The 72089-nt window shown below is 39.0% G+C and overlaps 3 protein-coding genes and 3 pseudogenes across 3 annotated transcripts; 3 read left to right on the forward strand and 3 right to left on the reverse strand.

Moving 5' to 3' along the window:
* Positions 1-5523: 5523 nt before the first annotated feature.
* LOC130848709 (cyclin-dependent kinase 4-like) lies at positions 5524-10676 on the forward strand (annotated as a pseudogene).
* A 3700-nt stretch (positions 10677-14376) lies between these two features.
* LOC130848710 (olfactory receptor 1440-like) lies at positions 14377-15375 on the reverse strand (annotated as a pseudogene).
* Positions 15376-27976: 12601 nt separating this feature from the next.
* Positions 27977-28915, reverse strand: LOC130850124 (olfactory receptor 5AN1-like). Its single transcript, XM_057729465.1, has one exon. It carries the CDS (start codon positions 28913-28915, stop codon positions 27977-27979), a length of 939 nt encoding a protein of 312 aa, XP_057585448.1.
* Positions 28916-39509: 10594 nt separating this feature from the next.
* On the forward strand, positions 39510-44659 carry LOC130848711 (cyclin-dependent kinase 4-like; annotated as a pseudogene).
* A 2790-nt stretch (positions 44660-47449) lies between these two features.
* Positions 47450-48427, reverse strand: LOC130848712 (olfactory receptor 1440-like). Its single transcript, XM_057727118.1, has one exon. It carries the CDS (start codon positions 48425-48427, stop codon positions 47450-47452), a length of 978 nt encoding a protein of 325 aa, XP_057583101.1.
* Positions 48428-51416: 2989 nt separating this feature from the next.
* LOC130848713 (undifferentiated embryonic cell transcription factor 1-like) lies at positions 51417-52667 on the forward strand. Its single transcript, XM_057727119.1, has one exon. It carries the CDS (start codon positions 51417-51419, stop codon positions 52665-52667), a length of 1251 nt encoding a protein of 416 aa, XP_057583102.1.
* Positions 52668-72089: the final 19422 nt, after the last annotated feature.

Raw genomic sequence — 72089 nt, forward strand, 5'->3', positions numbered from 1 at the left:
CACCTCACAGCGATCAGAATGGCCATCATCACAAAATCTGGAAACAACAAATGTTGGAGAAGGTGTGGAGAAAAAGGAACTCTCCTGCACTGTTGGTGGGAATGTAAATTGGAACAGCCACTATGGATAACAATTTGGAGGTTCCTTAAAAAACTACAAATAGAACTACCATATGATCCAGTAATCCCACTTCTGGCCATATACCCAAAGAAAACCATAATCCCAAAAGAAACTTGTACCATCATGTTTATTGCAGCACTATTTACAATAGCCAGGACATGGAAGCAACCGAAATGCCCATCAACAAATGAATGGATAAAGAAGATGTGGCATATATATATACAGTGGAATATTACTCAGCTATAAAAAGGGATGAGATGGAGCTATATGTCATGAGGTGGATAGAACTACAATCTGTCATACAGAGTGAAGTAAGTCAGAAAGAGAAAGACAAATATTGTATGCTAACTCACATATGTGGAATGTAAAAATGGTACTGATGAACTCAGTGACAAGAACAAGGATGCAGATGCAGAGAATGGACTGGAGAACTCGAGGCTTGGGGGGGGCTGGGGGTGAAGGGGAAGCTGAGACGAAGCGAGAGAGTAGCATAGACATATATATAGTACCAACTGTAAAATAGATAGCCAGTGGGAAGTTGTTGTATAACAAAGGGAGTCCAACTCGAGGATGGAAGATGCCTTAGAAGACTGGGATGGGGAAGGTGGGGGGCACTCGGGGAAGGGTGGGTGGGGAGTTGATGGAGGGAGGGAATATGGGGATATGTGTATAAAAACAGATGATTGAACTTGGTGTACCCCCAAGAAAATAATTTAAAAATTGAAAAAAAAAGTGAGGATACATAAATATGCATTTCTCCAAAGAAGACATACTGATGGCCAAGAGGCATGCTGCTCAACATCACCAATTAGTAGAGAAATGCAAATCAAAACTACAATTAGGTATCACCTCGCACTGGTTAGATTGGGCATCATCAGAAAATCTACAAACAGTAAATGCTGGGGAGGGTGTGGAGAAAAGGGAACCCTGCTGCACTCTTGGTGGGAATGGAAATTGATACAGCTACTATGGGGAACAGAATGGAGGGTCCTTGAAAAACTAAAAATAGAATTACCATATGACCCTGCAATCCCTCTCCTGGGCATATAACCAGAGAATATCTGGTTATATGCCACATGCACTCCAATGTTCTTTGCAGCACTGTTCACAATAGCCAGGACATGAAAGCAACCTAAATGTCCATCAACAGATGAATGGATAAAAAGATGTGATACACATATACAGTGGAATATTACACAGCTATAAAAACGAATGAAATTTGGACATTTGTAGAGACATGTATGGACCTAAATACTGTCATACAGAGTGAAGTGAGTCAGAAAGAGAAAAGGAAATATTGTATATTAACACATATATGCGGAAAATAGGAAAATGGTACAAATCAACCGGTTAGCAACGCAGAAATAGACACACAGATGTAGAGAACAAATACATGGACACTATATGGGAAAAGGAGTGGGGTTGGGGAGGAATGAAGTGTGAGATTGGGATTGTCATATATATATTACTATTAAGAAAAAATATCAAATTGTACACTTTGAATATATGCAGTTTATTGTATGTCAATTGTATCTCAAAAGTTCTTAAAGGAAAAAAGAAACAATAGAAATCCTGTCCTTATTATACATAAGGAAGAGATCATCCATTGAAATAACAGGTTTTTAAAAGACCTCTGATAATTCAATGTATAACTGCTGCTTTATAATAGCATAGCATTAGCGGCATCATTTTAGTATAAATTGGAAATAGCTCTTCTCTCCTAGATGATTATTTAGGTAATTTTTATATTTTCTTCTTTTATCCATAGGAAAATTAGCCTGTTCAAAATAACTTCTGAAACTTTTTTACAAGTATATTCTATACAATGGCTCCCAACTGGCCTGGAAAATTATATTGTGATTTGTAATCCTGATAATATGTTGGAGGCACACAGCATGTATGCCCAATTAAGTTATGCAATAACTCTTCTTAGGGAAACCTTCATGCAACATATTCCAAAGGGAGGCTAGAACAGCTCACTACTGGCCCCAAATATCGTCTTTATTTTATGATATTTTTCTTCTTAGGAAATAGCATAGAACTGTGGTTAAGGGTTCAGAATTTAGAGTTTTAGTTCTGAGTGTCATAATCAAGATGGCAATATAGGTCATTCCTCATTTCAGTCCCCATCACCAGAAAAACAACTAGCAACCATTCACACGCAAGATACCAATGTGAAAATCCGAAAACACAGGAATGAGGGTGAATCATCCCTTGCCCTGGGCCACATTGACCAAGAAGGACCACATTAGAAGAGTAGAGGAGAAGTTACATTCTGACAGCATTTCCCTTCCCCACTACTGCCTCGATGTCACACCAAGAAGGCCCACCAAAGTGGACAACCTAGAATAGATAGATAAATGTGTAGAAATATGCAACTTAGAAAAAAAGAATCGGGAGAAACAGAAACACTGAACACACCAATAACTACTAAGGAGATTGAATCAGTCATCAAAAACCTCCCAACAAAGAAAAGCCCAGGACCACATGGCTTCATGGTGAATTCCACTGAACATTCAAAAAGAATGAATATCAATCATATTCAAACTCTTTCAAAAAGTCGAAGAGAAAGGAACATTTCCAAACTTATTTTACAAAGCCAACATTACTTGGATACCAAAGTGACATAAGGACACTACAAGAAAATAAAACTACAGGTCATTACCCTTGATAAATAGAGATATTAAAATTCTCAACAAAATACTAGCAAACAAAATTCAGCAGCACATAAAAAGGATCATACACCGTGATCAGGTAGCGTTCATTCTTGGGATGCAAGAATGGGTCAACATATACAAATCAATAAATGTGATATATTACATTAATAGAAAGAAATATAAAAATCATATAATCCTCTCAAGAAATGCACAAAAAGCATTTGACAAATTCAACATCCAATCATGACAATAACTCTCAAGATGTTAGGTGTAGAAGGACTTTATCACAACATAATAAAGGCCATAGTAACACGTCCTCATCTAACTTCATTCTCAATGGTGAATAATTTAAAGCTTTTCTCCTAAGATCAGGAATAAAACAAGGGTGACCACTCTAACTGTACCTGCTAAACATGGTACTAGAAGTCCAAGCCAGCGCTATTAGGCAAGAAAAATACATACATAGAAAAATAAATAATAGTCATCAGAATTGGAAAGAATTGAAATTGTTTCTGTTTATAGATGATATAATTTTTAATATACAAAATCCTGAAAACTCCACCCAAAAGCTGTCAGATCTTATCAACAAATTTAGTTAAGCTGAAGGATATAAAATCAACATATAAAAATCAGTAGCGTCTCTGTTACCTGACACAAATTATCTGAAAAGAAATAAAGAAAACAATTCCATTTACAGTAGAATCAAAAACAAATAAAACACTCAGGAATGAAATAACCCAGAATGTGAATGTTCTCTAAAATGAACACTCACTATAAGATATTGACAAAAGAAAGTGAAAAGACACAAGTAAATAGAGAGAACTTCCATGTACATGAATTGGAAGAATGGATATTGTTAAATTGTCCATACTGCTCAAAGCTATTGATAGATTCAATGCAATTCCTATCAAGATTCCAATGACATTTTTCACAGAATCAAAACAAACAACCCTAAAATTGGCATGGAACCACAAATACCCTCAACAGGCAAAGTAATCCTGAGAAAGGGAACAGAGATGGAAGCATTATTCTTCCTAATTTAAAACTGTATTACAAAGCTATCATAATCAAAACAGTGTGTTACTGGCATAAAAACACACATAGACCAGAGGAAGAGAAATATGAGCCCAGATAGAAGACCATGCATATGTGCTCAGCTAATATTTGACAAAGACCTAAAATGCTCAATGCAGAAAATATAGTCTCTTAAAAATATGCTGTTGGGAGTAAAGTAAGTCTGAAAGAGGTAAGCAAATTATCATATAATAATGTATATATGTGGAATCTAGAAAAATGGTACAGATGAACAAGTTTGCAAGGCAGAAATAGAGACATAGATGTAGAGAATACAACTATGGACACCAAGGGGGGAAGGGGAATAAATTCAGAGGGTGGGATTGACATATATACACTAATATGTATAAAATACATAACTAATAAGAAAAAAAAAGCTATTGAAAAAAATGCATATTGACACACAAAAGAATGAAATTAGACCCTTACCTTATGTCAAGCATAAAAATTAACTTAAAATTATTTCAAGAATTAAATGTAAGACCCATAACCATAAAACTCCTAGAAGAAAACATATGGAAAAATTTCTTGATATGGGTGTTGATAATGATTTTCTTTTTTTTTTTTTTGGATATCACACCTAAAGCTTAAGCAAAAATGTCAAAAGAAAAAAGGGGGGGATTATATCAAACTGAAAAGCTCTTGATAGCAAAAGAAATAAAATGAAAAGGTAATCTATGAAATGGGAGAAAATATTTGCAAACCACATATCTAATAAGGAGTTAATATCCAAAATACATCTTTAAAACTCATACACTTCAATAGCTAGAGAATAATTCAATTAAAATTTTGGCACAGAAAACAGTTGGTAGTTTCCTTAAAAAACAAAAAATGGAACTACCTTATGACCCAGCAATCCCTCTACTGGGCATATACCCTGAGAAAACCATAATCCAAATAGAAACAGGTACCACAATGTTCATTGCAGCACTATTTACAGTAGCCAGGATATGGAGGCAACCTAAATGCTCGTCAACTGATGAATAGATAAAGAAGATGTGGCACATATATACAATGGAATATTACTCAGCCATAAAAAGGAATGAAACGCAGGTATATGTAATAAGGTGGATAGACCTAGAGACTGTCATACAGGGCGAAGTAAGCCAGAAAGAGAAAAACAAATATTGTATGCTAAATCAAATGTATGGAATCTAATAAAATGGTACTGATAAACCCAGTGACAGGGCAAGAATAAGGATGCAAATGCAGAGAACGAACTTGAGGACACAAGGTGGGAGGGGGTGAAGCGGAAGCTGGGATGAAGTGAGAGAGTAACATTGACATATATACACTACCAAATGTAAAATAGATAGCTAGTGTGAAGCTGCTGCATGACACAGGGAGATCAACTCGATGATTGGTGATGATTTAGAAGGCCAGGATGGGGAGGGTGGGAGGAAGATGTGGGAGGGAGGGGATATGGGGATATATGTATAAATACAGCTAATTTACTTTGATGTACCTCAAAAGCTGGCACAACAGTGTAAAGAAATTATATTCCAATAAAGAACTTAGAAAAAAAAACTTGGCATAGGATCTGAAGAGATACTTTCCAAAAACAAAGACATCCCAACAACCAATAGGTACATGAAAATGTGCTTAACATCACTAACTGCCAGAGAACTATAAAACAACGCCACAATGAGAATATCAACTCATAGTTGTCATAATGGCTGTGATGAAAAAGATAAGAGATAACAAATGCTGGTGAGGGTGTGGAGAAAAGGAAATCTTGTACATTGCTGTAATGTAAATGGGCACAGCCACTATGGAAAACACAGTGGAGATTGCTCAAACAATCAGAAATAAAACTACAGGTCTATGGTTGGCCCATAGAGTCCAGCTGCCCCAGACAGGGCTCGAGTGTATGACACTGCAGGAACCGGCTCCGGGGCCCAGGCAACATGCCACTCCCCGAAGCTCCAGGCACAGGGCGATGCTAATACCATCAAAACTGCAGAAGGAATTTCGGTGGTAGGAGTCTCTGTGCTTGTAGGGTCTCCTCTGGTCTGAGAATGGTTTCCGCTCCATAGGAGCCGATGGCTGAGTTTGGTGTTGGTGCCTATAGGAGAGTTTACAAGGCCCATGATGCACATAGTGGCCACTTTGTGGCCCTCAAGAGTGTGAGTCCCCAGGGGAGGAGGTGCTGGAAGGGACCTGTCCATCAGCACAGTTTGTGAGGTAGCTTTACTATTGAGCATCCCAATGTTGTCCGGCTGATGGACATCTAAGCCACAACCGGAACTGACCAGGAGTGACCCTGGTGTTTGAACATGTGGACCAAGACCTAAGGACATATCTGGACCAGGCATCCACACCAGGCTTGCCAGAGGAGACCATCAAGGATCTAATGGGCCAGTTTCTAAGAGGCCTAGATTTCCTTCATGCCAACTGCATTGTACACAAAGACCTGAACCCAGAGATCATGCTGGTGACACGTGGTGGGACAGCCAAGCTGACTGCCTTTGGCCTGGCCAGAATCTACAGCTACCAGATGGCACTTACACCTGTGGTTGTTACACTCTGGTACCGTGCTCCAGAAGTTCTTTTGCCATCTATGTGTGCAATACTTGTAGATGTGAAGCAACAGCTGTATCTTCATACAGATGTGTTGTGGAAAGCATCTCTTCTGCGGAACTCTGAAGCTGACCAATTAGGCAAAATCTTTGACATGATCATACTGCCGCCAGGGGATGACTAGCCCCAAGTGGTGTCCCTACCCCAGGAGCCTTTTACCCCACAAGGCCCCGCCCAGTGCAGTCAGTGGTACCTAACTTGGAGGAGTTTGGAGCACAGCTCTGGCTGGAGATGCTGACTTTTAACCCACACAAGCGAATCTCTGCTTTCTGAGCCCAGCAGCACTCTTATCTACATAAGACAGAAAGAACAGAATGGTTGCAACAGAACCAAGAGAAGAGAACCCATTTCCCTTCCCTTGAACACTTGTGTGGAGAGCCTGTCACTGAGAAGGAGACCTCTGCCTTCATCTCTGAGGCTCTAGAGATGCCTGCTCCTACCTTTTACAAAATATTTTGCTGCCTTAATGACATTCTTCTCCCACCCCTCCTTTTGACGCTTAACCTTCTCCTGCCCCCATGGGGTATGTTCTTTGTTCTCCCCTTACCTATACCGTGATATTGGGGTCCCCCTTTATACAGGAAAAACAAAACAAAACAAAGGAAAAAAAATACAAATGATCCAGAAATTCCACTTCTGAGTATATTTCCAAAGGAAATAAAATCAGTGTCCCAAAGAGTATCTGCACCCTCATGTTCACTGCAGCATTACTTATAATAGCCAAGATATGGAAACAACATGAATGTCCACTGAAAGATGAAGGGATAAAGAAATTTGTGTGTGTGTCTGTATATATATATACACATATACACATACATATATATACATGAAATATTCAAGCATGAAAAGAAGGAAATCTTTGCATTTGCAACTGCCTGGATAGATGTTGAGGGCATTATGCTAAGTGACATCAGTCACAAAGAGAAAGACAAATACTGCATTATTTCCCTGTGTGTGGAATCTAAAAAAGTATCATTTGAAATTCAGATTGTGATGAACAGAGGTGGGTTAGAGGATGGGAGGATTGGGTGAGGATGGTCAAAAGGTATAAACTTCCAGGTAGAAGATAAATAAGATCTGGGGGTGTAATGTACAACATGATGACATTGGTTAACAATACCAACTGTATATTTGAAAGTTGCTAAGAGAGTGGATCTCAAAGGATCTCATAACAAGGAAGAAAACTGTGTCTGTGAAAAGTGATGGATGTTTCCAAATCTTATGGTGGTAATCATTTTGATTCATTTTAATCAAGTGTATCTACCCCAGGTGATGAATATTAACTCATCTTATAATGGTCATCATTTTGCAGCATATACATATATCAGATCAATATGTTGTATACCTTAAACTTATACAATGTTATATGTCAGTTATATCTCAACAAAATGGACAAAATAAGTTTTAGTTCTGATACCCTCTCACTCTATGAATGTGTCCCAGTGGCTGAAATGCATTAGGTAAGATTTACTTGAAACAAAGTAAGGACAACAAGAGCCTTGAACTATAAGGTTAATGGGAGGGTTCTGTGGGGAAATCTATGCAAATTCTCAACACAGATTGAGTAATTGTTCAATAGCTGTTGGCTATTGCTCTCACTGATTGCTTAGAGGTAACCATGAATGACAGCTGTACCCTTGGATAGTAATGCTGGGGTGCCAGGGGTTTATGCATTAATTTGAGGAAATTCCTGAGACATCATTGGCTCTCTAGATGGTCAGGCATCTTTACTTCTAGGCCACTGCCCCTAAACCTCATTTAAAGGAAAGTCAAACCACCTGGGGCCAGGTTTGAAGATACCTACTACATAAACTATTTTTGAAAATAATTGGCTTGAGGTCAATACACTTGGGTCAAATGACAGCCAGCATCAAGCTACTCAGATGAGCCATGATGTGGAGAAAGAGTCCAGTAAATATTTCAAAAGCAATCTACCACAAAGATATATTTCCTCTATTTGGTTGATGCAGTCAGTATGTCAGAGCTCACTAACAGATTTAATAGATAGCACCTATTGGCTAGGCTTCATAACTAAGCTGTCTTCTCTTGAGATGAAAAAGGAAGTTAATAATAACAACCAAAAAAATTCAGAAAAAAATAATTTGAAAGCACTTGAACTTTCAGATATTTATAAACACTATAAACATTGATATTTCATCATCCTTCTAGAGACGGGGATATGTCAAAAGGACAAATAGAAATTTTAGTGCAAATTTAAACATTGGTAAGAATTTAATACATGACAAGTTTAGTTATTTCAAATTGATGGAAAAGTCATCCATAAATGTTCTGGGACACCAGGCTTACTATAAGTTTAAAACATTAGGGAAATGAATAGATATGCATTTGTATAACCTTGGGATGAAACATAAGTTTTCTGAAGTATAACAATAAACCAGACACTGTAAGAGAAAAATATGATATAACAATTTGAAGCTTGGTTATGGCTGAAAAACCCAGTTATATGAACTAATTTTGAAATACACTTGATGAAATGGGGAACATAGAAAATATTCAAAAGGCAATGTGGTAATACTTTTAATATAAAAGCATGTCAATAAGAGATGGGCACACATATATAGTGCTGGTGAGTGCACAAAACAGTTCTAACATTTCTGGAAGGAAAAATTATATAATTTCTCTCTCTCAGTCTCTCTCATTCTCTCTCTGTCTCTCTCTCTCCCTGTCTCTCTCTCACACACACACACACACACACCACAAAACCTGTGTACCCATTACAAATGACAAAAATAATGAGTGATACAATTTTCATTTTCCTCTTTTTATGTGTCTGTGCTTTTAAATTTTCTGCAACTCTTTTATTTACAATAAGAACAACGTATTCATGATCCTTAGCAGTTAGAACAGAGAAAGGGAGGAAAAGAGAGGGGGAGGAAAGAGAGGGGAAATGATGGAGACAGAAAATGACACAAAGGGAATAACAGAGGATAGACTTTCAGGCTTTGCTGACATCACCTACCAGCTGTGTGACCCTTAACAAGATTTTAACCTTTCTGTGCCACAGTTGCCGCATTTATACATAGGGCTAATAAGATTTGCCACTCATAGTGTTGTTGCAGAGACTGAATGACATCAAGAGCTTATCAAAACCTTTTCCAAATCTGACCAACTAAGGACATGGTCATTTGTGAGGTTGTGCAGGGCACAAATTCAGGTTACGAAAGCCAGAAATGTTGCTGGACGAAGAAGAACAAGGTAAGTAGAGGAAGTTTAAAAGGAACAGCTATACCAACACTACTTGTGCTTGGAGGGGAGCATCTCTGATAAATGTGTCATCCACCCCCGAGTCTCCAGACACCCAGCGTCTCCAAGGATGACCGTGGAGAGCTACTTGAAGTATTTCAAAAGAGCAGTGGAACTGAGCATGAGCACTTTGTCAAATCATTATTAGTAACCAGCTTGGCTTTGCTATTAAGAATTTATGAAGCAAAGCTATACATTGAAATGGAAATCAAATTAGTTATTATTATATGCAAACCAATTCTCAAGGGAATAAATTCAATTAAAAGAGTCCTTGGGATGAAGAAAGATGAGAAACATAGACAAACATATTTTGATCATAGTTTATTCTCCTGAAATTCAGGTAATTATTCATGTTAATTCACCATTCATTTAATTTTACTTTATGTTAGGCTTTACACACAAGTTATTTGAATCTAAATCATCCCTTAGCCCCCATTTTAAAGGTGAAAACCTCAAAAGGCAACAGAATTCAAGATTACATCTTTATGAAACTGCAGAAATAGAACTCAACATTCATCCCACACACCAGAGTCATATCTGAAATCTTAGGTTACAGATTAATGTTTTCACTAAAGGTCAGAAAAAGAAAAGTGCAGGAAGAGCCCTAAGGAGGGGGAGGTGGTGTGGAAATGAGGGAGAGGGACGAGGGGAAGAGTGGGAGAGACTGGGGACCACACACCTTGCTCCACAAAAATCTGACTAAAACAATCATATGGCTATAGAGATAGCAGAGAATCCACTGTTCTCTATAAATCTTGCCCTCTCACCTTGACCAGGTTCCCAGGAAGACAGCGTTCTTACAAGGGTGGAAACTGCGTATTTCTTTTGGAAACAAATTTTCCAGGTGGGACTATTGCACTTCAGGATGGAAACTGTGGCCACGAAATTGGCTGTCCATACACAGCCAGAGAAATGGCCACACTGGGGATCCTCTTAAATGCGTTACTAAGGGCAGAGGTGAAGGAAGAAAAAGACAATTAGGGGGTGAAATCTCTCCAGGTGCTTGCTCTCTGGAGTCAAGGTTGTCATGGAGTTTTTGTCCTTGTTAATTTCATGCACCAGTTTGACATGTCCCTTCAGGTTCAATTTCCCACATCCCCATGATCCTATCAAGATCTCATAATTATAGCTTTTCCCTTAATAAACTTAGAGTCATTTGAGCTGGAAGGGATATGGTGATCACCTAGACCAATACCTTCAATTTCCAGGTGAGGACCTCAAGCCAGTGGAACTAAGAGATTTGTCCAAGATGATACAGCTGGCTGGTAATAGCTACAATACAATAAATTTGATATGTGGACACACCCAGTTTGCAAAGCACATTCATTTGTGATATATACATACATACACCTTCTTAAATACCTGACCTACATCAATCATCACAGCAGCCCTATGAGGCAGACACGGCATTGTTTCCATAAAGTGAGGAAATCAAGGGACTTCCCTGGTGGTGCACTGGTGGAGAGTTCGCCTGCCAATGCGGGGGACATGAGTTTGAGCCCTGCTATGGGAGGATCCCACAGGCCACAGAGAGGCTGGGCCCATGCACCACAACTACTGAGCCTGTGCTCTAGAGCCCGTGAGCCACAACCATTGAGCCCACATGCCACAACTGCTGAGGCCCGTGCACCTACAGCCCATGCTCCACAACAGGAGAGGCCACCATAGTGAGGAGCCCGTGTACTGCAGTGGGGAGTGTCCCCCGCTCGCCACAACTGGAGGGAGTCCGCATGCAGCAACATGACCCAATGCAGCCAATTAATTACTTAATTGATTGGCTTTTTAAAGTGAGAAATCAAGGCAATAAGGAACATAATCAAACTATTCATGAGAGGGCCACAAATTGTTGTGGTTACAATCATGGCTATTGGTATCAGCAAATCTGTCTTGAAGACCATCTCTTCCACTTGAGGATTCTGTGATCCTGAGCAAATTAGCCTCAATATTATTGCCTATAACATAGGACTGATAGTCAAACCGAATTTGAGAACCCTTATTAAGCTATTATCAGAGTATATAGTCCATATACCAGGTGGAATTTGTCTGTTCTGAATTGGAGTTCTTTCCAAAACATTATGCTGCTTTACTAATTCTTCATTAAAAATATCTAATTAAGATCTTCCCCACAAACTTTTTTTGTTTCTTTTCTTTTTTATTGTAATTGGGGCTCAAGTACCCTGCCATTACCATGGATATAGAGATGTTTTGGGGAGATCCCATTCTTGCTTGGATCTAAATACTATAGCTAAGCTCACTGATAGAAAGAAGGAGGCATGTGAGTAATGAGTTATTTACATGATTCAACTCCTGCTAATAGGTTAGTATTGATACACTCATCTGATAAAAACTATAAGAGTTTAATCCTTTAAACCAAATAGATTCTTAACATAGTTTTACAGACATAAGACCAAAACATAGAATTTGGGCTCCTTGGCCAAGCAAGACAGATTTAAAGATATGAGACAAAATGGATATAATTTGAGCACCATGGCCAAGGGATAGAGGTCATGTTTCTGGTCACAAATCGCACTGTGTGAAATGAAAGATGGGTTGTTACCAACACTACGAAGAACATGGCAGACCTCAATATGCCCAGGAATTCTAACTGTAAAAGGGACTATTTCTCACCTGCCAACGTTATCTGTTACTAGAAAAGAAGCACATCTGTGGAATGTAACCATATGAAGTATAAAATATACTAGAAATGCTGTGATATGTATGAAATACAATCCATAAACCCCTATGTGAAAAAAAAATCTCTTTTGGAAAATTCTCTTTTAATTCTCTTGGTTGGACTCTGAGTCTCCATGGAAATCGCAGTCAGGTGGCTCTTGTACTCTCTGGTCAAACTTAAGGTGCAGAGTCCCTGGGGGGCTCAGAGCTCTACAACTCTGGTCCCACCACTCTTTGCACAACACAACAGCCTTCATTTCTGAGGTCCTGCCTGGTCTCTGGGAAGCTTCCATGAAGCGTGCTCTAGGCCCACCTATGCCCAGTAAGTGATGACTTTGACTTCCTTCTATCCTCTGAGCATCTCTCCTCCACTTGACCTTAAAGGGGCTTTTTCTCTCTACCATTCCTTTCTCACATCTCTTTTACACAATTCACTTCAAAAAAGGCTCAAGGAGTAATGTGGAGGACAAGGTTATTTGGGAATAAAACTAGACCAATTTTTGTCCCTCTCCATTCAGGTCATCTCCTGTCATCTCCTTTCCTTTGCATCTCTCCCCCTTCTCTCTCTCTCTCTCTCCATTTCTCTCTTTCTTTCTTTCCTTCTCTCTTATTCTGTGTATCTCTCTCTCACACACACACTCTCTGTATGAGATTAAGATTATAAAGTGTCCATTCTAAAGCTGTTTTTTATTTTCACATAGCTAATCTTATACATTATTTTATATCATTTGTATTAATATGCAAATAAATGCTTCATATTAAAACCAAAGGAAGAAAATTGGTGAAGAAAGGAATAGTGTGTTTGGCTTCCTGGGTTCCTATCATTTCTCTACATATGATATCTATCAGAAACCCTGTTTTCAAAACAGGAATTTACCTTCCTGGGTCTAAACAGGATTTTTAAACTGAATTCAACATAGGTGGCACTGACTCAGACAGATCATCTGGTGCTTGGTGCCAGCTAAAAATAATGGCACCAGCAAACACCATGGAAAACAGGATGGAGAGTTCTCAAAAAACTAAATATAAACTATCCCATAACCCAGCAATTCCATTCATGAGGATATATCCGAAAAAAATGAGAACAATTCTTAGAAAAGATACATGAACCTCAATGTTCATAGCAGCATAATTCACAAATGCCAAAATATGAAAGCAATCTAAGTGTCCATCAGCAAATGGATGAAGAATATGTGATATATATATAGGTATGTATATGTATTATGTGTATATATATACAGAATGGAATTCTACTCACCTATAAAAATAATGAAATTTTGCCATGTGCTACAATGTGCATAGACTTGGAGGTATTACGCTAAGTGAAATGAGGCAGAGAGAGTAGGAAAAATATTGTACTATACCACTTATATGCAGAACCTAAAAAATAAAAGAAACTAGCAGAGAGTTCCCTGCTGCACTAGTGGTTAGGATTCCAGGCTTTAAGTGCTGTGGCCCAGGTTTAATCCCTTGTCGTGGAACTGAGATCCCGCAAGCCTTTTGGCATGCCAATAAATAAACAAATAATAAAAATAAAAAATAAAACAAATTAGTGAATGGAACAGAAACAAATTCACAGATATAGGGAGCAAAGTAGGGCTTGCCAGTGGTAAGAGGGACAGGGAAAGGGGCTGAATTAGGGTACGGGATTGGGAGACACAAATTACTATGTATAAAATACATAAGCTACAAGGAGCCATGCACAACACAGGGATAGAGCCTGTATTTTTACAATAACTATAAATGCAATAACTACTTTAAAAATAATGGATCATTATGCTGTCCACCTGAAATGTGTAAAATATTGCATAACTTTGCAGCAAATAAATAAGTAAATAGCAAAGCAAGTTTCAAAACATAAAGTAAATGTAATGACACCAAACATCAAGGAAGCCTGGCTTTCACTTATCTCTCTATGTAGCTATTCCTGCATCCAACTAAGTGTCACTTACATATTATTACACCTACCTTCCTTCTAAGGGTAATAATACCAGCTCCAACATTACTCTTACTCAGGAAAATGTGTGCCCCTCTTCACTGCTCTCTTGAGGGCCTCTTTGATCTCCTTGTTCCTCAGACTATATATAAAGCGGTTTAACCTGGGGATAAGGATAACATAGAACACGGACAGCACCTTGTCCTGCTTCTTGGGGTGGCTAGAGCTAGGAGGCAGGTACACAAAGAGGCCTGTGGCATAGAAGAGTGTCACACCCACCAAGTGGGAGGAGCAGGTACTGAACGCCTTGACACTACCTTTGATGGAGGATATTTTCAGAATGGAAACTGCAATGAAGACAGCATAAGAAGATAACAAGCCAAGAACCAAACCCAAAAACAATAGAAACCAGAAAAAGTATCATTTGGCTGATGAAGGAATTGGAGCAAGACAAGGAAATTATCTGAGGTATGTCACAGAAGAAATGCTGGATGATATTTGGCCCACAGAAGTCGAGATGAAAGCAAGGGACTGTTTGTACTAAGCTACTAAGGAAACCACTCCAAAAGGCCCCAGCAACCATCCTTTGGCAGAGGCGAGGGCCATGATGGATGAGTACTGCAGAGGGCTGCCAATAGCAACACACCTGTCATAGGGCATGACAGCCAAGAGGCAGCACTCAGTCAGACACATCCAGGACCCAACAAAGTACTGGGTGGCACAGGCTGTGAAGGAAATGGTTTGTTCAACTTTTAAGAAATCTGAAAGCATCCTTGGGGTGACAGAAGAAGAATAGCAGATGTCAATAAAAGATAGGAAACTGAAAACAAAAGTACATAGGTGTGTGGAGGTTGGGAGTCCATTATGATTAGGATGATAAGACCCAGGTTCCATAATAGGGTCACAGGAAGATGCCCAGGAAGACTGGAAAGAGGATGAGAGCTGCAGCTCTTTATCATCTGAGAGTCCCAGGAGAACAAACGCGGCCACAGAGGGGTGATTTCTATCCCCTTCCGTGGACCTGCTTGGTGCATCTACTGAGAAAAACATGAGAGAAGGAGATGGCTTCATTCTACAAACAAATTGAGCGCTCTTCTTTTATTCTTCACTTATGCAGCATACAAAATATACACCCTTGAATCATCAGTGTTGAGTTAATTGTGCCTTCCTTGTATAATCACCAACCTTATCTGAGAAATTATCATGGAGATATGTTGTCAGTCACTTTGGGGAAAAGGAGAGCATATGGACTTCTTTGGTACATTATCTCCTAAAATGTTTTCATTCATGTTTTGCTCATTTCAAATTTTACATGTATGATAATTAAATATAGACCATGTTAGGAAAAACTGCCATCTCTCTGTTTGGTGACATAGAATGTTTCTGGTCAGGCATGGCTCTGATATTAACTCAATGCTAGAAACCTCAGAATCATGCTGGACGTCATATGTCATATGAGCTGATCTTTAAAGTCTCCTTGGTTACACATTCTATTAACTGTCATCAGGGAATGATCATAGGAAGTTGCTGCATAACATAGGGAGATCAAGTTGATGATGAGTGATGAAATAGAGGGCCAGGATAGGGAGGGTAGGAGGGAGGCTCTCAAGGGAGGGGATATGGGGATATATGTATAAACACAGTTAATTCACTTTGTTGTACAGCAGAAACTGGCACAACAGTGTAAAGCAATTATACTCCAATAAAGATTTGAAAAAAAAAACTGGAATACTTAGGCAATGAATAGGATGAGGAAACTAAGGAGGATTTTTTTAAAAATTGATCAATAATTTTTATTTATTAATATAATTTTTATTAATTTATTTGCTTATTTATTAATTTTTTTTAAAAATTTTTAATCTTTATTGGTGTAAAATAGATTTACACTGTTGTTCCAGTTTCTGGAAGTTCTTTTCTCTTCTTCTCATTGGAGCCAGTCCAGAGTAGGTAAGCACTAAGTCTGCAGGCCAAATGATGACTAACAAAAAGAATATCTTTCCATCAGGCACTGTATCCCCTCTTCAAAATGCTATAGCTGTCATTCTCTCTAGGTGGTCATTGGAACATCTCCCCACACAAACACATTTTTATTCAGATGGTCTCAAGCTAGAAAGGAAGACTTCTCCTTTGAGAAGTCTTGAAAGGTAGGAAATAGCCATCAAGTGGTCCCGGCCCACCACCCTCCAAGGTTTATGTTTTTCTTCTCATTTCTCAACGTATTTCTCATCCCTTAAGAAATGTATTTGCTTTCTCACTGGCTCAGCCATGGAAACAAAATGTGTTTTAGATTTTATCTAGCATTATTGGTTTCTCTAAATATATAGCCCACTGTATCAAAAATGACTACAAATATTTGTGGGTACTACAGCCTGTCACAGGCCAGTTTTTCTAAAACCACAAGCTACCTGCTTTGTTGTTTGTTTCTAATATGACTGAATTTGTCCCAAATCAAGTCATGGTATTAGATAACATTAACTGAGTGTGTACTATGCTTCAGGTGCTATTTTGAATTCTTCAATGTTTTATTTCACTTTCATTTTTCCAGCCGTCTCATGAGAGATATACTCTTCTTATTTCCATTTTATCTTGGTTTTGTTTGCTTTATAACTGCTTTAATTCATAGGTTAATTTATCAGCTTTATTAAATGAGTATAATCAATTTGCTTTAGACATATGAATCCTAAGTGTCTAAAATGAGTGTCACACACAAAATTGAAGTTCAACAGACTTTGATTATGTATAAATACAGATGATTCACTTTGGTATACAGCAAAACCTGGCACAACAGTGTAAAGCAATTATATTCCAATAAAGAGCTTAAAAAAAACAGCTTTAAAACACATCTGGTGCAAAAAGATCTGATGAAAACATTTTGGTAAAGTAAAACAAAACTAAGTCAAAACTTTTTAAAAAAAAGAAAGGAAACAGAGCTTTTAAAGTTTTTTCATGAAACAATTTCTATTAGTTTTATAAATCATTTTTATTGAAATATAACACTGTATAAGATTAAGGCGTACAACTTGTTTGTTTTGAAGCATTTCTGTATTGCAATTTAATTACCACCCAAAGCATTGGCTAAGACTTGTATCATGTCATATAATTACCATTTCTTCTTTGTGGTGATAGTAATGAAGGTCTAGTCTCTTAGCAACTTTGAAGTTTATAATACAGTATTGCTGATTATAATCACTATGCCGTACATTGGATCTCCAGGATTTACCTACTAGTCGGGAGTTTCTAACCTGAAACAGCATCTTCCTAATTCTTCCACCACACTGTCCCCAGGACCACCATTCTACTCTGTTTTGTTTGAGTTCAGAGTTTGACATTCCACATGTAAGGGAGATCATGCAGTATTTGTCTTTCTTTGTCTGACATATTCCTCTTAGTCAAATGTCCTCAATGTCCCCCCATGTTGTCAGAAATGGAAAAAGGTTCTTCTTTTTATGGCTTAATAATGTTCTTAAGTATATATATATATGATTAAATATAAATATATACAAATTTTCTTTACCATTCATCCATTAATGAGCACAGATTTTCTTCATGTCTTGGCTATTATAAACAATGCTGCGATGAACATAGGGTAGAGGCATCTTTTGGAGAGAGTTACTTCACTTCATTCAGATATACACCCAGAAACGCAATTGCTGGTACATATAAATGATATACCTATTTTCAATTTTTGAGGAAACATCACACCGTTTTTCATAATGGCAAAATCAAGTCACATTCCTACTAACACTGAACAAGGGTATCCTCTCCTTCTTATCCTTGCAACACTTGTTATCTCTTCTCTCTGTAATAATAGCCATTATAACACATGAGGGGATATCTCACTGTGGTTTTGACTCTGCTTTTCCCTGATGGTGAGTGATGTTGAGAACCTTTTCATGTACCTGTTGGCCATTTGGATGTCTTCTTTGGAAAAATGTCTGTTCAGTTCCGCTGCCCATTCTTTTCTTTTACTGTAATGTTCTTTTTCACTTTTCACACATTTTAGAGAATTGCATAAAATTATTGACAATTGCACATGGCACTGTACAATGAACACCTATATACTCCTTATCTGTAGTCACCAGTTGCTAACATTTTGGTTGTACTTGTGTTCTTTTTTTCCCCCCAATTTTTACTGGACTATAATAGCTTTACACTGTTGTGCCAGTTTCTGCTGGAACACAAAGTGAATCAGCTCTATTTATACATATATCCCCATATCCTCCCCGTCTTCAGCCTCCCTCCCAAACTTCCCTTGCACCCTCAATACCACACCCCTCTAGGTCATCAGCATTCATCAAGTTTATCTCTGTGTTAGGCAGTTACTTCCCACCAGCTAGCTATTTTACATTTGGTAGTGCATAAATATCAGGAATACCCTTTCACTTTGTTCCAGCTTCTCCTTCCCCACCTCCTCATGTCCTCAAGTCTGTTCTCTATTTCTGCATCTTTATTCTTCCTCTGCCACTGAGTTCATCAGTGCGATTTTTTTAGATTCCATATATATGTGTTAGCATACAGTCTTTGATTTTCTGACTTCACGCTGTATAGCAGAGTCTAGGTCCATCCACCTGACTACAAGTAGCTCAATTTCATTCCTTTTTATGGCTGAGTAATATTCCATTCTATATATGTACCACATCTTCTTTATCCATTCATCTGTTGATGGGCATTTAAGTTGCTTCCACGTCCTGGCTATTGTAAATAATGCTGCAATGAACATTGTGGTATATGTATCTTTTTGAATTACAGATTTCTCCAGGTATATGCCCAGTAGTGGGATTGCTGGGTCATATGGTAGTTCTTTTTTTAGTTTTTTAAGGAACCTCCATACTGTTTTTCCTTGTGGCCATACCAATTTACATTCCCAGCAACAGTGCAGGAGGATTCCCTTTGCTCCACAGCCTCTCCAGCATTTATTGTTCCTAGATGTTTTTAATGATGGCCAATCTGACTGCTGTGAGGTGATACCTCATAGTGCCTTTGACTTGCATTTCTCTAATGATTAGTGATGTTGGGCATCATTTCACGTGTTTGGTGGCCATCTGTTTGTCTTCTTTGGAGAAATGTGTGTTTACGTCTTCCACTCATTTTTGGACGGGGTTGTTTGTTTTTTGATATTGAGCTGCATGAGCTTTTTATGTATTTTACAGATTAATCCTTTGTCAGTTGCTTCATTGGAAATATTTTCTCCTACTCTGAGGGTTGTCTTTTCATCATATCTATGATTTCCTTTGGTGTGCAAAAACTTTTATATTTCATTAGGTCCCATTTGTTAACTTTGGTTTTTATTTCCTTTACTCTAGGAGGTGGGTCAAGAAAGATCTTGCTGTCATTTATGTCATAGAGGGTTCTGCCTATGTTTTCCTCTAAGTGTTATAGTGTCAGGCCTTACATTTAGGTCGGTGATCCACCTTGAATTTATTTTTGTGTATGGTGTTAGGGAATGTTCTTTTTTTTAAATTTATTTATTTATTTATTTATTTATTTATTTTATTGGCTGTGTTGGGTCCTTTTTGCTGTGCACGGGCTTTCTTTTAGTTGCAGTGAGTGGGGGCTACTCTTCGTTGTGGTGTGCAGGCTCCTCATTGCTGTGGCTTCTCTTGCTGTGGAGCACGGTCTCTAGGCAAATGGGCTTCACTAGTTGTAGCACATGGGCTCAATAGTAGTGGCACACAGACTCTAAAGCACAGGCTCAATAGTTGTGGTACACGGGCTTAGTTGCTCTGCAGCAGGTGGGATCTTCCTGGAGCAGGGATCAAACCTGTGTGCCCTGCACTGGCAGGCAGATTCTTAACCACTGCACCACCTAGGAAGCCCTAGGGAATGTTCTAAATTCATTCTTTTACAAGTAGCTGTCCAGGTTTCCCAGCACCACCTATTGAAGACGCTGTCTTTTCTCCATTGTATATCCAGACTCTTTTTTTGAAGATAAGGTGACCATATGTACATGGGTTTATCTCTGGAATTTCTAACCTGTTCCATGGATCTATATTTCTGTTTTTGTGCCAGTACCATACTGTCTCGATCACTGTAGCTTTGTAGTATAGTCTGAAGTCAGGGAGCTTGATTCCTCCAGCTCCGTTTTTTCTTCTAAAGATTGCTTTGGCTATTGGGATCCTTTGTGTTTCCATACACATTGTATAATTTCTTGTTATAATTCTGTGAAAAATGCCATTGGTAATTTGATAGGGATTGCATTGAATCTGTAGATTGTTTTGGGTAGTATAGTCATTTTCACACTGTTGATTCTTCCAATCCAAGAACATGGTATAACTCTCCATCTGTTTGTGTTGTCTTTGATTTCTTTCATCAGGGTCTTATAGCTTTCTGCATAGAAGTCTTTTGCCTCCTTAGGTAGGTTTATACCTAGGTATTTTATTCTTTTTGTTGCAATAGGAAATGGGAGTGTTTCCTTAATTTCTCTCTCTGCTGATTCATGGTTGGTGTATAGGAACGCAAGAGACTTCTGTACATTAATTTTGTATCCTCTCATCTTTAATAAATTCTCTAATTAACTCTAGTAGTTTTCCAATAGCATCTTTAGAGTTTTCTATGTATATTATCATGTCATCTGCAAACAATGACATTTTTACTTCTTTTCCAGTTTGGATTCTTTTATTTCTTTTTCTTCTCTGACTGCTGTGGCTAAAACTTCCAAAACTATGTTGAATATTTGTGGGGAGAGTGGGCACCCTTGTCTTGTTCCTGATCTTAGAAGAAATGCTTTCAGGATTTCACCATTGAGGAAGATGTTGGCTGTGGGTTTGTCATATATGGCCTTTATTATGGTCTATGCCCTCTATGCCCACTTTCCTGAGAGTTTTCACCATAAATGGATGTTGAATATTGTCAAAAGCTTTTTCTGCTTCTATTGAGATTGTCATATGGCTTTTATCCTTCAATTGGTTAATATGGTGTATCACATTTGATCAATTTGAGTATATTGAAGAATCCTTGCATTTCTGGGGTAAACCCCACTTGTTCGTGGTGTATGATCCTTTTAATGTGCTGTTGGATTCTGTTTGCTAGTATTTTCTTGAGAAATTTTGCATTTATCTTCATTGCTGATATTGTCATGTAATTTTCTTTTTTGGGGGGGGTTACATCTTTGTCTGGTTCTGGTATCAGGGTGATGGTGGCCTTGTACACTGAGTTTGGCAGTGCTCCTCCCTCTGCTGTATTTTGGAAGAGTTTGAGAAGGATAGGTGTTAGCTCTTCTCTAAATGTTTGGTAGAATTTTCCTGTAAAGCCATCTGGCCCTCTCTGCCCATTTTTGAATCAGATTCTTTGGTTTGGGTGGTTTTGCCTTTTTTTTTTTTTTTTTTTTTTACTGTTGAATGTATGAGTTCATTATCTATTTTGAACATTAGCCTGTTATCACATATGTAACTTGGAAATATTTTCTCCCATTTCATAATTTGCCATTTCATTTTGTTGAACGTTTCCTTTCTGTGCAATAGCTTTTAGTATGATGCAGTCTCAGTTGTTTACTTTTATTTTGTTGCCCCTGCTTTCATGTCAAACCCAAAACACAATCATTGCAAAGACAAAGGTCAAGTACATTGCCCTTTATGGTTTCTTCTAGGAGTTTTATGGTCTCAGGACTGCACGTTCAAGTCTTTATTTTGAGTTGATTTTAAGTTTGATTTTTGCGTTCAGTGTTACATGGGGGACCACTTTCATTTCTTTTCACATGGCTATCTAGTTTTCCTAGCATCAATTATTGAATACATGTTCCATTCCCCATTGCACAATCTTGGCTCCTCTGTTATAAATGAATTGATCGTGTGTGAGTGGGTTTATTTCTGGACTTTCTATTCTCTTCTACTGATTTTTGTCTCTGTTTTTACTGCTTTAATGATTGTCAGCTTTGTAATCGAGTTTTAAATCAAGAAGTGTGATGCCTGCACCTTTGATCTTCATTTTCAAGATTGCTTTAGCTATTTGGGGTCTTTTGTGGTTCCATACAAATATTAGAATTATTTTCTCTATTACTGTGACAAATGCCATTAAAATTACAATTAAGAATTGCTTGGAAATCAGAGACTGCTTTCTGAAAAATTAACATTTTAAGAGTATTCATTTTTCCAATCCCTGAGCATAAAGTATCATGCCATTTATTTGTATCTTCTGCAATTTCTTTCATCAATGTCTTTTCATTTTCAGTGTAAAGATCATTCAACCTCTTGGTTACATTGATTCCCAAGTATTTTTTTGTTTTCAATGCAATTGTAAGTGAGATTGTTTTCTTAATTTCTCTTTCTATTATTTCATTATTAGCGTATAGACAAACAAATGACTTTTGTATACTGGTTTTTATCTTGAAACTTTACTCAATTTGTTAAACAGTTCTAACAGCTTTTTGGCAGAGTCTATAGGGTTCTATATATAATACCATGCCATCTATACAGAGAAGAAGTTTAACGGCATCTTTCCTCCCTTCTTTTTCTTCCTGAATTGCTCTTGTGAGAACATCAGTACTATGTTGAATAACAGTGGCAAGAGTGGGCATCTTTGTCCTATTCCTGTCTGTAGAGGAAAAACTTTCAGCTTTTCTCCATTAAGTGTGATATTAGCTGTCTGCTTGTCTTACATGGGCTTTAATATGTTGAGGTACCTTCCCTCTATATCTGGCTTGTTGAGAGTTTTTATCATGTTTGGATGTCAAATTTTGTCAAATGCTCCTTATGCATGTATTGAGATGATCATATAATTTTTATCCTTAATTTTGTTAATGTGGTATATCACGTTGATTAATTTTCAGAAGTTGAACCATACTTGCATCCCTGGACTAAATCCTTGTTGATCGTGGTGTATGATTTTTTTAATGTATTGCTGAATTTGGTGTGCTAATATTTTCTTCAGGGTTTTTTTCATGTATGTTCATCAGGAGTATTGGATTGTCATTTTCTTTTCTTTTACTGTTTTTGCCTGGTTTTGGTATGAGGGTAATGCTGCCCTCAGAAAGTGGGTTTAAAAGTATTTCTTCCTCTTCTACTCTTTGGAAGAATTTAAGAAGAACTGACACTAATTCTGCTTTATATATCTGATAGAATTCTCCAGGGAATCCATCTGGTTTTGGACTTTTGTTTGAGAGGCTTTTGATTACTGATTCAGTCTCTTTAGTAGCAATCTTTATGCTCAGATTTTCTATTTTTTCATGGTTTAGTCTTCAGACGTTGTGTGTTTCCAGGAATTTGTTGGCATATGATTGTTCACAGTAGTCCCATGATCCTTAGCATATTTGTTGTATCAGGTGTAATGTCTCTTCTTTCACTTCAAATTGTATTTATTTCAGTCCCCTCTCTTATTTCCTAGGTGAATCTAGTAAACATGCATCTGTTTTGTTTATCAGTGAAACAGGGGGCTCTTCGTTTCATCGCCCTTTCCTGTTGTCTTTTCTGTCTCTGTTCTATGTATTTCCACCCTGACCTTGCTTATTCCCTTTCTTCTACTACCCTTGGATTTGGTTTCTTCTTTTTCTAGCTCCTTGAGTTGCAAAGTTAGATTATTCAAATGACCTTTCTTCTTTCTTTATGCAGTCATTCCCTGCTATGAACTCCCCTCTTAGAACCGATTTTGCTGCATTCCATAAGGTGTTGTGTGTTGTATTTCCATTTCATTTCCCTCAAGGCTTTTTTTTAATTTTGGTTTTGATGTCATCCTTGACCCATGGTGTTCAGTAGCAGGTTGTATAGCCTCCTGATATTTGTAAATTTCCAGGTTTTTTGCCTGTTCATGATCTCTAATTTCATGCATTGAGTCCAGAAAAGATGTTTCATATCATTTCAGTCTTCTTATATTTCTTGAGACTTCTTTTGTGGCCTAATATATACTCTACCTAAGAGGATGCTTCAGATGCACTCCTAAAGAGTGTGTTTTTTACTTCCTTTGTATATATGTTCCACACATGTCCTTTAAATATATCAGTTTTAATGTGTACTCTGAGTCCAATGTTTCATTGTTGATATATTGTCTGGAAAACCTATCCATTGTTAAAAGTGGGATATTGAACTTTCTTACTATTACTGTAATGCTGCCTTTTTCTTACTTCAAGTCTGTTAATATTTTATTTATATATTTACATGCTCTATGTTGGGCCTATGAATATTTACAAATGTTATGCCCCTTTGTGGAACTGATCCCTTTATCATTATATAATGACTTTCTTTGCCTCATTATCCTTTTTGTCTTAAAGTCTATTTCTTTCTGAGATAAGATCAGGTACCCCTGCTCTCTTTTGGTTTCTACTTGTTTGGAATTTCTTTTTCCATCCCTTCACTTTCAGTCTATGTGTGTCCTAATGTTGTGATGAGACTCATGTAGGCAGCACACAGCTAGGACCAACTTATGTATCCATTCACCATGCATTCTAATTGGAGAATTTAGTATTTATATTTAAATTGTTACTGATAAGTGTGACTTTATTATTGCCATTTTGTTTCTTTTTTCTGGCTGTTTTGTAATTCCCTTCTTTCTTCTGCCCTTGCCCTCTTCCTTTCTAATTTGCTGATTTTGTCTAGCGGTATCCTTAGATTCATTTCTCTTTATCTTCTGTGAACTGGCTATACATTTTGGCTTTGAGCTAACCATGAGCCTTACATTAAAGATTTTATTCTAAAACAGTCTGTTTTAACATGAAAACAGCTTAAGTTCAAATGCATACAACAACTATTTTTTACCCTCCTCTCCCACATTTTATATTTTTCAGGTAATAATTTACATCATTTTATCCTGTGTGTCCATTGACAAATTATTGTAGTTATAGTCATGTTTGCCTATTTTGTCTTTTAATCTTTAGACCAGAATTCTAATTGATATACCAGCATGACTACAACATTAGCATATTCTGAATTTCACAATATTAACACCCAACAGTATAGTTTCTATTTTCATATGTTTCCTGTTACTATTAAATGACCTTTAATTTCTGCTTGAAAAAGTCACTTTAACATTTCTTGTGAAGTCAATCTGGTATAAAATCATCAGGTTTGCTTTTCTGAAAAAATTCTTCTCATTTCTTCAATTCTCAAGGACAGCTTATCCAGATACACTTCTCTTGGTGGGCAAGTTTCTCTTTCAACCCATTAGTATATAGTGCCTCTGCATCTGGGCTGAAAATTTTCAGTGAAAAAATGTACTGATAGCCTTCAGTAAGTTCTCTTGTCTGTAACAAGTTGCTTTCCTCTTGCTGCTTTTAAGATCATCTCCATGTCTTCAACTTCTGACATTTTATTTATAGTATGTCTTGGTGTGTTTCTCTTTGTATTCAAATCACTAATCATCAAGGAAATGTAAATCAAAACCACAGGGATATATTACCTCACAACTGTCAGAATGGCAATTATTAAGGGAAAAGAAGAGAGAGCACAAGTGTTGGTGAAAATGTAGAGATAAAAGAACACTTGTACACTGTTGGTGGACATGCGAAATGGCTCATTCCCTATAGAAAACAGTATGGAGAGTACTCAAAAAAATTAGAAACAGATTTACCATATGATCGAGCAATTTCACTTATGGGTATATATTCGATGGAAATAAAAAGAGGGTATCAAAAAGATATGTACATCCATGTATACTGCAGCATTAATCACAAAGCCAAAAGAGGGAAACAACCTAAGTGTTCATCAACAGACGAATGGATATTGAACAAGTGGTACATACATATGAGAGAAAAGTATGCAACTATGGGAGTGAAGGAAATCTTGTCATTTGTGACAGTATGCTTGGATGCCCTTGAGGGCATTATGCTAAGTGAGATAAGCCTGACCAAGAATCAAAAGTATTACATGATATCACTGATATGTAAAATCTAAAGAAGACAAATTCATAGAAAAAAAAATTAGAATGATGATTTCCAGGGGCTGTGGGAGCAAGGGAATTTGGGAGATGTATTTAGAGGGTACAAACTTGCAATTAGAAGATGAATAAGTTCTGGAGGTCTGTATGGGAAATATCTAGCAGATGCCTGTCTCCTACAGAACACTTCATAGCCCATTAGAAACAGATTTCTCACACATTCTGATAAGTTTTCAAAGCGCATGCTTAAGAAATTCTACCTATGCTTGGATGGGGGTGAGGTGGACACACATCCTTTACTTATTTGTACTATTTCTTTGGATGGGGTAACCCCTCACTTACTCTGCCAAGTTTCCAACCATGCCTCTTCTCTCAATCGTATCCATGTGCAAACTCATGGAAAATTGGACAAGGGCTTCAAATACCTCATCACTTACAGATGTTAATTAAATAGAGTAATACATGTGACCTCTGGAATTGACACCCCGAAACAACATTAAGAATCTAATCAATCTCTAAGTATGATATGTAAATCAGCGATATGTTTTAATGATAATTTGAAGTCTAGGAAATCTGGAAATTCAACAGTCAGGAAAGTACCTTATTTTTCTTTTTAACCAGACCACAGGACTACAAATTTATGTCCTCCAATTGAAGACAAACATTGGTTAAAGTTGAGAACCCTGCTTATCCCACCATCTGTTTCCAATCATGCCCCTTGAAGTTTGAGGTTTCCTGGAAAATATCAGCATTAAAGTACCTCTAACCATTCTACTCTCACCATTACATCACCAAATACAATCATAAATTTCTAGGACATAAAATGTTGAACACAGACAACTGGAAGGAATGTATGTCACTTTCCATATTGGCTCTTAATCTGCAATATTGAAGATTCACTAGCTTTATGATTGCCATGAATTATCACACAGTTCACATCGCAGTAAATATGTTCAGATGCTTGAAACAGCAGAAATTTGTTGGTAGAATGATCCCACAGGCTATGTCAACCAAGGGTAAATGTTCCAGCCTTAAGGAGGGGTAGAAAGAGGTTTGATTCCCATAATATCATAAATTGTTTCTGATTGTGACATGGATTTTGAATATCATCACCATCAGAAATTCGCAATCGATGCTAGATGCAAAGAATCACAATAATCTGAATCATAGTTACTAGCACTGGATGGACCACATACTTCATTCCATCTCTCTATATGATTCAAATCACATCCCTCCTCCTTAGACGACAGCTGGTGGAAGTGAATAGTGACAAGAAACTTATTAGGTAATAAACACTGAAGGAGATCTTACTGAAACATCAGCTATGTAAAACGGGTCTTCCAGGGAGGCACAACCAGGCCAACTGTATTCCTTGTTTCTGCCCAAAGATGCAGTCCCTTTCTGTGTTCATTCTCATTCTGGTCAGAAACACAGAAGGGACATCAATCATTACCATGTGTGGATTATGCAGCATCAGAATATTTGGCAGACAAGAATTATACCCTCCTGGGGCCTTTGTCAGGTACCTCTCCGTAGGGTCGGAAGCCTGATATGGAGCAGGGCTCCATTTCACAAGCAAAAAAGAAGCAACAAGATTCTTAACCCTGATGTTTCATGAGTACTTGCTGATAGATTCATAAAAGATGAGGCCACTCCACATATTGGATGAAAACAGTAGGCCTCCCGCAAGTAAAGATATTTTCTTTGTGTGGCTTGATTCAGCTGTTGGTCCATTTTGGCAAGTTATCTGTGTCAAATTAAGCATCTTAGTCCAAAGGCAGCATGAAGTCTGTTACAGTCAATCATGTGAATATTATTGAGTGTTAAGGTCATTCTAATAGGACAAAGCTGTCAGAAATCTCAATCTGTCACCTCAGCAACATTCTCTCTTCTTTTGTAACCTCTTCAATGCATCTTTGATTTCCTTGTTCCTCAGACTATAAATCACAGGATTCAACATGGGAATCACCACAGTGTAGAAGACCGATGCAAATCTGTCAAAGCTGGAGGAACCACCAGAGCTGGAACTCAAATAGACAAACATACCTGAGGTATAGAAGAGGGTAACTGCTGTCAGGTGGGAAGCACAGGTGTTGAAAGCCTTGGACCTACCTTTCGCTGAAGTGATCTTCATGATGGAGATGACAATGTAGACATAGGATATCATGATAAGTAGGACATTTATTATCCCAAAGAACATTGTTGATATGGCTGTCAAGAGTTGTGCAAAGAAAACGTCAGTGCAGGAAAGAACTAACAGCTGAGGTATGTCACAGAAGAAATGATGGATGACATTAGGTCCACAGAAGTGGAGCTGAAGCATGGCACACAATAGGGTTACTGAAGCAGAGAGTCCAGCCATATAGGACCCTAGCACCATCTGACCACAGAGAGTGGGCGACATGATTGATGAATAGAGAAGTGGATTACAAATGGCAGCATATCGGTCATAAGCCATGGCTGTCATGAGACAAGACTCACTCAGTCCCATAGTTGCAAATGCAAAACACTGTGCAACACAACCCACATAGGTAATAATTTGCTGCTCCTGAAAGAAGTCATAGAGCATCTTGGGGGCCGTGGAGGTCACATAGCAGATATCTATGAAGGACAGGTTACTGAGGAAGAAGTACATGGGCGTGTGGAGGTGGGAATCCATTCTTATTAAGATGATGAGGGACAGATTCCAAGTCACAGTCATAATGTACATCATCAGGAATACAGCAAAGAGCACTGGTATGATTTTGGGAAAATCTGAGAATCCCAAGAGGATAAAATGTGTGATGTTTGTAATGTTTCCTCCCCCAATCATAGGCTTTGTACTCCTAAAATCAGAAAATAGACAAGAGGATGTGTTGCTGATTCAGGTCAAATGGTAACATAACAATTCTCATATATGCCATATTTTTTCTCCATTGAGCACTAGGAAAGAGGACATGATTCACTATCCCAGAGAGAAGACCCCAGCTTTTCATCTTGAATTGCTAAGAAGTGCCTTCACAGTGTTTCAGGTTCTCAATTATCTCATGACCTCTCATTATTAAAAGATATATTTTAAAAGTTGATTGAATCTTTTTTTAAAAAAGCAAGAGAGGAGATGATTCAAGATGGCACAGTAGAAGGATTTGCGCTCACTCCCTCTTGCAAGAACACAAGAATTACAACCAGCTGCTGAACAAGCATTGACAGAAAGACACTGAAACTCACCAAAAAAGACACCACACATCCAGAGACAAAGGAGAAGCCAAAATGAGACAGTAGGAGGAGTGCAATTGCGTTAAAATCAAATCCCATAGCTGCTGGGTGGGCAACTCATAAACTGGAGAATAGTTATACCACAGATCTCCACCAATAAAGTGAGGGTTCTGAGCCCCACATCAGGCTTCCCAACCTGCCATTCTGGCAACAGGAAGAGGAATCCTCAGAGAATCAGACTTTGAATGTCAGCGAGATTTGATTGCAGGACCTCCACAGGACTGGGGGAAACAGGGACTCCACTCTTGGAGGACACAGAAAAAGTAGTGTGCTCACCAAGACCCAAGGGGAAAGAGCAGTGACCTTATAAGAGACTTAACCAGACCTACCTGCTGGTGTTGGAGGGTTGCCTGCAGAGGTGGGCAGCAGCTGTGGCTCACTGAGGGGACAGGGACACTGAAGGCAAGGGTTCTGAGAATTTCTCATTGGCATGACCCCTCCCAGAGTCCACCATTAGACTCCCCAAAGAGCCTGAAGCTCCAGTGCTGGGTAGCCTCAGGCCAAACAACCAACATGGTAGGAACAGAGCCCCACCCATTGGCAGCCAAGCAGATTAAACATTTACTGAGCTGCACCCACCAAAGTGAATTAAAGTTTTACTGAGTTCTGCTCACCCAGCCCTGCCTACATTAGCCCCTCCCATCAGGAAGCACAGACAAGCCTCTTAGATAGCTTCCTCCACAAGAGCGCAGACAGCAGTATCAAGAAGTATCAGCCGTATTTCATTCTGTGGAAATGAAATCCACAGCCACAGAAACATACAGAAAATAAAAAAGCAGAAGACTTTGTACCAGATGAAGGGACAAGGTAAAACCCCAGAAAAACAACTAAATGGAGTGGAGATAGGCACCCTTCCAGAAAAAGAATTCAGAATAATGAGGGTGAAGATGATCCAGGACTTTGAACAAAGACTGGATGCAAAGATAGAAAAAAATGCAAGGAAAGTTTAACAAAGACCTAGAAGAATAAAAAAAAAGAGAGAGAGATAAGCTACAATAACTGAAATGTGAAACACACTAGAAGGAACCAATAGCAGATTAACTGAGGGTGAGTAAGTAACCTGGAAGATAGAAAGTTGAAAATCATCGATGCAGAAAACAATAAAGAAAAAAGAATGAAAAGAAATTAAAACCACCTAAGAGACCTCTGGGACAAAGTTAAACACACCAACATTTGCATTATAGGGGTCCCAGATGGAGAAGAGAGACAGAAAAGACCCAAGATTATAATAGAAAACTTCCATAACATGGGAAAGGAAATAGCCACCCAAGTCCAGGGAGCACAGAGAGTCCCAGGGAGGATAACCCAAAGGAGAAACACAAAAAGACACATAGTAGTCAACTTCACAAATATTAAAGTCAAAGAAAAATTATTATAAGCATCAAGTGAAAAATGACAAATAACATACAAGGGAACTCCCATAAGGGTAACAGCTGATTTCTGATCAGAAACTCTGCAAGTCAGAAGGGAGTGGCATAATATATTTCAAGTGATGAAAGGGAAGAACTTACAACCAAGAATATTCTACCCAGCAAGGATCTCATAACATTTGACAGAGAAATCTAAAGCTTTACAGACAAGCAACAGCTAAGAAAATTCAGCACCACCAAACCAGCCCTACAACAAATGCTACAGGAAATTCTCTAAGTGGGAAACATAAGAGAAGAAAAGGACTTACAAAAACAAAATCAAAAGAATTAAGGAAATGGTAATAGGAACATACATATCGATAATTACCTTGAATGTAAAAGGATTAAAGGCTCCAACCAAAAGACACAGACTGGCGGAATGGATACAAAAACAAGTCCCATATATATGCTGTCTGCAAGAGACCCACTTCAGACCCAGGGACACATACAGATGGAAAGCGAGGGGATGGAAAAAGATATTCCATCAAAATGGAAATCAAAAGAAAGCTAGAATAGTGATACTCATACCAGATAAAATAGATATTAAAATAATAAATGTTACAAGAGACAAGAGAGAACAGTACATAATTATCAAGGGATCAATCCAAGAACAGGAGATAACAATTGTAAATATATATGCACCCAATATGGGAGCATCTGAATACATAAGGCAAATGCTAACAACTATCAAAGAGGAAATCGACAGTAACACAATAATAGTGGGGGACTTTAACACCCCACTTGCACCAATGGACAGAGCATCCAGACAGCAAATTAATAAATAAAGACAAGCTTTAAATGACACAATTAACCAGCTAGATTTAATAGATATCTATAGGAAATTACACCCAAAAGCAGCAGATTACACATTCTTCTCAACTGCACATGGAACATTCTCCAGGATAGATCATATTTTGGATCAAAAATCAAACCTTGTTATTTGTGATTCAATTTAAGAAAATTGAAATCATGCTTGGTAGCATATTTTCTGAACACAACACTAGGAGATTAGAAATCAATTAGAGGAAAAAAACTGTAAAAAACGCAAACACATGGAGGGTAAACAATATGCTACTAAATAACCAACAGATCACGAAAGAAATCAAAGAGGAAATCAAAAAATACCAAGAGACAAATGACAATGAAAACACAATGATCCAAAACCTATGGGATGCAGCAAAAGCAGTTCTAAGAGGGAAGTTTATAACGATACAATCCTACCTCAAGACACAAAAAAATTTGAAATAAACAATCTAACCTTACAACTAAAGAAACTAGAGAAAGAAGAGAAAACAAAACCCAAAGTAAGTAGATGTAGAGAAATCATAAAGATTGAGCAGAAATAAATGAAATAGAAACAAAGAAAACAATAGCAAAAATCAGTGAAACTAAAGGCTGGTTCTTTGAGAAGATAAATGAAATTGATAAACCTCTAGCAAGACACATCAAGAAAAAGAGGGAGAGGACTCAAATCAATAATATTAGAAATGAAACAGGAGAGGCTACAATGGACACCGAAGAAATATAAGCACTATAAGAGATGACTACAAGCAACTATATGCCAAAAAATGGACAACACAGAAGAAATGGACAGATCCTTAGAAAGGTATAACCTTCCAAGACTGAATTAGGAAGAAAAAGAACATATGAACAGACCAATCACAAGTAATGGTATGGAAACTGTTATTAAAAATCTTCCAACAAACAAAAGTCCAGGACCAGATGGCTTCACAGGTGAATTTTATCAAAAATATAGAGAAGAGTTAACACCCAACCCTTTCAAACTCTTCCAAAAACTCTCAGAGAAGGAACACTCCCAAACTCATTCTATGCGATCATCATCACCCTGATACCAAAATCAGACAAAGACACTACAAACAGAAAATTACAGACTAATATCACTGATGAATTTAGATACACAAATCCTCAACAAAATACTAGGAAACCGAATCCAACAGCACATTAAAAGGATCATACACCATGATCAAGTGGGATTTATCCCTGAAATGCAAGAATTCTTCAGTATACACAAATCAATCAATGTGATACACCATATTAAAAAATTGAAGGATAAAAACCACATGAGCACCTCAATAGATGTAGAAAAACTTTTGACAAAATTCAACACCCATGTATAAAAAAAAACTCTCCAGAAGGTGGGCATAGAAGGAAACTACCTCAACATAATAAAGGCCATATACAACAAACCCAGAGCAAACATCATTCTCAATGGTGAAAAAATGAAAGCATTCCCTCTAAGATCACAAACATGACAAGGGTGTCCACCCTTGCCACTAATATGCAACATAGTTTTGGGACTCCTTGCCACAGCAATCAGAGAAGAAAAAGAAATAAAAGGAATCCACACTGGAAAAGTAGATGTAAAACTGTCACTGTTTGCAGATGACATGGTACTATACATAGAAAATCCTAAAGATGCCACCAGAAAACTACTTGAGCTAATCAATGAATTCAATAAAGTTGCAGCATACAAAATTAACACACAGAAATCTCTTGCATTTCTATACACTAACAATGAAAGTTCAGAAAGAGAAATTAAGGAAACAATCCCATTCACCATTGCAACAAAAAGAATAAAATATCGAGTAATAAACCTAACTAAGTAGGTAAAAGACCTGGACTCAGAAAATTATAAGGCACTAATGAAAGAAATCAAAGATGACACAAACAGATGGAGAGATATACCAGGTTCTTGGACTGGAAGAATCAACGTTGTGAACATGACTATACTACCCAAAGCAATCTACAGATTCAATGCAATCCCTGTCAAATTACCAATGGCATTTTTTACAGAACTAGAAGAAAAAATCCTAAAATTTATATGGAGACACAAAAGACCCCGAATAGCCAAAGCAATCTGGAGGGAAAAAAATGGAGCTGGAGGAATCACACTCCCTGACTTCAGACTACACTACAAAGCTACAGTAATCAAGACAATATGGTACTGGCACAAAAAAGAAGTATAGATCAATGGGATAGGCTAGAAAGCCCAGAGAAAAAGTATGGTCAACTAATCTATGACAAAGGAGGCAAGGATATACAATGCAGAAAAGACAACCTCTTCAATAAGTGGTGTTGGGAAAACTGGACAGTGACATGCAAAACAATGAAATTAGAACACTCCCTAACACCATACACAAAAGTACACTCAAAATGGATTAAAGGCCTAAATGGAAGGCCAGACACTAAAAAAATCCTAGAGGAAAACATAGGAAGAACACTTTTTGACATAAATCACAGCAAGATCTTTTTTGAGCCACCTCCTAGAGGAATGGAAGTAAAAACAAAACTAAATAAGTGGCACCTAATGAAACTTAAAAGCTTCTGCACAGCAAAGGAAACTCTAAGCAAGATGAAAAGACAACCCTCAGAATGGGAGAAAATATTTGCAAATGGATCAACAGACAAAGGATTCATCTCCAAAATATATAAACAGTACATGCAGCTCAACATCAAAAAAAACAAACAATCCAGTAAAAAACATGAGGAGACATAAATATGCATTTCTCCAAAGAAGACATACTGATAACCAAGAGGCACACTGCTCAACATCACTAATTAGTAAAGAAATGCAAATCAAAACTACAATGTGGTATCACCTCGCACTGGTTAGATTGGGCATCATCAGAAAATCTACAAACAGTAAAGGCTGGAGAGGGTGTGGAGAAAAGGGAACCCTGCTGCACTCTTGGTGGGAATGGAAATTGATACAGCCACTATGGGGAACAGTATGGAGGGTTCTTGAATAACTAAAAATAGAGTTACCATATGACCCTGCAAGCCCACTACTGGGCATATAGCCAGAGGACACCATAATTCAAAAAGACACATGCACTCCAATGTTCTTTGCAGCACTGTTCACAATAGCCAGGACATGAAAGCAACCTAAATGTCTGTCAACAGATGAATGGATAAAGAAGATATGGTACATATATACAGTGGAATACTACACAGCTGTAAAAACAAATGAAACTTGGACATTTGTACAGACATGGATGGACCTAGAGACTGTCATACAGAGTGAAGTGATACAGAAAGAGAAAAACAGATATTGTATATTAACACACATATGTGGAATATAGAAAAATGGTACAAATCAGCTGGTTAGCAATGCAGAAATAGACACACAGATGTAGAGAACAAATATACGGACACCAGGTGGGAAAAGCAGGGGGGTTGGGGAGGAAAGAATTGGGAGATTGGGATTGCCATATATATATTACTAATAAGAAAAAATATCAAATTGTACATTTTGAATATATGCAGTTTATTGTATGTCAATTGTATCTCAAAAGTTCTTAAAGGAAAAAAGAAAAAATAGAAATCCTGTCCTTATTATACATAAGGAAGAGATCATCCATTGAAATAACAGGTTTTTAAGAGACCTCTGATAATTCAATGTATAACTGCTGCCTTATAATAGTATAGCAATAGTGGCATCATTTTAGTATAAATTGGAAATAGCTCTTCTCTCCTAGATGACTATTTAGGTAATTTTTATATTTCTTCTTTTATCCATAGGAAAATTCGTCTGTTCATAATAACTTCTCAAATTTTAAAAGTATATTCAATAGAGTGGCTCCCAGAAGGCCTGGAAAATTATATCATGATTTCTAATCCTGATATGTTTGAGGGACACAGCATGTATGCCCAATTAAGTTATGCAATAACTCTTCTTACAGAAGCCTTCATGCAACATTTTCCAAAGGGAGGCCAGTACAACTCACTACTGACCCCAACTTTTGTCTTAATTTTATGACACTTTTATTCTCAGGAAATAGCATAGAACTGTGGTTAAGGGTTCAGAATTTAGAGTTTTAGTTCTGAGTGTCATAATCAAGATGGCAATATAGGTCATTCCTCATTTCAGTCACCATCACCAGAAAAGCAATTAGCAACTATTCATATGCAAGATACCAATGTGAAAATCCGAAAACACAGGAATGAGGGTGAATCATCCCTTGCCCTGGGCCACATTGACCAAGAAGGACCACATTAGAAGAGTAGAGGAGAAGTTACATTCTGACAGCATTTCCCTTCCCCACTACTGCCTCGATGTCACACCAAGAAGGCCCACCAAAGTGGACAACCTAGAATAGATAGATAAATGTGTAGAAATATGCAACTTAGAAAAAAAGAATTGGGAGAAACAGAAACACTGAACACACCAATAACTACTAAGGAGATTGAATCAGTCATCAAAAACCTCCCAACAAAGAAAAGCCCAGGACCACATGGCTTCATGGTGAATTCTACCAAACATCTAAAAAGAATGAATACCAATCATATTCAAACTCTTTCAAAAAGTCGAAGAGAAAGGAACATTTCCAAACTCATTTTACAAAGCCAACATTACTTGGATACCAAAGTTATATAAGGACACTACAAGAAAATAAAACTACAGGTCATTACCCTTGATAAATAGAGATATTAAAATTCTCAACAAAATACTAGCAAACAAAATTCAGCAGCACATAAAAAGGATCATACACCACGATCAGGCAGGGTTCATTCTTGGGATGCAAGAATGGGTCAACACACACAAATCAATAAATGTGATACATTAATAGAAAGAAACATAAAAATCATATAATCCTCTCAAGAAATGCACAAAAAGCATTTGGCAAATTCAACATCCAATCATGACAATAACTCTCAGGATGTTAGGTATAGAAGGACTTTATCACAACATAATAAAGGCCATAGTAACATGCCCACATCTAACTTCATTCTCAATGGTGAATAATTTAAAACTTTTCTCCTAAGATCAGGAATAAAACAAGGGTGGCCACTGTAACCATTCCTTCTCAACGTAGTACTAGAAGTCCAAGCCAGCCCAATTAGGCAAGAAAAATATATACATAAAAAAATAAGTAGAAGTCATCAGAATTGGAAAGAATTGAAATTGTTTCTGTTTATAGATGCTATAATTTTTAATATACAAAATCCTGAAAACTCCACCCAAACACTGTCAGATCTTATCAACAAATTTAGTTAAGCTGAAGGATATAAAATCAACATATAAAAATCAGTAGCGTCTCTATTACCTGACATAAAATTATCTGAAAAGAAATAAAGAAAACAATTCCATTTACAGTAGCATCAAAAACAAATAAAACACTCAGGAATGAATTAGCCCAGAAGATGAAAGATCTCTAAAATGAACACTCACTATAAGATATTGACAAAAGAAAGTGAAAAGACACAAGCAAATAAAAAAGAACTTCCATATCCATGAATTGGAAGAATGGATATTGTTAAATTGTCCATACTGCTCAAAGCTATCGATAGATTCAATGCAATTCCTAGCAAGATTCCAAAGGCTTTTTTCACAGAAACAGAACAAACACCCTAAAATTGGCATGGAACCACAAATACTCTCAACACACAAAGCAATCCTGAGAAAGGGAACAGAGTTGGACGCATTATTCTTCCTAATTTAAAACTGTATTACAAAGCTATAGTAATCACAACAGTGTGGTACTGGCATAAAAGCACACATAGACTAGAGGAAGAGAATTATGAGCCCAGATATAAAACCATGCATTTGTGCTCAAAATAATATTTGACAAAGATCTAAAATGCTCAATGGAGAAAATATAGCCTCTTAATAATATGCTGTTGGGAGCAAATTAAGACAGAAAGAGAATAACAAATATTGTATATTAACACATATATGTGGAATCTAGAAAAATGGTACAGAAGAACAAGTTTTCAAGGCAGAAAGAGAGCCACAGATGTACAGAACACACCCATGGAAACCAAGGAAGGAAAGCGGGGATTGGGGGTGGTATGGGGGATAAATTCGGAGGTTGGGATTGACATATATACATGAATATGTATAAAATAGATAACTAATAAGAAAAAAAGCTATTGGAAAAAAATTGCATATTGACATACAAAAGAATGAAATTAGACCCTGGCCTTATGCAAGCATAAATATTAACTTAAAATTATTTCAAGAATTAAATCTAAGACCCATAACCATAAAATTCCTACAAGAAAACATATGGGAAAAATTTCTGGATATGGGTATTCATAATGATTTTCTTTCTTTTGGCTATCACACCTAAAGCACAAGTGAAAATCTCAAAAAAAAAATGGGATTATATCAAACTAAAAAGCTTTTGATAGCAAAAAAAATAAAATTAAAAAATAACCTATGAAATGAGAGAAAATAATTGCAAACCACATATCTAATAAGGAGTTAATATCCAAAATACATTTTAAAAACTCATACAATTCAATACCTAGAGAAAAATTCAATTAAAATCTTGGCAGAGAAAGCAGTTGGGAGGTTCCTTAAAAAACTAAAAATGGAACTACCATATAACCCAGCAATCCCACTCCTAGGCATATATCCCAAGGAGACCATAATCCAAAAAGAAACATGTACCACAATGTTCATTGCAGCATTATTTACAATAGCCAGGACATGGAAGCAACCTAAATGTCCATCAACAGATGAATGGATAAAGAGGATGTGGCATATATATATACAATGGACTATTACTCAGCCATGAAAAGGAATGAAATGGAGCTATGTGTAATGAGGAGGATAGACCTAGAGTCTGTCATACAGAGTGAAGTAAGCCAGAAAGAGAAAAACAAATACCATATGCTAATTCATAAGTATGGAATCTAAAAAAGTGGTCCTCATGAACCCAGTGACAGGGCAAGAATAAGGATGCAGATGGAGAGAATGGACTGGAGGACACAGGGTTGGGGGGGTGGTGGAGGGCGAAGGGAAACTGGGACGAAGTCAGAGAGTAGCATAAACATAGATACACTACCAACTGTAAACTAGATAGCTAGTGGGAAGTTGCTGTATAACAAAGGGAGATCAACTCGATGATGGGTGATGCCTAAGAGGGCCAGGATAGGGAGAGCAGGAGGGAGTCACGGGAGGGAGAGGACATGGGGATATATGTATAAATACAGCTGATTCACTTTGGTGTACCTCAAAAGCTGGTACAAGAGTGTAAAGTAATTATATTCCAATAAAGAGCTTTTTAAAAAATTAATTAATTAATTAAAAAGAAGATGTGGTACATATATACAATGAAATATTACTCAGCCATAAAAAGGAATGAAATGGAGCTATATGTAATGAGGTGGATAGACCAAGAGACTGTCATAGAAAGCAAAGTAGCCAGAAAGAGAAAAAAAAAATACCGTATGCTAATTCATATATATGAAGTCCAAAAGAATGGTACTGATGAACCCAGTGACAGGGCAAGAAAAAAACATGCAGGTGTAGAGAAAGGACTTGAGGACACAGGGTGGGGTGGGGTGAAGGGGAAGCTGGGATGAAGTGAGAGAGTAACATTGACATATATACACTACCAAATGTGAAATAGATACCTAGTGGGAAGCTGCTGCATAACACAAGGAGATCAACTGGATGATGGGTGATGACGTAGAGGGCCAGGATGGGGAGGGTGGGAGGGAGATGTGGGAGGGAAGGGATATGGGGATGTATGTATAAATACAGCTGATTAACTTTGGTGTACCTCAAAAGCTAGCACAACAGTGTAAAGAAATTATATTCCAACAAAGAGCTTAAAAAAAAAAAAAAACTTGGCATAGGATTTGAAGAGATACTTTCCAAACAAAGACATCCAAACGATCAATAGGTATATGAAAAGGTACTTAGCATCACTAACTGCCCAAGAACTATAAAACAAAGCACAATGAGAATATCAACTCATAGTTGTCATAATGGCTGTGATGAAAAAGACAAGAGATAACAAATGCAGGTGAGGGTGTGGAGAAAAGGAAATCTTGTGCATTGCTGTAATGTAAACGGGCACAGACACTATGGAAAACAGTGTGAAGTTTCCTCAAACAATTGGAAATAAAACTACAGGTCTATGGTTGGCCCATAGTATCCAGCTGCCCCAGACAGGGCTTGAGTGTATGGTGCCGCTGGAACTGGCTCCAGGGCCCAGGCAACATACCACCCACCACAGCTCCAGACACAGGGCGATGCTCATACCAGCAAAACTGCAGAAGAAATTTCGGTGGTAGGAGTCTCTGCGCTTATAGGGTCTCCTCTGGTCTGAGAATGGTTATCCTTCCATAGGAGCCGATGGCTGAGATTGGTGTTGGTGCCTATGGGACAGTTTACAAGGCCCATGATGCACATAGTGGCCACTTTGTGGCCCTCAAGAGTGTGAGTCCCCAGGGGAGGAGGTGCTGGAAGGGACCTGTCCATCAGCACAGTTTGTGAGTTGGCCTTACCATTGAGCATCCCAATGTTGTCCGGCTGATGGACATCTGTGCCACAACCGGAACTGACCAAGAGTGACCCTGGTGTTTGAACATGTGGACCAAGACCTAAGGACATATCTGGACCAGGCATCCACACCAGGCTTGCCAGAAGAGACCATCAAGGATCTAATGCGCCACTTTCTAAGAGGCCTAGATTTCCTTCATGCCAACTGCATTGTACGCGAAGAACTGAACCCTGAGATCATGCTGGTGACACGTGGTGGGACAGCCAAGCTGACTGCCTTTGGCCTGGCCAGAATCTACAGCTACCAGATGGCACTTACACCTGTGGTTGTTACACTCTGGTACCGTGCTCCAGAAGTTCTTTTGCCATCTGTGTTTGTAATACCTGTAGCCTGGTGGAGCAGCAGCTGTATCTTCAAAGAGATGTGTTGTGGAAAGCCTCTCTTCTGCGGAACTCTGAAGCTGACCAGTTAGGCAAAATCTTTGACATGATCATACTGCAGCCAGGGGATGACTGGCCCTGAGTGGTGTCCATACCCCAGGAGCCTTTTACCCCACAAGGCCCCACCCAGTGCAGTCAGTGGTACCTGACATGGAGGAATTTGGAGCACAGCTCTGGCTGGAGATGCTGACTTTTAACCCACACAAGCGAATCTCTGCTTTCTGAGCCCAGCAGCACTCTTATCTACATAAGGCAGAAAGTACAGATTGGTTGCAACAGAACCAAGAGAAGAGAACCCATTTCCCTTCCCTTGAACACTTGTGTGGAGAGCCTGTCACTGAGAAGGAGACCTCTGCCTTCATCTCTGAGGCTCTAGAGATGCCTGCTCCTACCTTTTACAAAATATTTTGCTGCCTTAATGACATTCTTCTCCCACCCCTCCTTTTGACGCTTAACCTTCTCCTGCCCCCATGGGGTATGTTCTTTGTTCTCCTCTTCCCTATACCATGATATTGGGGTCCCCTTTTATACGGGAAAAACAAAACAAAACAAAGGAAAAAAAATACAAATGATCCAGAAATTCCACTTCTGAGTATATACCCAAAGGAAATAAAATCAGTGTCCCAAAGAGTATCTGCACCCTCATGTTCACTGCAGCATTATTTATAATAGCCAAGATATGGAAACAACCTGAATGTCCACTGAAAGATGAAGGGATGAAGAAATTTCTGTGTGTGTGTATATATATATATAAACACATATACACATACATACATATATATGAAATATTCAAGCATGAAAAGAAGGAAATCTTTGCATTTGCAACTGCCTGGATAGATGTTGAGGGCATTATGCTAAGTGAGATCAGGCACAGAGAGAAAGACAAATACTGCATTATTTCCCTATGTGTGGAATCTAAAAAAGTATCATTTGAAATTCAGATTGTGATGAACAGAGGTGGGTTAGAGGATGGGAGGATTGGGTGAGGATGGTCAAAAGGTATAAACTTCCAGGTAGAAGATAAATAAGATCTGGGGATGTAGTGTACAACATGATGACATTGGTTAACAATACCAACTGTATATTTGAAAGTTGCTAAGAGGGTGGATCTCAAAAGATCTCATAACAAGGAAGAAAATTATGTCTGTGAAAAGTGATGGATGTCTCCTAATCTTATGGTGGTAATCATTTTGATTCATTTTAATCAAGTGTATCTATTCCAGGTGATGAATATTAACTCATCTTATAATGGTCATCATTTTGCAGCATATACATATATCAGATCATTATGTTGTATACCTTAAACTTATACAATGTTATATGTCAGTTATATCTCAACAAAATGGACAAAATAAGTTTTAGTTCTGATACCCTCTCACTCTATGAATGTGTCCCAGTGGCTGAAATGCATTAGGTAAGATTTACTTGAAACAAAGTAAGGACAACAAGAGCCCTTGAACTATAAGGTTAATGGGGGGGTTCTATGGGGAAATCCATGCAAATTCTCAACACAAATTGAGTAATTGTTCAATAGCTGTTGGCTATTGCTCTCACTGATTGCTTAGAGGTAACCATGAATGACAGCTGTACCGTTGGATAGTAATGCTGAGGTGCTAGGGGTTTATGCATTAATTTGAGGAAATTCCTGAGACATCATTGGCTCTCTAGATGGTCAGGCATCTTTACTTCTAGGCCACTGCCCCTAAAACTCATTTAAAGGAAAGTCAAACCACCTGGGGCCAGGTTTGAAGATACCAACTACATAAACTATTTTTGAAAATAATTGGCTTGAGTTCAATACACTTGGGTCAAATGACAACCAGCATCAAGCTACAATGAGCCATGATGTGGAGAAAGAGTCCAAGTAAATATTTCAAAAGCAATCTACTACAAAGATATATTTCCTCCATTTGGTTGATGCAGTCAGTATGTCAGAGCTCACTAACAGATTTAATAGATAGCACCTATTGGCTAGGCTTCATAACCAAGCTGTCTTCTCTTGAGATGAAAAAGGAAGTTAATAATAACAACCAAAAAAATTCAGAAAAAAATAAGTTCAAAGCGCTTGAACTTTCAGATATTTATAAACACTATAAACATTGATATTTCATCATCCTTGTACAAATGGTCATATGTCAAAAGGACAAATAGAAATTTTAGTGTAAATTTAAACATTGGTAAGAATTTAATACATGACAAGTTTAGTTATTTCAAATTGATGGAAAAGTCATCCATAAATGTTCTGGGACACCTGGCTTACTATAAGTTTAAAACATTAGGGAAATGAATAGATATGCATTTGTATAACCTTGGGATGAAACATAAGTTTTCTGAAGTATAACAATAAACCAGACACTGTAAGAGAAAAATATGATATAACAATTTGAAGCTTGGTTATGGCTGAAAAACCCAGTTATATGAACTAATTTTGAAATACACTTGATGAAATGGGGAACATAGAAAATATTCAAAAGGCAATGTGGTAATACTTTTAATGTAAAAGCATGTCAATAAGAGATGGGCACACATATATAGTGCTGGTGAGTGCACAAAACAGTTCTAACATTTCTGGAAGGAAAAATTATATAATTTCTCTCTCTCAGTCTCTCTCGTTCTCTCTCTGTCTCTCTCTCTCCCTGTCTCTCTCACACACACACACACACCACAAAACCTGTGTACCCATTACAAATGACAAAAATAATGAGTGATACAATTTTCATTTTCCTCTTTTTATGTGTCTGTGCTTTTAAATTTTCTGCAACTCTTTTATTTACAATAAGAACAACGTATTCATGATCCTTAGCAGTTAGAACAGAGAAAGGGAGGAAAAGAGAGGGGGAGGAAAGAGAGGGGAAATGATGGAGACAGAAAATGACACAAAGGGAATAACAGAGGATAGACTTTCAGGCTTTGCTGACATCACCTACCAGCTGTGTGACCCTTAACAAGCTTTTAACCTTTCTGTGCCACAGTTGCCGCATTTATACATAGGGCTAATAAGATTTGCCACTCATAGTGTTGTTGCAGGGACTGAATGACATCAAGAGCTTATCAAAACCTTTTCCAAATCTGACCAACTAAGGACATGGTCATTTGTGAGGTTGTGCAGGGCACAAATTCAGGTTACGAAAGCCAGAAATGTTGCTGGACGAAGAAGAACAAGGTAAGTAGAGGAAGTTTAAAAGGAACAGCTATACCAACACTACTTGTGCTTGGAGGGGAGCATCTCTGATAAATGTGTCATCCACCCCCGAGTCTCCAGACACCCAGCGTCTCCAAGGATGACCGTGGAGAGCTACTTGAAGTATTTCAAAAGAGCAGTGGAACTGAGCATGAGCACTTTGTCAAATCATTATTAGTAACCAGCTTGGCTTTGCTATTAAGAATTTATGAAGCAAAGCTATACATTGAAATGGAAATCAAATTAGTTATTATTATATGCAAACCAATTCTCAAGGGAATAAATTCAATTAAAAGAGTCCTTGGGATGAAGAAAGATGAGAAACATAGACAAACATATTTTGATCATAGTTTATTCTCCTGAAATTCAGGTAATTATTCATGTTAATTCACCATTCATTTAACTTTTACTTTATGTTAGGCTTTACAAATATGTTATTTGAATCTAAATGATTGCTTAGCCCCATTTTAAAGGTGAACACATTAAAAGGCAACAGATTTCAAGATTACATCTTTATGAAACTGCAGAAATAGAACTCAACATTCATCCCACACACCAGAGTCATATCTGAAATCTTAGGTTACAGATTAATGTTTTCACTAAAGGTCAGAAAAAGAAAAGTGCAGGAAGAGCCCTAAGGAGGGGGAGGTGGTGTGGAAATGAGGGAGAGGGAAAAGGGGAAGAGTGGGAGAGACTGGGGACCACACACCTTGCTCCACAAAAATCTGACTAAAACAATCATATGGCTATAGAGATAGCAGAGAATTCACTGTTCTCTATAAATCTTGCCCTCTCACCTTGACCAGGTTCCCAGGAAGACAGCGTTCTTACAAGGGTGGAAACTGCGTATTTCTTTTGGAAACAAATTTTCCAGGTGGGACTATTGCACTTCAGGATGGAAACTGTGGCCACGAAATTGGCTGTCCATACACAGCCAGAGAAATGGCCACACTGGGGATCCTCTTAAATGCATTACTAAGGGCAGAGGTGAAAGAAGAAAAAGACAATTAGGGGGTGAAATCTCTCCAGGTGCTTGCTCTCTGGAGTCAATGTTGTCATGGAGTTTTTGTCCTTGCTAATTTCATGCACCAGTTTGACATGTCCCTTCAGGTTCAATTCCCTACGTCCCCATGATCCTATCAAGATCTCATAATTATAACTTTTCCCTTAATAAACTTAGAGTCATTTGAGCTGGAAGGGATATGGTGATCACCTAGACCAATACCTTCAATTTCCAGGTGAGGATCTGAAGCCAGTGAAACTAAGAGATTTGTCCAAGATGATACAGCGGGCTGGTAATAGCTACAATACAATAAATTTGATATGTGGACACACCCAGTTTGCAAAGCACATTCATTTGCGATATATACATACATACACCTTCTTAAATACCTGACCTACATCAATCATCACAGCAGCCCTATGAGGCAGACACGGCATTGTTTCCATAAAGTGAGGAAATCAAGGGACTTCCCTGGTGGTGCACTGGTGGAGAGTTCGCCTGCCAATGCAGGGGACATGAGTTTGAGCCCTGCTATGGGAGGATCCCACAGGCCACAGAGAGGCTGGGCCCATGCACCACAACTACTGAGCCTGTGCTCTAGAGCCCGTGAGCCACAACCATTGAGCCCACATGCCACAACTGCTGAGGCCCGTGCACCTACAGCCCATGCTCCACAACAGGAGAGGCCACCATAGTGAGGAGCCCATGTACTGCAGTGGGGAGTGTCCCCCGCTCGCCACAACTGGAGGGAGTCCGCATGCAGCAACATGACCCAATGCAGCCAATTAATTACTTAATTGATTGGCTTTTTAAAGTGAGGAAATCAAGGCAATAAGGAATATAATCAAACTATTCATGAGAGGGCCACAAATTGTTGTGGTTACAATCATGGCTATTGGTATCAGCAAATCTGTCTTGAAGACCATCTCTTCCACTTGAGGATTCTGTGATCCTGAGCAAATTAGCCTCAATATTATTGCCTATAACATAGGACTGATAGTCAAACCGAATTTGAGAACCCTTATTAAGCTATTATCAGAGTATATAGTCCATATACCAGGTGGAATTTGTCTGTTCTGAATTGGAGTTCTTTCCAAAACATTATGCTGCTTTACTAATTCTTCATTAAAAATATCTAATTAAGATCTTCCCCACAAACTTTTTTTGTTTCTTTTCTTTTTTATTGTAATTGGGGCTCAAGTACCCTGCCATTACCATGGATATAGAGATGTTTTGGGGAGATCCCATTCTTGCTTGGATCTAAATACTATAGCTAAGCTCACTGATAGAAAGAAGGAGGCATGTGAGTAATGAGTTACTTACATGATTCAACTCCTGCTAATAGGTTAGTATTGATACACTCATCTGATAAAAACTATAAGAGTTTAATCCTTTAAACCAAATAGATTCTTAACATAGTTTTACAGACATAAGACCAAAACATAGAATTTGGGCTCCTTGGCCAAGCAAGACAGATTTAAAGATATGAGATGAAATGGATATAATTTGAGCACCATGGCCAAGGGATGGAGGTCATGTTTCTGGTCACAAATCACACTGTGTGAAATGAAAGATGGGTTGTTACTACACTTGGAAGAACATAGAAGACCTCAATATGCCCAAGCATTCTAAGTGTAAAAGGGATTATTTCTCACCTGCCAAAGTTTTTGTTACTAGAAAAGAAGCACATCTGTGGAATGTAACCATATGAAGTATAAAATATACTAGAAATGCTGTGATATGTATGAAATACAGTCCATAAACCCCTATGTGAAAAAAAATCTCTTTTGGAAAATTCTCTTTTAATTCTCTTGGTTGGACTCTGAGTCTCCATGGAAATCGCAGTCAGGTGGCTCTTGTACTCTCTGGTCAAACTTAAGGTGCAGAGTCCCTGGGAGGCTCAGAGCTCTACAACTCTGGTCCCACCACTCTTTGCACAACACAATAGCCTTCATTTCTGAGAGGTCTTGCCTGGTCTCTGGGAAGCTTCCATGAAGCGTGCTCTAGGCCCACCTATGCCCAGTAAGTGATGACTTTGACTTCCTTCTATCCTCTGAGCATCTCTCCTCCACTTGACCTTAAAAAGGCCTTTTCCTTCTACCATTCCTTTCTCTCATCTCTTTTTCACAATTCACTTCACAAAAAAGGCTCAAGGAGTAAGGTGGAGGACAAGGTTATCTGGGAATAAAACTAAACCAATCTTTGTCCCTCTCCATTCAGGTCATCTCCTGTCATCTCCTTTCCTTTGCATCTCTCCCCCTTCTCTCTCTCTCTCTCTCTCTCCATTTCTCTCTTTCTTTCTTTCCTTCTCTCTTGTTCTGTGTGTCTCACACACACACACACACACACACACACACTCTGTATGAGATTAAAATTATAAAGTGTCCATTTTAAAACTATTTTTAATTTTCACATATTTGATCGTACATTATTTTACATCATCTGTATTGATATGCAAATAAATGCTTAATTTTAAAACCAAAGGAAGAAAATTGGTGAAGAAAAGAATAGTGTGTTTGGCTTCCTGGGTTCCTATCATTTCTCTACATATAATATCTATCAGAAACCCTGTTTTCAAAACAGGGATTTACCTTCCTGAGTCTAAACAGGATTTTTAAACTGAATTCAAGATAGGTGGCACTGCCTCAGACACATCACCTGGTGCTTGGTGGCAGCTAAAAATTATGGCTTTCACTTATCTCTCTATGTAGCTATTCCTGCATCCAACTAAGTGTCACTTACATATTATTACACCTGTCTTCCTTCTAAGGGTAATAATACCAGCTCCAACATTACTCTTACTCAGGAAAATGTGTGGCCCTTTTTATTCCTCTCTTGAGGACCTCTTTGATCTCCTTGTTCCTCAGACTATATATGAGAGAATTTAACATGGGGATAAGGATAACATAGAACACAGACAGCATCTTGTCCTGCTTCTTGGGGTGGCTAGAGCTAGGAAGCATGTACACAGAGAGGCCTGTGCCATAGAAGAGTGTCACAACTGCCAGGTGAGAAGAGCAGGTATTGAACGCCTTGACACTACCTTTGATGGAGGATATTTTCAGAATGGAAACTGCAATGAAGACATAGGATAAGAGGATAATAAGCAAAGAACCAATTCCAAAAAACATAGCTACCAGAAAAAGTATCATTTGGCTGATGAAAGGATTGGAGCAAGACAAGGAAATTATCTGAGGTATGTCACAGAAGAAATGCTGAATGATATTTGACCCACAGAAGTCAAGATGAAAGCAAGGGACAGTTTGAACTAAGCTACTAAGGAAACCACTCCCAAAGGCCCCAGCAACCATCCTCTGGCAGAGGCCAGGGGCCATGATGGATGAGTACTGCAGAGGGCTGCCAATAGCAACACACCTGTCATAGGCCATGACGGCCAAGAGGCAGCACTCACTCAGGCCCATCCAGGATCCAACAAAGTACTGGGTGGCACAGGCTATGAAGGAAATGGTTTGTTCAACTTTTAAGAAATCTGAAAGCATCCTTGGGGTTATGGAAGAAGAATAGCTGATGTCAATAAAAGACAGGAAACTGAAAAAAAAGTACATAGGTGTACGGAGGTGAGAGTCCATCCTGATTAGGATGATAAGACCCAGGTTCCAGATTAGGGTCACGAGGTAGATCCCTAGGAGGACTGGAAAGAGGATGAGCTGCAGCTCTTTATCATCTGAGAGTCCCAGGAGAACAAACACGGCCACAGAAGTGTGATTTCTATCCCTTTCCATGGACCTGTTTTGTGCATCTGCTGAGAAAAACATGAGAGAAGGAAATGGCTTTATTCAACAAACAAAAGAAACATTCCTTTTTTCAGTCATACAGCTGACTAAATATACATCCTTGAGTCATCAGCATTGAGTAAACTGTGCCTTTTATGTATAATCGACAATCTTAACTGAAAAATTCTCTTAGAGATATTGTGATTCTTGTTTTGAGGGCAAAGGCAGTACATAGGCATCATTAGTGCATATCCATTAAATGCACTGATTTCATACTTTCCCATTACAGATTTTGCAAACATGAGAATTAGAAACAGACCTAACTAGGAAAATCTGTCATCTCTCTTTATAGTGAAAATAATGATTCTGGTGAGCATAGCTTTGATATTAACTCAGTGCTTGAAGAAGTCCCTGAATCGTGCTGGGCCTGATATGTAAAATGAGGACAGTGGAGTAGACGTTCTTGTAAAGCTCCTCAGGAAATAACATTCAGTTTGTCTGTAATCGGGGAGGGTGGACAATTTTGTAACTACCTTTCTGCTTTCATAAAGCCTGGAGATATATGAAAGTAAAGTAATGGAATGGTGAGAAGAGTCACATTCCACGAAGCAGCTTAGAAATAGATGTGACTCAACAAACTTAACAGTCCTAGGAAGGCTCCTGAGAAGTTAGAGGAGTCAAGGTTGAAAGAGCCATTATGCTCCCTGCCTTGAAGGTGTAGATTTTTTCTTTCCTCAATACTTATCACTTAAAGCATATTGAACATTCATTCTTGATCTCATTTGTGTCAGTGATACTGTGCAAAATGTGTTGGAAATTCGGGACACTCTACCCTGCAAACTGCTAACACGTACAACCTTTACAAATGGTTTTTTTAGATTCTCAATCTCTTCTAAATCTATACATGGTTCAAAGGTTGAGGATTTCTCCTGCAAAGAAAAATGACTTGGACTCATGCAAAGGTCAGGAAGCCTAAGCAGTAGACATGAAGATTAGATACTGAGGCAGAATTTTTGGAAGTCCTTTTCTCTTCTCACTGGGACCAGTCCAGAATAGGCAAGCACTAAGCCTTCAGGCCAAATGGTAACTAACCAAAAGAATATTTTTGCATCAGGCATTGAATGCTCTCTTCAAGATTCTCTAGCTGTCATCCTTTCTAGGTGGTCATTAGAACATCTCCCAACACCAACACTTTTTTATTCAGATGAACTCAACTAGAAAGAAAGCCATGCAAATCCTGGAAAAGTATAAACTAACTGTCAAGTGTAGCCTGGGAATTTGTTTGTGGATACAAGTAAAAATCTTGGAGATTTCCCTGGATAAATGTTGTGGCATTAATGGAATAAATTATGTCTATGCAAATTATGTCTAAGCATCCAGAATGTCTTCCTCCTCCTCAAACATTTCTCAGCCTCCTTCTTAGAGAAAATCCACATAGAAGCATAAGGTTATACCCTGTGAAAGAAGGGTGAAAGGGTTCATTTCCCAAAATCAGATCAATCATTGCTTCAGAATGCACTGTTTTGAGAAGAATTCAGAAGGAATGAAGTGATTAATTAGAAGAGGAAGTCAAGATGTTTGCCATCAATATGGAAGGGGAAATGATAGCTGACAATTTATATACCATCCCAGATTTAGGGGTGGTTCACAGTAAGACTGAATAAGGAGAGAATTTTGTGGGAAGAGAGGGGAAAACTGCATTCTTCAAAGACCTAGTATAAAGGAATGAACTAAGTTCAAAGTTAGCAGAAGGAGGGAAATAAAAAAGATCTGAGTGGACATACATACATACATACATAACAGAAAAACATTTTTGAAATCAATGAGGATAAGAGCTGGTTTTCAGAAATGTAAACAAACCTGACAAACCTTTAGGCTCAACTAAGAAAGAGATAGAAGACTCAAGTACATTAAATCTGAAATGAAACGGGAGACATAAGAGCTAATATAGAAATATATAAGTTCATAAGAGGCTACTGTGAGCAATTATATGCCAATACAATAGAAAACCTAGAGGAAATTGATAATTTCCTAGAAATATACAACCTACAAGACTGAATCAAGAAGAAATGGAAAATCTGAATAGAACAATAATGAGTAAGGGATTTAAACAGTAATCTAAAACCTCCTAACACTGAAAACCCCAGAACCAGATGGATTTTCTGGTGAATTCTACCAAAGACTTAAAGAAGATTTAATCACATGCCTTCTCAAACACCTCCAAAAATCTGAACAGGAGAAAATACTTACAATCTCATTTTATGAGGCCAGTATTTTCCTGATATCAAAACCAGACAAGGATTCCACAAGAAAAGAAAACAGAGACCAATATGCCTGATGAACAAACATGCAAAATTTTTGAACAAATTGTGCAAAACAAATTAAATAACATATTAAAGGATCATACACCAGTATTAAGTGTATAATATTCCTAACATGCAAGGACAGTTCAACATACACAAAACAATATATGTGATACACCACCTTAACAGAGTAAAAGTTTAAAATCATAGGATCATTTCAACAAATGCAGAAAAAACAGCTGACAAAATACATTTCTTTATGATTAAAAGACTCAATATGCTGAAGAAAAACACTCAATAAAATGGATACAGAAAGAACATACTGAAACATGATAAAGGCCATAGAAAACAGACAGCAGTGTTCACCAGGGCCATCCTTTATCAGAATGAAGAGGTTTCTTTCTGCGACGTGTACGTGAACTATGAGAGGACGTCGCGCCCCTGGCCCAGCTCTTTACCAGACCCAGCAGGGAGCGGCCCCCGCGAGCGCCACCTCCGCGCAGACGAACCCCTCGGCGCGGGCAGGGCCAGGACGCAGCCACCTTCACAAACGGCACCCAGGGCGCACCAAACGTGCGGAGGGGCGCGCGGCCTCCGCACCCGAAGGCTCCAGCACTCGCCCTGCGCGGCGCGGGGAGGGCGCGGCACACGCGTAAAGACCACTCGACCCCCGCGCGCCCGGCGCGGGCTGCCAGGCTCGTCTGCGCCCCGAGGGAGCGGTTGGGGCCATGCGGGCGGGGCGGTGGGGCGGCCCCTTCCCCGCCGGGCGGGGGCAGGACCCTGCTCGGAGCGCTCGCGGCCCGGGCCCCAAAAAAAGGCCGAGGGGCCCGCGCGCGGGAGCCGCCGAGGCGAGCCCGGCGCGCGCAGGGGAGGGGCGGGGCGGGGCGGAGGGAGGGCTGTCTAGACCCGGCGGGGCCGCGGCGCCGGCCCCCAGCCCGGGCGGACGCTGCGGGCCCCCCGAGCGCGTGTGGGCGGCTTCTCCCGGGCCTCGGCCCCGGCGGCCGCCCGCGCCCGCGCCGCCGTCGCCGCCGCCGCCCGCCAGCCTGGACCCCGAGCCGCGGCTGGCGGGGGGTGCCCCCGGGACCCCGCCCGGCGGGCCCGTGTCCCCCGGCGCGCTGGCGGCGCCCGCGCCCCCCGGCTCGCCCGCGTCCCCCGGCTCGCCCGCGTCCCCGGGCTCGGCGCAGCGCACGCCCTGGAGCGCGCGCGAGACGGAGCTGCTGCTGGGCACGCTGCTGCAGCCGGCCGTGTGGCGCGCGCTGCTGCTGGACCGCCGCCAGGCGCTGCCCACCTACAGCCGCGTGTCGGCCGCGCTGGCCCGCCAGCAGGTGCGGCGCACGCCCGCGCAGTGCCGCCGCCCCTACAAGTTCCTCAAGGACAAGGTCCGCGACGCGCACGGCCAGCCGCCCGGGCCCTTCGACGCGCAGATCCGCCAGCTCATGGGGCTGCTGGGCGACCACGGGCGCAGACGCGGCGGCCGCCGCCGCTCCCCCGGGCCCGGGCGCCCCCCGCGCCGCCGCCCGCCGCCCGCCGCCCGAGACCCCGACGCGGACCCCGCCTGGACGCTGAGGTTCAGCCCGTCCCCGCCCAAGTCTGCGGACGCGCCCCGCGCCCCCGGCTCCCCGACGGCCCTCTCCGCCTTCGGCCCCGCGCCCGGCAGCCCGGAGGACCCCGAGCCCTTCCGCGCCCCCGGCTCCCCGCCGCCGTCCCCCGTCCCCGCCCGGGAAGACCCCGACTCGCCGGCCGGCAGCCTGGAGCACCACGCGCCCCCGCCGTCCGCGCCGCCGTCGCTCAACGCCGCCCTCCTGCAGACCCTGGGGCACCTGAGCGACATCGTGTCCGTCCTGGGGCCGCTGCGTGACCAGCTGCTGACCGTGGAGCAGCTGCGCGGCTCCTTCGACCAGACCGTGTCCCTGGGCGTGGGCTTCATCCTGGGCAGCGCCGCCGCCGAGCGGGGCGTCCTGGCCGACCCGAGCCAGTGAGGCCTGGCCGCCGCAGTCCCTCCCCGCTGCAGGGACGCCCCTCGGCCCTGACCCCTCCCGCACCCCCGCCCCACACCCCACACCTAGGTATGTTCAATAAAAAGGTTGCTTTTGCCGAAAAAAAGAAAAAGAAAACAAACACACAGATGATTTAATGGAGAAAATCTGAAAGCTTTTCCTCTAATATCAGGAACAAAACAAAGGTTTTCCATCCCATGTCTCTTATCAATACATGAGGGTGAGTCAAATATTATCTGCACTCTGGTTGTAGAATTTATTTTAATTAACTTTTAGAAAAGACAAATGCATCATTTTTTTAACATAATCTCATTGCTTTTCAATACATTTTGCCCACCTGTCCACAAGTTTTGTATTTTCTCATGAAAAACTGTTTTAGGCTGAGCCATGAGCCAGAAATGCACCACTGTCATCACTTCATCAGAAGTGAATCTTTGTCCTCATAGAGCTGCTTTCAGGGGACCAAAAATGTGAAAGTCGATGGAGCAAGATCAGGACTATAGGGAGGATGCCTTAACACATCAAAACAAAGTTTTTGCAGAATGTCGACAGTGTGGGCAGAAGTGTGCAGGTGTGCACATCCTCAGACCACAAAAAAACTAATCACTGTATGCTGCTTTTCTTTCATGCAGAACACAAGTGGGGCATCCATTTTTGCTCGCACTGCAGTTACGAATGAACTGATGTAACATATTCACACCTGCACAGCAGTGACTGGGGAGACGATAGCCTTGAATGGAAAGCACTGATAAGACAGTGCAGCCAACAGAAGTTTTAACATAACTGGAGTGCAGATAATTTTTGACTTGCCCTTGTAGTGTTTTAAAGAGTTAGCTAGAACAATTGGGCAAAATAATGAAATAAAAGACATCCAAATCTGAAAGGAAAAATTAAAATTGTCATTATTTGCAGATGGTATGAATTTATATGTAGAAAATGCTAAAGACAACCAAAAAGTGTTGGAAGTAACCAATTAATTCAGTAAAGCTGCAGGATATAAAATCAATATTCAGAAATCAGTTGCATTTCTATACTATAACAATGGAGTATCTGAAAAAGAACTTTAAAAACTTTCCCAGGCATCTTGAATTGCGTTGTCTCCACAATGCTTCTGTAAGCTGAGATATTGTGTGCAGCTTTTCGCTCAAGTATATTTGGTCTGAAGCTGGGGGCAAAGCCTCCATGTGTGGTACCCTATGAACAAGTGAAACTGGACTAAGTACAAAGGAGAAAGAAAAAAATGAGCTCATATTCTCTCCCTCCTGCTGGTGTCTGCCTGGAGCACTGCAGTATCTGGTGCTACGGCAAGTCAGTTGCTGAGCTTTCATTGGCCGTTTGCAGCCAAAGTCCTAAGTTACCCATCAGCACTCTAAGTCAGGTGAGCCAGCCTCCAGAAAACCTGGAACATTGGACATGCATTCTACTCTTCTCCTTCCCTCCTGAGGGAGACTCCATAAGCTGCACACTTTCTCCACTTGAGTTCAGCTGCCCCACCTTCAGGACAAGCAACCTCTGAAGTCTGGACTACCCCATCAGAAGTCAAGTAGGAGGCTCTGGGGAGGGAGCACTGAATCCAGGATGCTAGACCACTAGGGAGTCCTCAAACATGGGGAAGATTAACTGCAGAGAACTCTCACAAAGCCTTGTATCAGAGTCTAAGACTCAGCTTCGTCCAACTGCCTGCAACTGCCAGTGCTGGACACCTCACACCAAACTACAAACAAGACAGGAACACAAACCTACCCATCAGCACACAGACTACCTAAAGCCATATTAACCTCACAGATACCCTAAAACACACCACCTGACATGGCCCTGCTCATCAGAGAGAAAAGAAACAGAGCCATACACCAGAAAGCAGACACCAGCCCCCCCCCCCCCCCACACACACACACAAGGAAGCCTACTAAAGACACTGGACAAACCCCACTACAGGGGGCAGAGGGCAGAAACAAGAGGAAATACTACTAGGCAGCATAGGGAAAGGAGACAAGAAATCCTATAAATTAGACAAAATGAGAAAGCAAAGAAACACCATGCAGGCAAAGGAGCAGGATAAAAACCCACGAGACCAAATAAATCAAGAGGAAATAGGAAAACTGCCTGAAAAAGAGTTCAGAAAAATGATAATAAAGATGATCCAAAATCTCAATAACAAAATACAGAAAATACAAGAAACAATAAGGACTCAGAAGAACTAAAGAGCAAACAAATAGTAATGGACAACACAATAACCAAAATTAAAAATACTCTAGATGGTATAAACAGCAGAATAACTGAAGCAGAAGAATGAATAAGTGAGTTGCAAGATAGAAAGGGGGATATAACTGCCACAGAGAAGGAAAGAGAAAAAAGAATAAAAAGAATGGAAGACAGTCTCAGAGACCTTGGTGATGACATTAAGGACACCAACATTCAAATCATAGGCATCCCAGAAGAAGAAGAAAAAAAGAAAAGGTCTGAGAAAATATTTGAAGAGGTTATAGTGGAAAACTTCTCCAACATGGGAAAGGAAATAATTAATCAAGTCCAAGAAACGCAGAGAATCCCTTACAGAAAAAACCCAAGGAGAAATACACCAAGACACATATTAATCAAACTAATGACAATTAAACACAAAGAAAAAATATGAAAAGCATCAAGAGAAAAGCAACAAATAACATATAAGGGAAAACCCATAAGGATAACAGCTGAACTTACTACAGAAACTCTGCAGGCCAGAAGGGAATGGCAGGATATACTGAAAGTCCTGAAAGAGAGAAACCTACAGCCAAGAATACTCTACCCAGCAAGAATCTTTTTCATTCAGATTTGAGGGAGAAATCAAAAGCTTTCCAGACAAGCAAAAGTTAAGAGAATTCAGCACCACCAAACCAGCCTTACAACAAGTGCTAAAGGAACTTCTCTAAGGAGGAAACACAAGAAATGAAGACACCTGCAAATAAAAACCCAAAACAATTAAGAAAATGGTATTGGAACACACATGTCAATAATCACCTTAAATGTAAATGGATTCAATGCTCCAACCAAAAGACACAGACTGGCTGAATGGATACAAAGACAAGACCCTTCTATATGCTGCCTACAAGAAACCCACTTCAGACCAAGGGATACATATAGACTGAAAGGAAAGGGATGGAAAAAGATATTCCATGCAAATGGAAGCCAAAAGAAAGCTAGAGTAGCAATACTTATAGCAGACAAATTAGACTTGAAAGTAAAGACTATTAAAAGAGACAAGGAAGGACACTACATAATGATCAAGGGATCAATCCAAGAAGAACACATAACAATTGTAAATATCTATGCCCCCAACATAGGAGCACCTCAATACATAAGGCAAATGCTAACATCCATAAAAGGGGACATCGACAGTAACACAACAATAGAAGGAGACTTTAACACCCCACTTACATCAATGGACAGATCATCCAAACAGAAAATAACTAAGGACACACAAGCTTTAAATGATACATTAGAACATCTTGACTTAATTGATATTTATAGGACATACCATTCAAAAACTACAGAATACACTTTCTTCTCAAGTGCACACAGAATATTCTCTAGGATATATCACACCTTGGGTCACAAATCAAACCTCAGTAAATTCAAGAAAATTGAAATTGTATCAAGCATTTTCTCAGACCACAGCACCATGAGACTAGACATCAATTACAGGGAAAAAAAGTAACAAATACAAAAATATGGAGGCTAAACAATATGCTATTAAACAACCAAGAAATCACTAAAGAAATCAAAGAGGAAATCAAAAAATATCTAGAAACAAATGACAATGAAAACACAATAACCCAAAACCTATGTGACGCAGCAAAAGCAGTTCTAAGAGGGAAATTTATAGCAGTACAGTCCTACCTCAAAAAACAAGAAAAATATCAAATAAAAAACCTAACCTTACACATAAAACAATTAGAGAAAGAAGAAAAAAAAATCCCAAAGTGAGCAGAAGGAAAGAAATCATAAACATCAGAGCAGAAATAAATGAAAAAGAAAGGAAGGATGCAATAACAAATACTAATAAAACTAAAAGCTACTTCTTTGAGAAGATTAACAAAATTGATGAACCCTTAGTCATGCTCATCAAGAAAAAAAGGGAGAAGATGCAAATTAACAGAATTAGAAATGAAAAAGAAGTAACAACAGACACCACAGAAATACAAAAGATCATGAGAGACTACTACAAGCAACTATATACCAATAAATTGGATAACCTGGAGGAAATGGATAAATTCTTAGAAAAATTCAATCTTCCAAGACTGAACCAGGAAGAAATAGAAACTATGAACAGACCAATCACAAGTATGGAAATTGAGGCTGTGATTAAAAATCTCCCAACGAACAAAAGCCCAGGGCCAGATGGATTCACAGGCGAATTCTATCCAACATTTAGAGAAAAGCTAACACCTATCCTTCTCAAACTCTTCCAAAATATAGCAGAAGGAGGAACACTCTCAAACTCATTCTACGAGGCCACCATCACCCTGATACCAAAACCAGGCAAAGAGGTCACAAAAAAAGAAAATGACAGGCCAATATCACTGATAAATATAGATGCAAAAATCCTCAACAAAATACTAGCTAACAGACTGCAACAGCACATTAAAAAAATCATACACCATGATGAAGTGGGGTTTATCCTTGGGGTGCAAGGATTCTTCAATATACACAAATCAATTAGCATGATACATCATATTAACAAATTGAAGGATAAAAACCATATGATAATTTCAATAGATGTGGAAAAAGTTTTTCACAAAATTCAACATCCTCTTATGATAAAGCTCTCCAGAAAATGGGCATAGAAGGAAATTACCTCAACATAATAAAAGCCATATATGAGAAACCAAAAGCCAACATCATTCTAAATGGGGAAAAACTGAAAGAATTCCCTCTAAGAACAGGAATAAGACAAGGGTGCCCACTCTCATCATTATTATTCAAAACAGTTTTGGAAGTTTTAGCCACAGCAATCAGAGAAGAAAATGAAATAAAAGGAATCCAAATCGGAAAAGAAGTAAAATTGTCACTTTTTGCAGATGACATGATATTATACATAGAAAACCCGAAAGATGCTACCAGGAAACTGCTAGCAGTAATTGATGAATTTAGTAAAGTAGCAGGATACAAAATGAATGCACAGAAATCTCTTGCATTCCTGTACACTAACAACAAAAAAGCAGAAAGAGAAATTAAGGAAACTCTCCCATTTACCTTTGCAACAAAAAGAATAAAATACCTAGGAATAAACCTGCCTAAGGAGGCAAAAGACCAGTAAGCAGAAAACTATGACACTGATGAAAGAAATCAAAGATGATACAAACAGATGGAGAGACATACCAAATTCTTGGATTGGAAGAATAAACATTATGAAAATGACTATACTACCCAAAGCAATTTACAGATTCAATGCAATCCCTATCAGATTACCAACGGCATTGTTCACAGAAATAGAACAAGAAATCTTATGATTTGTATGGAAACAAAAGACCCTGAATAGCCAAAGCAATCTTGAGAAGGAAAAATGGAGTTGGTGGAATTAGGCTTCCTGACTTCAAACTATACTACAAGGCCACAGTGATCCAGACAGTATGGTACTGGCACAAAAATAGAAAGGAAGATCAATGGAACAGAATAGAGAACTCAGAGGTAAACCCAAGCACATATGGGCACCTTATCTTTGACAAAGGAGGCAAGAAAATACAAAGGAAAAAAGACAGCGTCTTCAATAAATGGTGCTGGGAAAATTGGACAGCAACATGTAAAAGAATGAAATAAGAACACTTCCTAACACCATACACAAAAATAAACTCAAAATGGATTAAAGACCTACATGTAAGGCCAGACACTATAAAACTCCTAGAGGAAAACATAGGCAGAACACTCTATGACATACATCAAAGCAATATCCTTTTTGACCCACCTCCCAGAATCATAGAAATAAAATCAAGAATAAACAAATGGGACCTCATGAAACTTAAAAGCTTTTGCACAGTGAAAGAAACCATAAACAAGACAAGAAGACAGCCCTCAGAATGGGAGAAAATACTTGCCAATGAAATGACTGACAAAGGAATAATCTCCAAAATATACAAGCAGCTCATGCAGCTTAATACCAAAACAACAAATCACCCAATCCACAAATGGGCGGAAGACCTAAACAGACATTTCTCCAAAGAAGACATACAGATGGCCAACAAACACATGAAAAGATGCTCAACAGCACTAATCATCAGAGAAATGCAAGTCAAAGCCACAATGAGGTATCACCTCACACCAGTCAGAAAGGCCATCAAAAATCTAGAAACAATAAATGCTGGAGAGAGTGTGAAGAAAAGGAATCTCCTGCACTGTTGATGGGAATGTAAGTTGGTACCGCCACTGTGGAAAACATTTTGGAGGTTCCTTTAAAAACTAAAATTGGAACTACCATATGATCCAGTAATCCCACTACTGGGCATATATCCAGAGAAAACCATAATCCCAAAAGGAACATGTACCATAATGTTCATTGCAGCACTATTTACAATAGCCAGGACATGGAAGCAACCTAAATGCCCATCAGCAAATGAATGGATAAAGAAGATGTGGCATATACATATGATGGAATACTACTCAGCCATAAAAATGAATGAAATGGAGCTATATGTAATGAGGTGGATAGACCTAGAGTCTCATACAGTGAAGTAAGCCAGAAAGAGAAAAAGAAATACTGTATGCTAACTCATATACACGGAATCTAAAAAAAAAAAAAAAATGGTACTGATAAACCCAGTGACAGGTCAAAAATAAGGATGCAGATGCAGAGAATGGACTGGAGGACACAGCGTGGGGGGGGGGGGCAGTGGGCAAAGGGGAACCTGGGATGAAGTCAGAGAGTAGCATAAACATAGATGTGCTACCAAATGTAAAATAGATAGCTAGTGGGAAGTTGCTGTATAACAAAGGGAGAGCAACTGGATGATGGGTGATGCCTTAGAGGGCCAGGACAGGGAGAGCGGGAGGGAGTTGCGGGAGTGAGGGGATGTGGGGATATATGTCTAAATACAGCTGATTCACTATGGTATACCTCAAAAGCTGGTACGAGAGTATAAAGCAATTATATTCCAATAAAGAGGTTAAAAAAAACTATCCCATTCACAGAAGCATCAAAAATAACAAAATATTTAAGAATATTTCAAACCAAGGAAGTGAAAGATCTGTACAATGAAAACTATAAGTCTTTGATGAAAAAAATTGAAGAAACACAAATTTAAGTGAGAGAGTAGCACTGACATATATACACTACCAAATGTAAAATAGATAGCTAGTGGGAAACTGCTGCATAACACAGGGAGATCAACTCGATGATGGGTGATGACTTACAGGGCTGGGGTAGGGAAAGTGGGAAAGAGTCGCGTAAGGGAGGGGATATGGGGATATATGTATAAATACAGCTGATTCATTTTTGTTTTACAGCAGAAACTGGCACAACAGTGTAAAGCAATTATATTCCAATAAAGAGCTTAAAAAATTAAGAAAGATATCCTCACTTCATGGATTGGCAGAATTAGTATTATTAAATGTCCATACTACCCAAGGTCATCTACTGATTCAACATAATCCCATTCAAACCTCCAATGGCATTTTTCATAGATATTTTTTAAATACTAATTTTGTATAGAAGTAGAGGATCTAAATAGACATTCTTCCAAATAATATATTCAACATCCAACAGGTAATTAAAAGATGCTCAAGAAAACTCATCGGGGAAATGCAAATCAAAACCACAATGAAATATTACCTCACACTTGTTAGAATGGCCATTATCAAGAAGACAAGGAATAACAAATATTAGCAAGGATGAGGAGGAAGGGAACCATTCTACACTGTTGGTTAGAATGTATATAGGTTCAGCCACTGTGGAAAACAGTATGGAGCTTTCTCAAAAATTAAAGAAAGGACTATCAAATGAACTAGCAATTCCACTTCTGAGTATATATCAAAAGGAAATGAAATAGGATATTGAAAAGATATCTGCACTCACATGTTTATTGCAGTATTATACACAACAGCCAGGACAAAAGCAACCAAAGTGTTTGTCAGAGGGTGAATGGATAATGAAGACATGACATACAGAAAGAGATATAGAGAGAGAGATGGGAGATACATAGACAGATGGATATGTAGGCAGATGTTAGATAGGTGATATAGATAGATAGATGAGAGATAGATGAGAGATAGATGATAGATTAGATGATTAGATAGATAGATGATAGATAGATAGATACATAGATATAGATGATAGATGATAGATAGATGATAGATAGATAGATAGATAGATAGATAGATAGATAGATGATAGATAGATAGATGATAGATGATAGATAGATAGATAGATAGATAGATAGATAGATAATAGATAGATAGAGATAGATGATAGATAGATGATAGATAGATAGATAGATAGATAGATAGATAGATAGATAGATAGGTAGATAGATAGATAGATGATAGATAGATCTGCTGTGGAATATTGTTCAGCCACGAGAAGAAAGGAAATGCTGGGGCTTCCTAGGCAGTGCAGTGGTTAAGAACCCACCTGCCAATGCAGGGGACACAGGTTCAATCCCTGCTCCAGGAAGATCCCACATGCTGTGGAGCAACTAAGCCCATGAGTCACAACTAATGAGCCTGCGCTTTAGAGCTCGTGAGCCACAGCTATTGAGCCCATGTGCCACAACTACTGAAGCCCACGTGCCTGGAGCCCATGCTCTGCAACAAGAGAAGCCACCGCAAAGAGGAGCCCGAGCACCACAACAAAGAGTAGCCCCCACTTGCCACAACTAAAGAAAGCCCGCACACAGCAAAAAGATCCAACACAGCCAATAAATAAATACATAAATACATAGTAAATAAATAAATAGATTTTTTTTTAAAAAAAGGAAACCCTGCCATTTGTGAAAACATGGTTGGACCTTGAGGGAATTATACTGAGATAAGTCAGATAGAGAAAGACAATGTGATAATACATAAAGTGGATTCTAAAAAAGAAAAACCCAAATTGATAAAAAACAGTTCATAGAATGGTGATTACCAGAGGCTGCAGGGTGGGGGAATTGGAGATATGTGGTTTAAGGTATAAACATGTAATTACTAGACAAGTCTTAGAGATCTAATGCACAGCACAGTGACTACAGACAGCAATACTCTATTATAAACTTCAGCTTTCCAAAGAGACTACATCGCAGTAGTTCCCACCACAAAAGAAAAAAAAAGAACAATAATTATCCGATGTGATAGAGGTGTTAATCTAAGGCTAGGGTGGTAAGAATATAGCAACCTGTAAATATATCAAATAAATATGTTGAACACCTTAAACTTACTGTTTTATGTCAACTTTATCTCAATTAAAATAAATTTTTAAGGAATTATCAGTAAAGGCTTATTCTGTTTTTCTCTTCCTCCCAAACGAAAGCTGAGAGAGGTATGTACATCACTGTCTCAGTTTGTGGAGTAGGGTTTCCTCGTGTGCCCTATGACAGTGTCACCCTTTCCAAGTCCCTGTTATCAGTGGCTTGGGATGAGGTGTTGCTTCTAATCCATCCACACACGCTGTCTTTTTCTCTTGCCCTCCATACAAATGCCTATTAAACCTCAGAACCTAGGGTACCAAGAATTGGTAGATGCCTCCTGGGGAAAAGCTGTCCCCAGCCCATTATTCTCTGAGGTTTATGCTTTTTCTTGTTATTTCTGGATGTAGAAAAATGGATTTGCTTTCTCAGTAATTCAGTCCAAAAAAATGTGTTTTAGATGTTGTCTAGCATTATTGGTTTCTCTGAACATATTACCCACCATTTTACCAGAAACACCTTTACAGATAATATTTCTATGAAACTCTTGGTTTCTCAAGCTTGTAAGTGCCCAGTTTTTGTAAAACCCCAAGATGCTTGCTTTGTTTTTTTATTATTTGTTCTAAGATGATTGAATTTACCCCCCAAATCAGGGCATGTTATTAGGTAGCTAACATTTATTGAGTGTGTACTATGTTCCAGGTGCTATTTTGGATTCTTGTATGTTTTATTTCATTTTAATTTATCCAACAGCCTTATAAGATATGGGCTTTTATTATTCCCATTTTACAAATGAGGAAATTTGTGGTTGAAAGCAGTAAGTAGCCCAAGGTCACACAAACTGTGAAGAGCAGAACTGGATTCAAATCCAGGCACTCTAACCCAAAGCCACCTCTTCACATCTGCACTCATCTGCTTGCTAAAATGATGTTAACTGCTGGATTAATTTTATTACTAAACAACTCTAGTGTGTAAAGCACTATATTTGGTGGTTTGGATGATGTCAATAATTCAATAAGGAGCTTACATCCCAGGAAGAGACATGACAGATGTGCACATATAGGCATAATACAACACAAGAGATAATATGTGGTATGAGAAAGACAAAACATTTTGTGGTCGATCAACAGCCAGATGTGGGCAGGAAGTTTGGAAACCCAGGAAGACCTCTGTATAGTCTTTCCAGGAATCTCTCCCAAAAGATCTCTAGAAAGGCAGGGACTATTTCAGAGGCATTCTTGTACAAATGAACAGAGCAACAACAATGTAATTGAACGTGTTGTCAATAATATGATCACCACATCTTTTCACATAGATACTCTTTCAGGAAATGAACAGAAAAGATGTAATGCTGACTGATTGCCAAGTTAAGTGAGACAAGCCGGAGAAGCATTTGTCTTCTTTCAGGAGGAAGAAAAGCAGAGGTACTAAAATAATTTGCTAACATAACTGAAGGAGAGAGAAATCTCAGCCTTTAGATGGTAATCACAGCAAAGCTTGTGTCTACAGATGCCTAAGAGATAAAATTACCACGGCAAACCCCACTGCACACAGAGAACTATGATAAACCAGGGATGCTGTTATTCATCTCAGATCACCTTGTGATTGCCAAATCATTTTTCTCAACCACCCCAGATTCTATCATTTCTAATTAAACCTTACTTTTACTTGCCTCTTAATTTATCAGGCACTCCTCAACTTTCTTCTTTTGTTTTGGGTTCAGTTTCTCTTGGGGTAACGTTTGTCTCGACTCTCTTCCTTCAGCTTTTTTTCACACCTTACTTGATGTATATAACACCCCTCCCTCTATTTACCTCCATTTGACCCTCCTTAGCAAATTAAAAAAGAAGGAAATGTAAAGAACATGAAAGAGTGGCCCCTTTGACATGATCCTTTAAGATATTTGATCAATAGCCCTTCCTAATATTTACTTAGTTGGCTTTTTAAAAGCTCAGCATATTTGCAGGCCAGGAAACAAACTGTGAACAGCTTTGTTTGTCAAGAACAATATAGACAGAATTACTCTCAGAAAATCAAGTAATAATTTATTCTTGAATGGGGGTCTTTCACTTCCTCTAGAACCTAACTTATTAATCAAAACTGCATTGGCTTCACTCAATTCAGGAATATTGAATTCACAATATTGAGTTCATATTTCTCTGTAAACTACTCAAATTTGACTTTTTAATGTAACAAATCAGGTAGTATAGGCTCCTCAAGAATAACTCACAACTCTTCCTCTGAGTCTGGGTACTCTCATTTAAAACACTAATCAAGTGAGTCAGAGGCTTTCCCATCCTCCACTTGATGCTAAAGTGTATTCACACACCTGCATATTTAGATCACCCCTCAACAGATTTGCTTTTCTGGATGAATAAGCTGACATGGAAAAGGACCCCTTATAAAACTTAGACTTCAAGTGCAACAACGCTGAACTATTTGTAAATCTTTGAAATTGTTCCTGGATCCTAAGCCCTTGACATACCTTAGAGCAGAGCCCCTAGTGACTCACCTAACACTTCTGAAGAGCTTTACTCTCCTGTGATCCTTTTAATTTGTAGTGTACCCAGGTATTCAGAAATGGCCAAAAGATATTTCAGTTCCTGGCTTCTGAGATTATCCCACTCATCCATACCCTGAGATGAGCACATGGTTCTTTGTTAACTATGTTTGACTCACTCAGCCTCCTTCAGAAATGATCCAGCTATGGAAGAAGAGGGCCCTAAATACTAATGAGCCTTCTCCATCACATCTAAGAGAGCGCTTGGGAGCACAACCCACAGTGAAGAAGGAGAAATTAAAACCATGCAAGCTGTACATAACCTCCCTCCTGGGTAATGGGGGGAGACCAACTCTGTTAATTGGTCCCTTGCTTAGAGTCCAAGATCTCCCTTCATGGTGTTAATCTTTTGAGACATTTTGATAGCAAGGAACCCTCATTTCACCCTGAAAGAATCATAGGGCTGATACAGAGATCCTTTCCATCCTTGTTATCCATGAAATAATTATGTCACAAAGCACAGGAACAATCATCAGAGACTTCTGTCTGACAAAACACCAGGAAGTAGGGAAGCCCTGTCAATACTCAGTCCAACTCTCTAAAACAGAGTGAATCTCAACTCTCTACATTCTTATTTTGAACCAGTTTTTTTTCTGGGTTTTTAGGTTTTTGTTTGTTTGTTTTACTATTAAATGGGACTTCATGGCTGGATCCTAGAGATTTGGAATAGGGAAGAAGAAACATAAATAGTTCTCTTCTTCTCTCCCATAGCCCTGTTTGGTATAAATGAGTGAAAGAGAAGGAAAGGGAGAATGAGAGAAAGAGAAGATAATTGTACGAATAAGGGCAGAGACAAGGAGGAAAAGGGGGAGAACTGGGCAAAGTGTGCAGAAAAGTTGGAAAAGATAAATCAATCTCCCCAAAACACACACCAGGAAGGAACCCTCCCACCTCCCTTCACCTCACTTTGCTGTCTTCTCTTTCCAAATGGACTAGAAGAGAAGCAATTCTTGTTTTGTAGCCAAGATATGAAAGTGGACTAAGCCCTCGTCCTTTGGTCCTCAAATTCTGGCTTTTCTTTCCCTAGACGCTATATGCAAAGGGATTCTTAGAAAGGATAGAAGAGGCCCAGATTATTTCTAACATATTAGTTGTAATAGATTAGAAATAAGGTCTGATCATGCTTATATAACATGTCTCTTATCTCCATCCAACACTTTTTAAAATTTTTTCACTTAGCTGTATGTAACAGCTAATAGTATTTTTGTAATATTATTCACTTTTAAATTAATATTTCTCCCACACACATCTGAATACTCTCTTTTAACATTTTTTCTCTCTTTTTCAAACTTTTTATTATATATTGGAATATAGTTGATTAACAATGTTTTGATAGTTTCAGGTGTACAGCAAAGTGATTCGGTTATACATATATAACCGAATATCCATTCTTTTGCAAATTCTCTTCCCATTTATGTTGTTACATATTATTGGGCAGAGTTACCTGGGTTATAGTGTAGATTCTTGTTGGTTATCCATTTTAAAAATAGTGGTGTGTATATGTCAATCCCAAACTGCCTAACTGTCCCTTCCCCCACCCTTCCCTCCCGGTAACCATAAATTCATTCTCTAAATCTGTGAGTCTGTTTCCATTTTGTAAATAAGTTCCTTTGCATCATTTCTTTTTAGATTCCACATATAATGGATATAATATGATATTTCTCTTTCTCTGTCTGACTTACTTCACTCAGTATGACAGTCTCTAGGCCCATCCGTATTACTGCAAATGGCATTACTTCATTCTTGCTAATGGCTGAGTAATATTCCATATGTACCACATCTTCTTTATCCATTTCTCTGTCGATGGACACTTAGTTTGCTTCCATGTCTCGGCTATTGTAAACTGTGCTGCAATGAACAATGGGGTGCATGTATCCTTTCAGACCATATTTTTCTCAAGATATATGCCCAGGGTTTACAAAATCATATGGTAGTCTATATTTAGTTTTTAAGGAACCTCCTCACTATTCTCCATAGTGGCTGTACCAATTTATATTCCCACCAACAGTGTAGGAGGGTTCCCTTCTCTCCACAGCCTCTCTAGCATTTATTGTTTGTAGATTTTTTGATGATGGCCATTTTGACTGGTGTGAGGTGATATCTCATCCTAGTTTTGATTTGCACTTCTCTAATAATTAGTGATGTCGGGAATCTTTTCATGTGCCTCTTGGCCATCTGTATGTCTTCTTTGGAGAAATGTCCATTTAGGTCTTCTGCCCATTTCTTCTTTATTGGGTTGTTTATTTTGATGATATTAAGCAGCATGAGCTATTTGTAAATTTTGGAGGCTGATCCTTTGTCACTTGTATCATTTGCAGATATTTTCTCCCAACCTGTGGGTTCTTTCATTTTGTTTATGGTTTTCTTTGCTGTGCAAAAGCTTTTGAGTTTAACTAGGTCCCATTTGTTTATTTTTGTTTTTATTTCTATTACTCTGGGAGATGGATTGAAAAAGATATTGTTATGATTTTTGTGGAGAGTCTTCTGCCTATATCTTCCTCTAAGAGTTTTATAGTGTCCAGGCTCACATTAGGGCTTTAATCCATTTTGAGCTTATTTTTGTGTATGGTGTTAAAGAATGTTCTAACTTCAATTTTTACATGTAGCTGTCCAGTTATCCCAGCACCACTTATTGAAGAGACTGTCTTTCCCCTATTGTATAGTTTTGGCTCCTTTGCTGTAGATTAATTGAAAATATGTATGTAGGTTTCTTTCTGGGCTTTCTCTCCTGTTCCATTGATCTGTATTTCCATTTTTGTGCCACTATCATATTGTTTTGATAACTATACCTTTGTACTATATTTTGAAGTCAGGGAGCCTGATTCCTTCAGCTCCATTTGTTTCTTTGTTTGTTTGTTTTGTATTGTTTTGGTTTGGTTTTTCCTTAAGATTGCTTTGGCTATTCAGGGTCTTTTGGGTCTCCATACAAATTTTAAGATTTTTTTTTGTTCTTCTTCTGTGAAAAATGCCATTGGTAATTTGATAGGGATTGTATTGAATCTGTGGATTGCCATGAGTAGTACAGTCATTTTGACACTATTGATTGTTCCAGTCCAAGAACATGGTCTATCTTTCCATCTACTTGTGTCATCTTCGATTTCTTTCATGAGCATCTTATACTTTTTTGGAATACAGGTCTTTTGTTTCCTTTGGGAGTTTTATACCTAGGTATTTTATTCTTTTTAATGAGATGGTAAATAAGATTGTTTCTTGAGTTTCTCTTTCTGATCTTTCATTGTTAGTGTATAGGAATGCAAGATATTTCTGTGCATTAATTTTGTAACCTGCAATTTTACCATAATCATTAGTGAGCTCTAGTAGTTTCCTGGTATTATCTTTAGGATTTTCTATGTATAGTATCATGTCATCTGCAAACAGGGACAGTTTTACTACTTCTTTTCCAATTTGCATTCCTTTTCTTTTTCTTCTCTGATTGCCATATCTAGGACTTCCAATACTATGTTGAATAAAAGTGGCAAGAGTGGACATCCTTGTGTGGCTCCTGACCTTAGAGGGAATGGTTTCAGTTTGCACCATTGAGAATGACATTAGCTGTAGTTTTGTCATATATGGCTTTATTATGTTAAAGTATGTTGCCTCTCTGCCCACTTTCTGGAGAGTTTTTATCATAAATGGATGTTGAACTTTGTCAAAGCTTTTTCTGCATCTATTGAGATGATCATATGGTTTTTATCTTCAATTTGTTGATGTGGTTTATCACATCAATTGATTTGCAGATATTGAAAAATCTTTGCACCCCTGGCTTAAGTCCCACTTAGTCATGGTGTATGATCCCTTTAATGTATTGCTGGATTCAGATTGCTAGTATTTTGTTGAGGATTTTTTGAGTCTGTGTTCGTCCATAATATTGAACCATAATTTTCTTTTTTTGTGGTATCTCAACTGGTTTTGATATCAGGGTGATGGTGGCCTCATAGAATGAGTTTAGGACTTTTCCTTCCTCTACAATTTTTGAAACTGTTTCAGAAGGATGGATGTTAGATCTTCCCTAAATGTTTGATAGAATTCACCTGTGAAGCCATCACGTCCTGGACCTTTGTTTTGGGGAGTTTTTAAATCACAATTTCAATTTCAGTGTTTGTGATTGGCCTGTTCATATTTTCGATTTCTTCCTGGTTCAGGCTTGGGAGATTGTACCTTCTAAGGATTTGTCCATTTCTTGAAGGTTGTCCATTTTATTGGCATATGGTTGCTTGCATTAGTCTTATGACCCTTTTTATTTCTGTGGTGTCAGTTGAAACTTTTCCTGTTTCATTTCTAATTTTATTGATTTGAGTCCTCTCCCTTTTTTTTCTTGATGAGTCTGGCTAAAGCTTTATCAATTTTGTTTATCATTTCAAAGAAACAGTTTTTAATTTCATTGATCTTTGCTATTGTTTTCTTTCCCTATTTCATTTATTTCTGCTTTGATCTTTATATTTTCTTTTCTTCTACTAACTTTAGGTTTTGTTTGTTCTTCTTTCTCTAGTCTCTTTAAGTGTAAGGTTAGGTTGTTTATTTGAGACTTTTCTTGTTTCCAGAGGTAAGATTGTATTGCTATAAACTTCCCTCTTAGAACTGCTTTTGCTGCATCCCACAGGTTTTGGATCATTGCTTTCATTCTCATTTGTCTCTAGGTATTTTTTTTTCTTCTTTGATTGCTTTAGTGATCCATTGGTTGTTTTGTACCATATTGTTTAACCTCCACGCATTTGTATTTTTTAGTTTTTTTTCTCGAAGTTTATGTCTACTCTCATAATGTTGTGCTTGATATGACTTCAGTTTTCTTAAATTTACTGAAGCTGAATACTTTCTTCTTTCAAACAGATGAAAACATGAGTGAATCTTCAGAACAGCTTATGGACAGAGCCCTAACAGAAACAACACAAATATCACACACAAAATGTTTAGAGACACCAAGAACAGAGAAGCCCTAACCAAAAGATGGTTAGAGTCTGAGTTGGCAGGAAGAAAATTAAGAGAATGTGATCATGGTGGTTCAGGTAGAGAGCCACTGGGCAGTGAAGGCTTGGGTTCTACAGAATTTCCTCAACTGCCAGAGTTGAGGATGGGAGCAACAGAACAGTTTCCATTTAACCAACCATGACTCTAATGGCATAGTCATCAGACTTAACAGGTCTTGATGATGGGGATAAATGGAATTTGGCATCAGAATTCCATTTGTGATTTGACAGTCAGGAATCTGATGAGGCAACAGATATTTCAGTAGATGCTGCTATAGAGAGAGGTCAAGGAACAGATGTCCCCACTGACCAGGCATCATTCAAGCCCTTTAGAACTTAGATGCATATGTAGGGAGAAGTGGGAAGAATGCTCAAACAACTAATTTTTTTCCAGTAGAGAAGTATGGGGAGTGCAACATAGAAGTAGTGTTATGCAAAGATAATAAAAATTATGTTTCTAAGAGACTGTGCAAACTGGTGGAGTAGAAAGACCCTGAGCACATCTCCTCTCACAGGCTTACCAAAACCACAACTATTTGCAGAACAACCATCAAAGAAAAACACTGCAACCTATAAGAAAAGATCTTCTACAACTAAAGTTATAAAGAAGGAACCACAATGAGATGGATAGGAGGGGTGGTGTCATAATATAGTCGAATCCCATGTCCTCAGGTGACCAATCCACAAATGGGAGAATTACAGCTTCTGAGGTTCTCCCAAAGGACTGAGAGATCCAAGTCTCACATTGAGCTCCCCAGGCCAGGCGTCCTGTTCCAGGACAATGAGCCTTCAGAGCATTTGGGCTGAAGGCAAGTGGAGCTTACTTTCAGAAATCCCAGATGTCTGGGGTAAACAGAGACTTCACTTTTAAAGGGCACACATGAAGTCTCACATGCTCTGGCACCCAGGTCAGAAGCATTAATTTGATAGGAGCCTTGGTCAAACCTACCTACTGATCTTGGAGGGCCCCTCAGAGAGGCAGAAGGCAACTACAGCTCACCCTGGGTACATAGACACTGGGGGAAGCCATTTGAGGGAGCTCATTCTACAAAGTGAACAATGGTGAGTGGCCCTGGAATCTTTCCTCCAAAAGCTTATTGGCTTCAGGACTCAGCCCTGACCTGGCCCAACTGTCTGCAGGTGCCAGTGCTGGGACACCTCAGGCCAAGCAACTAACTATGCACAGACACGGCCCCACCAGCAGCAAACAATATGCTTTAAGACTCCCTGAGTCAACATTCACCTCTGGACATGAACCTGTCCATCAGAAGGCCCAAGACTCAGGCCCATGCACCAGTGCAAAGGCACTAGAACCAAGAACCACAGGGCCCTCAAGCCAGAGAACTGGGGACCAAGACTGACCTTCCAAAGGGCAGGCATCAACCCCAGAATCCCTGAGGACACCCTGCTGTTAGCAGCCTCCACACAAGGCAGGACCTGGAAACCAATGGAAGGAGGAGCCACAAAACATGATAGATCACCCACACAGTTTACCTGACACAACAGAAACACCCATCAGCCCTCATGGGGGAAACATAGCTCATATGATAAGAGGGAAGTATGCTGTTGGGAAGAACAGAATGTCACCTACAAAACACCACTTCTCCAAGGCCTGGAATTGTAACCATCCTACAAGATACATCAAAATAAAAACAAGTTAGGCAAAATACAGTGACAAATGGACATATTTCAACTGAAGGAACAAGATAAAACCCAGAAGAACTAAGTGAAGTGGAGATAGGCAATCCACAGAAGAGAGAGTTCAAGGTAGTTCTCCTAAAGATGACCAAAGGAAGAAGAATGGATGCACAGAGAGAGAATTTAGAAGTTTTTATGGGGACTTCCCTGGTGGTCCAGTGGGTAAGACTTTGCACTCCCAATGCAGGGGGGGGCAGAGTTTGATCCCTGGTCAGGGAACAAGATCCTGCATGTATGCTGCAACTAAGAAGCCTACATACTACAACTGAAAGACTCTGCATGCCACAACTAAATATCCCACATGTCACAACAAAGATCCTGCATGCCACAATGAAGATCCCACTTGCCATAACTATGACCTGGCAAAGCCTAAACAAATAAATAAATAAATAAATGTTTCTACACTGTGTTAGAAAATATAAAGAACAACCAGGCAGAGATGAAGAATAAAAATACTGAAATGAAAAATACCCTAGGAGGAATCAGTAATAGATTAAATGCTATAGAGGAGTGAATGGAGAGTAGCAGAAATCACTGATGGTGAACAGAAAAAAGAATGAAAAGAAATGAGGACAATTTGAGACCTCTGGGCCAACATCAAACACAATAATACTTGCATTATAGGGGTATAAGAAGGAGAAAACAAAGAGAAGGGGCTGAGAGCACAACTGGAGACATAATAGCTGAAAATTCTCCTAACTCAGGAGGAAAAACAAACATCCAGGAAGTACAATATCCCAAACAAGATTAACCAAAAGATAAACTCACCAAGACACACTGTGATTAAGGTGGTAAAAAATAAAGATAAAGAGAGAATATTAGTGGCAGCAAA

Source organism: Hippopotamus amphibius, chromosome 3, assembly GCF_030028045.1.
Source record: "Hippopotamus amphibius kiboko isolate mHipAmp2 chromosome 3, mHipAmp2.hap2, whole genome shotgun sequence".
In the NCBI taxonomy this organism is placed as follows: Eukaryota; Metazoa; Chordata; class Mammalia; order Artiodactyla; family Hippopotamidae; genus Hippopotamus; species Hippopotamus amphibius.

Bases quoted from the DNA above. Each gene is read 5' to 3' on its own strand.
- LOC130850124 (XM_057729465.1), bottom strand. From the start codon at position 28,915: ATGATTGGGGGAGGAAACATTACAAACATCACACATTTTATCCTCTTG.
- LOC130848712 (XM_057727118.1), bottom strand. From the start codon at position 48,427: ATGTTTTTCTCAGCAGATGCACAAAACAGGTCCATGGAAAGGGATAGA.
- LOC130848713 (XM_057727119.1), top strand. From the start codon at position 51,417: ATGCGGGCGGGGCGGTGGGGCGGCCCCTTCCCCGCCGGGCGGGGGCAG.